This window comes from Carya illinoinensis, chromosome 8 (assembly GCF_018687715.1).
Source record: "Carya illinoinensis cultivar Pawnee chromosome 8, C.illinoinensisPawnee_v1, whole genome shotgun sequence".
Lineage (NCBI taxonomy): Eukaryota > Viridiplantae > Streptophyta > Magnoliopsida > Fagales > Juglandaceae > Carya > Carya illinoinensis.
In genome coordinates this window covers 22,863,642-22,935,730 of record NC_056759.1, presented here as the reverse complement: position 1 = coordinate 22,935,730, position 72,089 = coordinate 22,863,642, and the positions used below count along the sequence as shown (strand labels likewise).

At 37.2% G+C, this 72,089-nt stretch overlaps 1 protein-coding gene across 4 annotated transcripts; it reads left to right on the top strand.

Annotated features, from left to right (window-relative positions):
* Nucleotides 1–14,665: 14,665 nt before the first annotated feature.
* LOC122318191 (putative lysine-specific demethylase JMJ16) lies at nucleotides 14,666–42,723 on the top strand. 4 transcript variants are annotated; one of them, XM_043135385.1, is made up of 14 exons: nucleotides 14,686–14,793; nucleotides 14,893–14,961; nucleotides 15,213–15,351; nucleotides 16,494–17,052; nucleotides 17,201–17,272; nucleotides 17,570–17,647; nucleotides 17,783–18,301; nucleotides 19,152–19,376; nucleotides 20,010–20,171; nucleotides 24,607–24,975; nucleotides 25,534–26,878; nucleotides 26,979–27,082; nucleotides 41,260–41,457; nucleotides 42,222–42,723. In XM_043135385.1, exons 4-14 carry the CDS (start codon nucleotides 16,729–16,731, stop codon nucleotides 42,552–42,554), a joined length of 3,729 nt encoding a protein of 1,242 aa, XP_042991319.1. In that variant the 5' UTR covers nucleotides 14,686–14,793; nucleotides 14,893–14,961; nucleotides 15,213–15,351; nucleotides 16,494–16,728; the 3' UTR covers nucleotides 42,555–42,723. The 4 variants fall into 4 exon arrangements, with proteins under 4 accessions (XP_042991318.1, XP_042991321.1, XP_042991319.1 ...); XM_043135384.1 differs by having other exon boundaries at nucleotides 14,666–14,961; XM_043135388.1 differs by lacking the exon at nucleotides 15,213–15,351.
* The last annotated feature ends 29,366 nt before the right edge of the window (nucleotides 42,724–72,089 follow it).

Genomic DNA, 72,089 nt, shown 5'->3' with positions numbered 1-72,089 from the left:
CGATGCACGGGTTATCTAGTCGATGGTATAACCCTCTATCTCTAGTTATTTACCTTTATAGCAGTTGATTGGTTAGACTGTAGATTGTGTAGTTAGTATTTGTGGAGTTCATTATGTAGTTGTGAAGTGTTGGGCTTGATTGTGTACTGCAGCGACGCACTGTGTGACGTACGCTGTAATGACGTGTGGCGTAGAATGAAGGGAGTACGCATGGAGCATACTCTGTGTTGTGTGGTGACTCACCATGTGATGCGCATCATGATAATAAGTGACATAGTGAAGGGAGTACGCATGGTGCGTACTCCATGTCGTGTAGCGATGCACCATGAGGCATGTATCGTAACAATCTGTGTCGTAGTGTGGATGGAAGAGAGTTCACGTGAGTGTACTCAGTACTATGTCATGATACACCAGACGGCATGTCACGAAGGGTTGGATGGCGTAGCGGAGAAGCATGGAGTGTATGGTATAGCGTCGGGAATTGTAGAACAGTGTCCTGCAATGGTGATATAGCCTGCAATCCAAGGTGATGGGTGTCACCTTGTGATTGGAAGTAAGTGTGAAGTGGTGGAAAAAGTATCAGAGAGTGCAACGGAAGCATGATGGGTGTCGTGACATGGCTCGGGATTTGTCTCGAGCTGCGTGACGTGACAAAGGTGCATTTATGGATGCAGTCCTCTTGTTAAGTGGTGGGAACTGTGTACCAGTGTCCTAAAGCAGTGGTGATGTGGCATGTAGTTTGGGTGACGGGTGTCACCTTGTGATTGACTTATGGCTAAGAGTATATGGAAGTGGTGGAAAAGTATCAGAGAGTGCAGCGGAAGCATGATGGGCATCGTGACGGGACTTGAGATTTGTCTTGAGCTACATGACATAACAGAGGTGCATTTGTGGATGCAGTCCTCTCTTATCAAGTGTTGAGATGAACTTGTACAGGGTCGGGAAATAGAAAAAATCTTATCGACTGGGTCTGAGCAAGTTGGTATTGGAGTATGGAGCTTGTTTATACAAGCGGACGTTCATTGGAATTATAAGTTGTTCTTAGGTGATAAAAGGGGATAAGATACAGGTGTATCTGGCGAGACACTTGTACTAGATAGGTTTACCATATGTAATGGGTAATCTGTCCTGAGCATGGTTATATGGTGTTTTAGCCCAGAGTTAGCTTGAATTCATGTAGCCTAACTGGTTGGAATGAGGATTTAGTATGGGTTAGGATACGTGAAGGTAGTAATGGGTAAGTAGTCTAAGGTTAGGATGCATGACTCTATCGGTCGGAATCATGCGTCGGATTGTGAAAATAGAAGAACAAGAGGGAGGTCTTAGTGTCATAATCCTAAAGTAAATTACGAGGATTCACTTTAAGAAATAAGACTCTGAAGGTTTTAGCATAGTAAATGGCACGTAAGAGCCTAGAGATGGACGGAGAGTGTTCCAAGTGAGGCATAGTTCTATTTTTAGAATAGTTCCTTATGCATTAGATAGATGATGACGTAAGGTTATGTGTATGCATGTAGGTTGACATCTAACACACACATGAATGGACTGCATGGATTGAGTATGGCATGAAGTTTAGGTAAGTATTACGTTCATACTCTTATAGCATTTTTCTTAAATAAAAGAAGAAGAAAATGAAACATTTTCTTTAAAAGGAAAATGAAACTTTTCTCCATGAGACATGCTTTAGAGAAAAAGAAAATGAAACTTAAGTTTTTAAGTATAAGTACGTAGCGGCCCTCTTTGGTAGCCCCTTTTTATGCACCCAAAGTATGTAAGTATATGCACGGGGATGGATGCTATACGTGGTATGTATTATATGTGTTTTTACAAAATGAAAAGTGAGGCCTCGGCCCTATGCTTTAAACGACACGAAAAAAGTGTTTTAAAATATCCCTATGAAAGACGATGCTTTAAACGAGGCGCGAACTGATATTTTAAATGATGCCATGAAAAATGACTTTTTCTAAAATGACTTTTTCGAAAAGAGAAACTTCTTTTAAAACGACTTTTATGAAAAGAAAGAAAACTATTTTCTTTTAAAATGACTTTTTATGAAAGAAACAAACTGAAGAACCGTAAGAACTGTAAAGAAAAGGAACGGACTGTAAAGGAATGAATGGACTGAAATGCATGATGTATGAAAATACGTATCGGCCACATGAATGAAATGGAAATGGTACCAAATGAATGGACTGGACTTGACAGATTGCAATGTCGGGTAAGTAGTACTGGTAGTGCACCCAGTTCTGCACCATGACGGAATGAATTCCCAACCCGTGGCCACAGGTGGAATCAGGTCCAAAAGACTGCTAATCCCAGCACATGAGGCATAACAATGTGCTACAGCCAATGAAAGTGAAAAGAAAGAACATATGCATGTTAATAAAGGATACATGTATGTATGTATGGACTGTATGCTTGAATGTACGTAAGGAAAGATGAATGCATGAATGTATGTATGCATGATTGTACGTAAAAAGATAAATGCATGAACAGATTCTTTAAGAAATGAAGGCAGCAACGCGTGGGAAACTGTTTTAAAGAAAAAAACATGTTTTTAAAGAAAAAACCCTACCTCACAACGTTTTACAATGAAAAGAATGTCTATGCATGATAAGTACGATATATATGTATGGAATGATAACTACATGACTGAAAACCTATGTTATTTTATTTTAACTATGAAGTAATGCTTACGAATTTTATGTGTGCCCTCATAGGGACAAGATGAGCATGACAGGCCAGGACGGGTACAGCCTAAAGGGAAGAGCACGAAGGCCTAGGCAAGATATTTTGTACGACAAACTTTAGTTATAAAATTTAATGTTTTCCACTGTAATATTTTAATTAAGAAAATAAATTTTATTTATAATATGGAGTCTTTTGTATCTTAACATAAAATGAAAAGAAATTTTAAAAAGAACCGTAATTCCCGTCGATGTTTATCAAAATCATTTTGGAAAGGACCCACCACAAGGACGAACGTTACAAGTTTGGAACTAGATTACATTGTTTTCCTAGAATAAAGAAAATTTAGTGCATGCTAAAAATTAAATTCAATATAAAAGAATTTACCATATTTTTTCTGAGAATAATAGAAATAAAATGAACATTGAAAAAATAATCTCGCAGTCCTACAACGCCGTTCTTCAATTTTTCTAGAATTTTCTTTTTCTTGGCCGCATCCCAAGAAAACAAGCTCCCCAATAATACTAAAGTTGCCCTCTTTTTCTATTTCTTCTTACCTCTTTAACTCTTTTTTTTTCTTCCAATCAAAAGGCTCCAGCTTGCACATGATAAAGCAACCAAGTCAAACCAAAAGACTCCAATTAATGCAATGTCCTAAAATGCAAGTGCCCCTTCTTTTCTATTGTGTGCATGCATGTCAACCAGTAAAATAAAAATGAAATCTTCAGCTTTTCATCTTGGATGCAATAGATTACATAATTAGCTTCAAAGATTTTTACCAAGGCAAAGTATTGCATAAAATCAAAAGGGCCCCACGTAATATCATTTAATTCAAATCATCTCCTTTCTACGTCCAAGACCAAGTCAAATAATCTCTTTCTTTGTTTTGTTTTGTTTTTTTAATTCCTTCAAATTTTTTGACTTTTAATTTCAACTTGATATTTATCTTCAAAACAGTTCTGATGACCAGTTCTTATATTCAGATAAATCTTCATAAATGAGAGAGTGTCCTTAGATGATAGGCTTCTAAAAATTTGATCTTCATTTTCTTCAAATCTGAAATATAATTTAAATAATAATAATGAAGCCTAAAATTAACAAAAATAAATAAAATTAGACTAAAGTTTAAAGTTAAGAAGTGATAAAATATACTAAATTATATAAGTCATCACTTCTCCAAAGGATTCTAGTGTATATGCATTTGAGAAATAAATGTTCTAGGCTTTCAACATCTTTATTACACAAAGGACAAAGGATTTGGTCATTGTCTAAGCTAATAACTTTCTCCAATTTTTTTCTGGTAGGAAGGATATTATGAGTAACCCCAAAGAAACAGTTTGAGTCTATACTGAATCTTGAGTTTCCATAAATGTTTCCAATTCACTTCATTCTACTGTTGATTTATTTGCAAGTTTATAGGAGCATCATAGGTTGATTTTGTCAAAAGCTTTCCTGAAGAATGGTGCATCCATTTAATTTTATCCTCAAGAGTGTGAAAATTGTAATTTAAGAGAGGGATTTTTTGGATTTCAACCGCAGAGTTGACATCAAACAAGGTATTTAAAAGCAATTGGTTCCATCTTCTCAGTTGTTCTAAGGTGAGTTATGAGATAGTCATGTTTTGGTCCATCTGTGTGCATCTTTGGTTTGGTGTTGGTTTAAAACAAGGTAGAGTTGGCACCCAAGGGTCTATCCAAACTCTTGCTTTTGTGCCATTATTTATTTGAAAATAGAAACTTCTTTTGAGAAACTGTCTTTGTTTCAAAAGATCCTTCCAAATCCAAGAGTCAGAGCTCTTAGGATTAACCTCAAGAAAGAATGAATTTATTAGGTAGTTTTGGGTGAAGATCTATTTCCAGAGACTTTTGTTATCAATAATGAAGGACCAAGCCAACGATCTATGTGGGAAAGAGAGTTTTTAAATCATCCAAGATTCTAGGATTTGAAGAATTAAAGATTTTTTGAAAATGATCTTGGGATATTGTGTTAATGACATGTTGATCAGATGTTCAATTCTCATTGCCAATTTTTAGGCTTTTAATGTTGTTTCTTCTATGCCTCACAATTGTAGAAGTATGGAAAACTTTTGTGTTGAGATATGTTGTTGTGAGCTAGGTGATTCTTGATTTTTGTTTCCACAAAGACTCTTCCTTTTTAAGTATTTCAATTAGTTTTTCTTTGAGATCATTCTCAAGATTATTAGGAATATGAGAGGGGTCTTGGGTTTGAATTTTGTGAAGAGCCTAGTTTAACTTTTTTTTTATTATCTCATTTTGAATATTTTCAAAACTGGTTTGATTCAAAAGTTTAATGACCGTTTTGGTAGCTTTTAGTTTCTTTGTGAGGACACAGGCAGGTGTGCCATTGAATTTTTTTTTTTCCAGGCTTCTCTAATAACATAATGACTGGTAGGGTCATAAGTCGAAAATTCCTCAAACTTAAAACTTTTGGAGGAGTAGCTTGGGTTTGAGGTATTGAGGAGAATGGGATAGTATTCAGAAGAGGTCCTAGTGAGGTTTGAGACATTTGCTTAAGAAAAGAGATTGGTCCAACTAATGTTACTAATTCCTCGATCAAGCATTTCTCTGATTCTATTGGAATCTTGTCTATTATTTGACCAAGTATATTTTGGTCCTGAAAACCCTAGATCATAAAGCCAAATTTTTTCATATACAGATGAAGTCCTTTTGGAGAAGATGCACATGCTACAGGATGACCCCCCCCCCCAATTTTTCAGATTGAGAAAGTACAGAATTAAAATCCCCAATAGTGAGTATTGGTCCTAAAAACGAGTCTGTTATTTTTTCAAGTTTTTTCCAAAAATTTTATTTTTTCCTATAAGGTATTGGACAATATATAGCATTCAAAAGCAAAGGCATATGCATCGGATCAGAGAAGACTAACATGGATATTATATTTTCACATATATAAACACAGTCAGTATCTACACCTGGGCAATATAGGAACAAAAGGCTGCCCTATTTTCCTTTAGAGGGAAAGTTCACAAAACTAGCATACCCTAGTCTATTGACAATACTAGTAGTATCAGTACCATTAAGCAAAGTTTCAGAGAGAAATATTATATCAGGGTTATGGGTCCTAATTAAAGCCTTTAAAGATCTGATTGCATGGGGACAGCTAATCCCCTGGCAATTCCAAGAGAAGAGTTTCATGGACTCTTTAGAGGCAGTGCTGACCCTGCCTAATTAGTCTTTGGATTTAGGGAAAAAAGATTCATGGTGGGAGATTGATTTGGATCACTAATGATGCTTACCTTCGGCTTCAGGTATGGTGCAAATCTCGATGCCTTCATGGTGCTTTTATTCTTCCTCTTATTTTTCTTTGCCATCTAATTTTCATTTGGCAGCTCTCGGACTGCTTTGTTGCACAGCTACTGTTCATCTTCTGGGTCATCATCCTCAGTTGCTTCTACTTGTATTACAGAAGTGAGTAGACATTTTTTGATGGGTTGGGTTGTATTTTCACTCTCCAGATTTGGGGATTTTCTCTTCTTTTTAGTATTGGGTTTGTTTTCGGATGGAAAGGTATTTGGCATGACTTCACTTGGAGATGGAATTTTTTGGTTTGATCGAATATTCTGAGCATTTGTTTTGTTGGGATGGGTTGGGACAAGTTGAAAAGTATGGAGGGCCTGATTAACTTTTTGGTTAGGGCTAAGTTGGAATGTGTTAAAGGCAATACATACCTTTCCATATGGACTGGTGTGTTTCAAATGAGCCTTTGTTATTTTTGAACCAGGAGATCATTTGCTTGAAGATTGAATTTGAATGTTCAATTAGGTCCTTCTGCAGAAAATTTTTTTGGCAATAAATATAGGCATGCAATGCATTTAATTCCAGTGGGTTTGTCTGAGAAGACTGAAGAGGGGAGCTTTCATCTATATTGGTTACGTGGATGGCCAGAGGTTTTTTGACTGCAGTTAGTGGGCTTATGTCATGTATGGGGTTGAAAGGGGTTTGACAGAATGAGAAATTTTCTAACTCAAAGTGGCCAAAATCTTTTAAAGTTTGCAGTTGTACTTGCTGGTGGGTTTCCTGATTGCCACGTGGTTGTAAAAGATTTTTTTTCCAGATGAGAAGAATTGCCTCAACCCTACCTTTAACTCATTCAGAAAGATAATGAACAGTACCAAAAGCTGGCCTTCCAATTGCATATGCCATATTTTCTACATGGATGACCTTTTTCTTTTCCACTTTGATTTCTTCATCAACAATTTTTTCCTTACCTTTCCCACTATGACTTCCCATGAGACTTTTTCCTTTTTCTTTTGGGTGTGAGAGTTAATACTTTTTCCCCAACTTCTTTCCTTTTTTTTTTGAAAGGTGACCAACTTCTTTCCAAACGTACCAAACTTGTCATCCTACCATATTTTACTTGTTTATATAATATAGCCATGTGGTGGGCCGTGGCCTGCTTCAATTTCCGAGTGTTCGTTTTTTATTTTTTAGCTAAAAAGTATAAATAATTTTAAAGAAATATTTCACAAATTCTTTATTGAAATATATTTTTAAAGTGGGACTCAAACTTTCACGAAAACCTATAAAACTTGCTGTCTCGGTTTTATTGCTTCACTATTCATAAAACAATTTCTCAAATTTTTATCGACAAATATACTTTCAAACAACCATTTTCACAATTCGTTATATAATCTTATTTTAAATTAAGAATATTTTTATAAAATAATTGATAAAAATAACATCATTTTGTAGAAATACTTTTAATTTTAAATATATTTCTATAAAATTTTATAAAGAAAATTGCTAAATATGATCAATAAAAACTTATAAAAAATTTACTTCTCTACGTGTCAATTATTAATATACTGAAAATCATAAAATTTATAATTCAAAATTTGAATTTCAAAATAAAACTAGAAAATAGTTATACACATATATTATTACTAAAATTTAAATGTAAGACCCAGTGTAATATCCGCTCCTTCTTCTTTCTTCTTCTTTATGAGTCTCGATCCACGTGTCAAATTTCGGTATATATGCTGATTCTTGTTCTAAATGTCGAGAGTCAGTCTATTTGACGAGCCTCGATCTATGCGTTGAACCTTATTCTACTTGCTGTATCTCGATAGAGTGTTTTAAAAGTTATCCTGCGGATTTCAAAGTAAGATAGATATTTTAATACTTACGGATATTTTAAATATTATTAAAATATCTATAGAATATATTTTTAGTATTATTAGATAAGTTTTTTTTCGTGTAGCACAATTGTAATATTTTAATGAGCTCTGAAAATATTATAATTGTGGATAATTACTTATTTTAAATATTTTAGTTGTTTTAAAATATTAAGAGGTTTAACTTTACATTAAAAACTCTTATTCAATTTAAATAATTTTATCCTCTTTGAGTAATTAATGATACTTCATCATTTTAAATAATGATGAAGAAATATTATTTTATAAATTTTAGTTTATAAAATAATATTCTATTTTAATTCCTCTCAGTGTTTTATCTAAGTGTTTTATTTTAAATAAAACACTTACGCATTTTTAAATCAATGTTTAAATTCATCGTTAGATCATTTTAAGGAGATCCCAAAGCGTAGGACTGAGATTAAATACCCAGGCTCTTTCTTTTCTTTCTCACTTTTTTTCTCTTTTTTTTCTCTCTTTTCTCTCTCCCTCATGCACGTCCAGCCGTGCTTCATCACTATGCATGCATTTCATCTTCACGGTTTGAAGCTTCCAACTGGCGCCACCTCCAACCGTCGTGCCCCACCTCCCACATCGGCGTGATCCTTCCACACCGGCGAGCTCTATCGTACCGGTGGTGAGTTACACTGGCCACCCAATCTCTCTCTTTCCTCCTCCAAGCAAATGGGTCTTTAAGCCTTTTTCTCCTCTTTGAGCCACCATACACGGTCAAAACAGCCACCAAGCACTACTAATGGATTCAACACATCAAGGGCTTCCTCTCCATGTTTTTCTTTCCCTCTAACTCTCTCTTTTTCTCCGATGGGTCTCCATAGCTAGAGTTTCGGTTGCACCACCGTACGCCGCCGTACACGGCTACCAACAGTGTTCTACCACCACTATCTTGTTCCTCTCATTATCATGACCTTCCCCAAGAAATTTCATGGCCAACGGAGTTGTGTATAGTTCTCACTCTCCAAAGCCGAAATTTGCTTCAAGTGACCGATCCGTTGCCGTGAGCCACCGTATGGCCACCACCTTGCCACCACAGTTCCACCACATCTTCCTCTACCTTTTCCTAGCTTCCCATGAATGTCTATGGTCTTCCACCACCTCAAGCAAACTCCTAGCATTCGGATTTACTATTCACGGCATGATGCAGCCGTGCTCCGCCACCTTTGACCACCATGAGGCCATCGTGAGCCTTTCCAATGCCACGCCTACCTATCCTTAAGCCAAAACCGCCACCTTACGTGGTGGACAGCCATCGTCGCGGTGCCACGTATGCTCTTCCAACGCTTAATCGTGACGAGCAGCGAGTAACGCACGGGTTAGCCCGTCAATGATATAACCCTCTATCTCTAATTATTTACGTTTAAAGTAGTTGATTGGTTGGATTGTAGACTGTGTAATTAGTATTTGTAGAGTTTGCTGCATAGTTGTGAAGTGCAGTTGTGAAGTGTTAGGCTTGATTGTTTAGTATTGTAGACTGTGCTATGAAGCAGGTGTGTGATGGACGCTGTAGTGGTGATACGGCGTGATGTGTGAAGAGAGTACGTGTAGAACGTACTATATGTATGGCAACAACGCGTCGTGTGGTGTGCACTGTAGTAAAGTGTGGCGTAGAATGAAGGGAGTGCACTCTGTGTTGTATGGCGATGCACCGTGTGGTGTGCATCGTGTTAATAGGAGTTGTAGTGAAAGGAGTACGCGTACCGCGTACTCCATGTCGCGTAGCGATGCACGGTGAGATTTGTATCGTAGTAATGTTGTCATAGTATGGATGGAAGAGAGTTCACGTGAATGTACTATGTATTAGGTCATGATACACCGGATAACGTATCACAAAAGGTAGGATGGCGTAGCAGAGAAGCGTGGAGTGTATGGCGTAGCGTTGGGAAACTGTGTAACAGTGTCCCAAAACAATGGTGATGTGGTTGTAGTCCAAGGTAACGGGTGTTGCCTTGAGACTGACTTATCGCTGAAAGTAAGTGTGAAGCAGTGAAAAAGGTATTATAGCATGCAGCGGAAGCATGATGGGTATCGTGACGTGAACTTATAAAGGGCTAGAAAGTAGGAAGAGTCCTATCAACCGAGTCTTAACAAGTTGGTATTGGAGTTTGGAGCTTGTTTATACAAGCAGACATTTATTGGAATTATAAGTTGTTCTTATGTGATAAAAAAAATGGATGAGATACATTTGTCTCTGGCAAGACAAGTGTACCAGACATATTTACCATATGTAATGCTGTCCTGATCATAGTTACATGGTATTTTAGTCCCAGAGTTAGCTTGAATTCATATAGTCTAAGTGGATTGGAATGAAGATGTAGTGTGGGTTAGGATACGTGAAAGTAATGACGAGTATATAGTTTAAGGTTGGGACGCATGACTTTGTATGTCAGAATCATGCATTGGATTGTGTAAATAGAAGAACGAGACGGAGGTCTTAGTGTCTTAACCCTAAAGTGAATCACATATGTTCACTTTAAGAAATAAGACCCCGAAACTTTTAACATAGTAAATAGCACGTAAGAGCCCAGGGATGGATAAAGAGTGTTTCAAGTGAGGCATAGTTCTATTTTCTAGAATAGTTACTTATGCATTAGATAGATGATGACATAAAGTTATGTGTATGCATGTAGGTTGTCATCTGACACGCACATGAATGGACTGTATGGATTGAGTATGGCATGAAGTCCAGGTAAGTGTTACGTTCATACTCTTCTAGAGTTTTCTCTATAGAAATGAAGAAGAAGACGAAAGCTTTTTTATAAAAAGGAAAACAAAACGTAAGTTTTCAAGTATAAATACGTAACGGTCTTCCTTGGCAACCCCTTTTTATGCACCAAAAGTATGTATGTATATGCACATGAATGGATTCTATAAGTAGTACGTATTGTATGTATGTTTATGAAAGGAAACGAAATGAAACTTTAAAAGACGTTAGAACTGTTAAGGACTGTAAGGACTGATAAAGAAATAAAACTATCTTTTTTAAAATAAAATAACTCTTTCTAAAACAACTTTAATGGAGAAGAAAGAAAATCATTTCCTCTTAAAAAAACTTTTCTTAAAGCAACTTTTATGAAAAATAAAGAAAATTATGCTTTAAACGACACAAAGAAAAAGGAAAGGACTGTAAAGAAATGAATGGAATGAATGCATGATGTATGAAAATACGTAAGGGTCACATGGACTGGAATGGAAATGGTATCAAAAGAATATACGGGGCAGATTGCAATACCGGATAAGTAGTACTAGTAGTGCACTCGGTGCTGCATTCTGACGGAATGGATTCCCAACCCGTGGTCACGGGCGGAATCAGGTCTAAAAGACTGCTAATCCCAGCACACAGGGCATAACAGTGTGCAATGACCAATGAAAGTGATAAGAATGAACGAATGCATGTTAAGAATGGATGCATGTATGTATATATGAATGAACTGAATGCATGAATGTACGTAAAAATATAAATGCATGAAAAGATTCTTTAAGAAATGAAGGCAGCTATGCGTGGGGAACTTTTTTAAAGAATAAAGTATGTTTTAAAGAAAAACCTCACCTCGAAACGTTTTCAAATGAAAAGAAAGACGCATGTATACTATGTAAGATATGTATATATGGAATGATAACTGCATGACTGAAAAACTGTGTTATTATAATTTGACTGTATGAAGTAATGCTTACGAGTCATCGACGCATTTTAATTTTTATGTGTGCCCTTCCAGGCACAAGATGAGCATGACAAGTCAGGACAAGCACAGCCCAAGGGGAAGAGCACGAAGGTCTAGGCAAGATGTTTCATATTGGAAACTTTAATTATGAAATGTAAAGTTTTCAACTGAAAGCTTTAATTAAGAAACAAAAAATGAAATTTTATTTATAACATGAAGTCTTTTGTATCCTCACATGAATGAAAAAGAAATTTAAAAAGAATCGTAATTCCCGTCAATTTTTATCAAAATCGATATAAAAAATGACCCACCATAAGGACGGGCGTTACACCCAGTCCTATGTATCTCGTCACTTCTTCTAAGGCTTAGTTTGGATACCAAATACCAAATTATATCATTTCATCTAATTATTATAATTTTTTTCAAATTTTTACATAAAATATAATAAATAATTTAACTTTTTCAAATTTTAAAATAAAATTAATATTAAAAAATTATATTATAATAATATTTTATTTAAATTTTAACAAAACATCTCATCTCATCTAAACTTATAACCAAAAGAGGCCTAAGGGTCATTATCTACAACAAAAAAAAAAAATGTTTAAAGGAGAACTGTCATGTGATATTAAAGTAATGTTAAATATAGTCATGAGTTGTATAAATATTGTGTACTTTTTTTAAAAAATAAAATTTATCATTAAAATATTGATTCCTTTATATAAATTTTATATTTACATATATTTTTTTAAAAAAATATCCTACACTTGCACTATAAATATCATTTATTATAATATTATAGTCCCAGTTCATTAAAGAAAATGATAGTATTACTACTCTATTATTATTTATTTACTACTCTTTTTTTATTTAATTTTTTTATAATTTTTTATTTTACTTAATAATTAAGGAAGTGGGTAGTAGTAAAGTTATATATTTTTTTAATTTTTTTAATAATTAAAGATGTTAAAAAATACTTTAAAAAAATAAAAAAATTTAAAATAAATATGAATAGTGGATGGATAGTAATAATCATATCACTACCCGTCGGTTAAATAGGTCGCTCATAAATTCATAACTAACTTTATTGCTGTATCGCCCGTGGAATTGAATCCCACCCTCCTCCTATAGGGAGTTAGGGACCAAACCAACCGAGTGTTCCAGCTTGCCACGTGCAAACCTCCTATACATATTGATATAAAATTGTTAATTCAAATTCCCCAGAATGCCCTTATTATTTTTCTTTTTACATATTATTTGCGACGCACATCTTTGAAGAGATATTTAGTATTTGAGTATTGAGAGCATATCAACACTTATCAATATACTTTATTATTATTTATTATTTTTATTTATTTTTTATTATTATTTAATATTCTATTATTATTTTTTATATATATTTTTATTACTATTCACAACATACCTTAACACTTCTCAATACCTAAAAACTTTTCATAACATTATTTTCAAACATCAAATACAAAATACTTTTTAATTTTAAAATTTTCACTTTTTATCTAAACATTATTCAAACATAAAAATTAATACAAGTTTTATAAATTCCAAAAAATAAAAAATAAAAAAAATTAAAAGAGTAATGCTACTACTCATCATTTCAATTCACATTATCTCATCATCTCATAATGTAGTATTAGATGATTTAAAACTATTTATTATATTTCACTTATAAACCTATCATTTAATACCAGATTTTGAGATGATGAATAACTTTTTATTTTTTTTGAAATATATCTAAGGCAGTCGAGTCTTAGGGGATGTTTGATAATATTTTTCATCTTATCCCTCTTATTTCATCTCAAATTATTACATCTCATTTAATCTTATTTCCTTCTTAAATATTACTCAAAGACAAATACTTTTAAGTAAATTATTACAATATTTTCAAATTAATCATTATAATTTTCTCAAGCTTTCAAATAAAATATAAAAAAACAATTCAACTTTTTTAAATCTTAAAACAAATATAATATTAACAAATTATATTTTAATAATATTTTAATTTTATGATATTTTTATTCAATATTTTTTCTCTTATTTTTCAAAATCTCATAAAATATTATAACTTAAACTATTTTACTATTATTTACAAATAAATTTATTATTATTTACAAATTTATCATTTTATCTTATTTCTCAAGCATACACTAAATAATGAGTAGGTCTCCAAGATACCAGTTTCAAGTAAATTTTTAAAGAACTTGAAAATCACGCAAAAATATTTTACTTCTTCTTATAATAAATCATTTAAAAAAAGGAATTGCATTTTTTAATTTATATATCTTCATTTGTTTTCACAATTAATCTCACCTCATAATTATAATTTTTTAAATTTTTATATAAAATAAAATAAAAAATTTAATTTTTTTAAATTCTAAAATAAAAATAATATTAAAAAATAAAATTTTATTTAATTTTTAATTTTTATTTTAACCCATCTTAACTCATGTATAAAAGCAAATAAAGCAGAAGTGCTATAACTAGTCCTGTGCGAAAAAGTCCTAAGCTTGATCACTTCAAAAGACCCGACTGGGCTGCACCCATCATGGTCAAATTTATCGAGTCAAGTCTGAAGTCGGTTTTAAACATTTTTTCGACTATAATTATAAAGAGATTTTAAAGCATATATACAGTATACACAAATTGATATAATTTTATGTTACATATTATATCTATTTTCATACAAACCTATAAATTTAATTTTATAATTTGGTACCATGAGTATATTTTAATGAGATTCTTTTGTGATTAAAATATTTTTTATATATTAATATTTTTATATTTTTTTATTAAAAGTTAAAATCACACTTGCTTACAAAATCCATATTAACCTCAAAATTATAGAGAGAGTGCAGTGTGCACGCGTAGGTTGGGATAGTAAGATAAAATAAAATAATTTTAAATAAAAATTTAAAATTGAATAAAATATTATTATAATATTATTTTTTAATATTATTATTTTAAAATTTTAAAAAATTAAATTATTTATTATATTTTATGTAAAAATTTAAAAAAATTATAATAATAAAATAATATAAGATAAAATCAAATGAGATGAAAAGACACTAGGCATGTGTCGTTTTAAAGGGAAAACAACATCATTTGTGGCCAAAATCACCGAGGGAAAGAGAAAATAAAATCAACGAGGGGCATAAGAATCTGTTGCATGTTTAATGCAGGATTTTTGTTTTGTGTATTTGTTTTTTTTTTTAAAATCTAAAATCACTAAATATTTTCTCTGTAAGTAATTTACCTTCCGGATATGCCCTTATCTTCTCCATCTCTTGTTGAATTGGGACTTTTCTAGATTATATAACCTCTGATTTGTGATTCTTCTAGGTGAAATTCCTTTGATTTTGCAGTCAAGACTTCTCGGTGGTGTGGATCTTGTTTCTCATTTGTGGATCTGTGGGTACCCTTGTTGACCTTTTTTTTTTTAAATTTTTTTTTTTTTTTTAAAATTTTTTCTTTGGGTTCCTTCTGCTCTGCCTAAATCGTTTTGTCTCCCTCCCAGCCATCTTGGTTAGAGTTAGGGTTAGGGTTAGATCTGCTTCATCAGATCTTTTGTTTTTCCTTTTTATTATTATTGTTACTGTTGTTATTATTATTATTATTTTTTTTGTTTTTTCAAAAGCTGAAATTAGGGTTTTCGAATATAGAATCGTTTTCTGGTAATAATTGCTTCCTTGAACCAATTGGGGATCAAGTAGTTGGTTTGTTTAAAAGCTGGGGGAAGTTGATGGTGTTTTGAGCTCCTTTTATTTCACTGGGAATTCCAGACTCTTGGATCAAGAACATGTAAGCACAAATTTTATTTAGTTTTTAATGTAATCTAATTAATTTTATTTAGTCATTTTATTTATATTTTCTTTTCCTTTTTTGGATTTCTGTCTGATTGCAACGAATTCAGGGATAAAATTATAATTGCAGGGCCTTTATTTCATCTTTGTGGCGCTGAATTGATAGCTTTCAGTTCAGTTGTGTCATTAAGAGCTTTTGATTATGTTGTTTTTATGATTTGTCATAAAAAATTCTTGTAAACATCTGTAGGATTTAGGATCATTATATTCGTAATAATTTGTAATAACTACTTGATTCTGTTACCAAAAAAATGCACGATGAAATTAAATATATATATATTTTTTTGTTTAAAAATTAGGCCTGATGGAATCTCTCTCTCTCTCTCTAGGTAATCGTGCTGGTGGATTCAATCTTATTCCCCTTTCCTTGTTATTTCTTGTTTTGTTTTTATAGGTGAAATTTTAATTCATATTTAGGAGTTGATGATATTGCAAATAGTATGCTATGCAATCCAATTTTATGGTTCCTAAAATTCGTAATTATTTGTGATATCTACTTGATTTTACCACACAAAAAAAAAAAAAAAAAAAAAAGAAAAGAAACGAAAAGAAAAGAAATCAAAACAGTACAATGTGCCTGGTGAATCTTGGATTCAAATGCTAAAATTATTGTTTTTATTTTTTTAGAAATTAGGCCTGATGGGCTATGCCTAGTATTATTAATACAATCGTTTAATTATCAAAAAAAGAAATTAGGCTTGATGGATTCAATCTTTTTACCTTTATCATTTTTTGTCTTCTTGTGCCTTTTTTCAAATGATTGAAATTTTAAGTGATTCGTAGTAGTTCATGATACCGCAAACATAATGGTATGTCGTCCAATTTTGTGGTGTTCGCTATGGAGTTGAAATAAAAGTTTCTGGGAGGTAGTGAATTATTTATCGTTGTATTCCTGATATATTTGGAGTCATGTTGCTCCATTATGTTTAGCCCCAAACCATGGGGTTTCTGAATCTTTGGTGAAACAGTTGATTTTACTTATAAAAAAGAAGGAGTTGATTTCTCGTTCTCTTTCTCATTCTGTTTTGCATAGGAATCTATTTGTTTTTATGTATTAAATAATTTATTTTTTTATTGTAGAGCAACTTTCTTTTCTCCTGAATATACCTGGGATAGTGTGTTAGTTTCTTTGGAGCTGGGCTGTTGCAAGATACCAGGGGAGTTTTGGACGCAATGCTGCACTTGTCACTTCAGATCTGCATTTAGTCACATTGTGAGGTTGATGAGCCTGAGACAGACAACTTTGATGCTGGATTGATTCCTTTCGGCATGGAGTGAACGATTCAGAGAAAATATTTTATGCTGTCTTTGTTTCATGGTTCTAATGGGGACAGAGCTAATGAGAGCTTGCATTAAAGATGAGAATGATGAATTTCCATCAGTTCCACCTGGCTTTGAGTCAATTACATCGTTCACCTTGAAGAGGTTACAAGATAGTGAGAAACAAGATATGGAAAACGCGGATGCTTGTTTGGCCTCCGCAAATGCTTCTCAATCAATGCCCATTAAGATGGAAGCAGAGGTTGGTGTCAGTGATGCTACAAAGCCTAAAAGGTGTCTCCGGCTTAGACCTTCGATAAACTATGGGCGGTATGATAACAGTTCAGGAGATGAATCTGATGCTGAGCAGCTTGATCAAGTTAGTTTCATTCTGTTATTATAATATACATTTGTGTTTTTTGTAGCTCTCTGTTTTGTTGATATATTTTTTTTTTAATCTTTTTGCACTTCCTCATTGAGAATGTTGTACTTGTACATTGTGATTTATGTGCCACTTATTGTTGCAGAATTTCTCTTCAAAGCCTTGTCTTCCAAAAGGGGTCATCCGAGGATGTCCAGAGTGTAGTAATTGCCAAAAGGTTATTATTTTAGAATTTCATTCTTTAACACCTGTTGGTCTTTCCCCTTCCTTTTAGCCTTATAGCACGACTCCTCCATAGCTGCAATAGTTATCTGTTCCCTCTTAATTTTTTTACAACCTAATATCGATCAAAACAAAATTTTTTTACACTGCATCATGCCATGACGTGCCTCTTTGTCATTTCTGATATGCTGATGATTGCCACAATGACAGAGGAGTTTAAACTGATGTGGTCCTAAAATAGTATTTGGGCCTCTATTTTAATATTTTGTTATTGAAAGTTGAAGTCTAACAGGTTACTGCAAGATGGCGCCCAGAAGATGCTTCTCAACCAGACCTTGAGGGTGCTCCCATTTTCCACCCAACCGAAGAGGTTGTTATTTTTTTCAATAGGATTTAACTTAATAGAAGTATGACAATTGTCTTCTATCATTTTTCCTATTAACTCTAAATTTCACAGTTTTATTTTTAGGAATAGGATATTTGAACTTTTAAATGGCTTTTCCAGGAGTTTGAAGATACTTTGAATTATATAGCAAGTATACGCCCAATAGCTGAACCATATGGAGTCTGTCGCATTGTTCCTCCCTCGTCCTGGAAACCTCCCTGTCCTCTTCAGGAGAACAATATGTGGGAGACTGCTAAATTTGCTACACGAGTCCAGAGGATCGACAAACTTCAGAATCGAGATTCAATGAGGAAGAGGTTAAAAGTTCATAATGGTATGAAGAGAAAAAGGAGAAGATGTGTGCGCATGGGTGCAGATTGTGTGACTAGTAGTGGAGGACTTGCTGATGCTGGATTTTATGAGGCTGAAACGTTTGGGTTTGAACCTGGTCCAGAGTTTACTCTGGAAACTTTTAAGAAATATGCAGATGACTTCAAGGCCCAATACTTTAGTAAGACTGAACATGCCAGTAATATTGGTTGTAATCTGGATATGCTTAAAGAACAGTGGGAACCATCCATTGACAATATTGAAGGTGAATATTGGCGGATGGTACAGAAACCTTCTGAAGAAATTGAGGTATGATTTTAGAGTTTGAATCCTTTTACTTGCAAGCCGGTGTGGAGGACACACCCCATGCTGACAGGATGTGGTTTGCAAGAGAAATCTAAAATTAAAATCTTTTGCAAATCAAATTCTATTATATCATTGGTGTGGAGGGTATGCCATTTACACCAACTTGCAAATATAATTTTCTTGTAGTTCAATATGAGTATTATAACACCCCGCTCCCCAAGGGTTAATAATAAAGTCATTTTTAGAAATAAAGGGAACCAGAGTGCTATTGACCTTGACTTTTAAAAAAATATTTCTTTTATTCCTAAGGAAGCCCGGTAGAAAAGATTCCATATAATAGATAGAATTGTTCTTTCTTAAAATATTGAATATAAAGAGATGAAACACTTATTAAAATCTATCAAGTCTCGTGTGCTTAAGAAAATAACCTATTAAACTAAAAATCATAAAACTGAGCATGTCATAAACTGTCTAAGTCATTTTCTGTTTACCTCTCTTTTCTGCCCTTTTCAAACATGCCAGGAGATGAAAATGTTTCACAAAAATAATTTTCAGCTGAAACAAACACAGCCTTAGGGCTAAATTTTTTAAACTTTGCTACATTTATTTTTCTGATTTTTTTGGCAGAGATTACAGGTCTTTTTTTAAAGATTTATTGAGACATAGGGAGGTTATTTCAATTTTTTATCCTGGGGGGAGGGGTGGAGTAGATTTTTTAAAAGCTTTTTGGTTGGGCTGGTTGCCCCTCTCCTCCCGACTCTGCTTGTGACGGAGTGTGTGTATGACTGTGTCCTGTATGTGTCACCACATATGCATGCCTGACCTTAACTTTGTGATGTTATCATTTTTTTAGGTACTGTATGGGGCTGATCTCGAAACTGGGGTTTTTGGCAGCGGTTTTCCCAAGATGTCCAGTCAAGTTAAATCTGCTTCAGACGAAAAGTATATAAAATCAGGCTGGAACCTGAATAACTTTCCAAGGCTTCCTGGATCTGTCCTCTCTTATGAGGGCAGTGATATATCTGGTGTTCTGGTGCCATGGTTGTATATAGGGATGTGCTTTTCCTCCTTTTGTTGGGTAAGACTAAATATGTAATTTTCCTCTGCATCAGCTTATAGTCTCTGGGTTGCTCATGTATAACCTATGCTTCTGTAAGAACGTGTGCGCACAAGGGGTATTTGTGATGCCTGTGCATGAAGTACGTGTATTTGCATGTTATTTTATATCTGGCTCTAAAAAAAAATAAACGCAAAATGATTGAAACAATAAAAGGTTAAAAGAATAGAGTGCTTTAACTTTTCCAAAAAATAGGGAATATAGAATACATTTAGGCTGTTGGTTATACCTTTTTCTTTTTGACAAATAAGTTGGTTTTCTTTCTTTTACCCTCTCTTTCTCTATTTGTTTTGGCTATGGTACTCCTTTTGCTCCCTGTTTGTTCTTTACCGATCGTTTTGTTTTAATAATACAAATGGTGGAGGGGAAATCTCACCTTGAAACTTTTATGTTCACCATGCAGAGTTCCTAGTACATGTTAAGATCTTGACTCTTTAGTCTCAACTTCTAACATTTCACTCATGAAGTTAAATTTCTTGAATATTTTTGTGTGCAGAATCACAAAGTTATGACAACTGTTTGCGGGCTCAAGCTCATGTTTTCATTTTAGAGTCATGACTGATATTTTTTGTGTTGTTTTACTTCTAAAAACAGCATGTCGAAGATCACCACTTGTACTCATTGAATTACTTGCACTGGGGTGCTCCTAAAATATGGTATGGTGTTCCCGGTACGAATGCCTGTAAATTAGAGGAGGCTATGAGAAAGAATTTGCCTGACCTTTTTGAAGAACAGCCTGACTTACTTCATAAGCTGGTGAGTGTTATAACGTCGTTTGGTATCTGTAATTTCTGGCCTAGGTTTACTTGTTCAACTGTTGTGTGGACATACAAGCGGGTTTGCCCTTTTGATCATCTTGCTTGCTTCATGCGTTCTTCTTCTTCTTCTTCCCCCCCAAATACTCCCTTTGGCAATATGTTCTTAGATTCTATTAATTGAAAAGTTTTTTCTTTTCTTGAAAAATAACTTGGGGGAAAGTTCATTTTCCTAGCAAACTCCAATTTTCCTTCCATTCCAATGTTCTTATTAAGTTCTTGGATAACAAGCATAAGGGTTTCTTTATTTGACAAGATAACCCATAAAAATAACTATATTTTTTCCCTCCTAAATTAGAATTTTTAAATTATTAGCAACTAATTATCCTGAATGACATGCTCTATTTTATGGAAATTTTGGAATATTGTTTGTTTAGATTATTGTGAAGTCTTGCTGTCATTTGTTCCTAAATTTTTGCATCCTTCTTTAGGAAGTTAATGAGAAGTACAAAGAGTTCATCTCCTGTTGTCTCTGCAAATAGTGTATCAATATGGATATGATTATAAATGATCCTTTCCTCACCTGAAGGTTGTGTTTGGAAACTGAGCTTTCTATTTTCTGGCCTTCCTTTTGCTTTTACTATATTTTTTCTCCTCCCACACTTGTATTCTTCTTGCACTTGCAACGTATTGCTTATCTATATTGATATGGAAAGCTTCCCATCATATCAGTTCCCCTCTTTTTCTCAGTCCACCCCCTTGAGACAAGGAGATTGGTTGGGTCTAGCTGAAGTAAACTTCCTGTTTGCAGTTTCCATTGCCACTTCAGTAACTGTATCTCTAAAACCCCAATTTTCCACATTGGATGGATGATCTATGATAGAGGAGAATGAGTGTTAAATGTTAATCAAGTACCAAGTCCCATATTGGTTCCTTGCTTGAACTAGACTTTGTAATGATTCCAATAAACTTTAATTTTAACTTTGACTAGTTCTTTTCAAGTATAAGCATAGATATTACTTAAAACTCTCTTGGATCGTTACAAATGGTATAAAGATGACCTTTTGAGCCATGATGCAACAAAATGACCTTATGAGGATGTTAGACATATGAGTGGAGGAGATTGTAACACCATACTTCTAGATGAGGGTGGTGAATGAAGGCCCACATTGTATGGTAGGGAGAAGATTACTTCTAGTGTATAAGCGTCGATGTGGCTTCAACTTTCTTTAGATCATGACAAATGGTATTATTAGGGTTGACCTTGTAATACTATATAACATCAAGCATTTAGTGCAATGTGAGCCCTGATGAGTATTTCGTAGATTGTCTTGGCCCATGAAATCTTATTTTGGGTTGGTGATTAATGATTAGGAGAATGACTTTGGTATAGGTGTATTGAATGATTAGGAGAATGAGCTTGGTTCCTCACTATGTGTATTTGGGCTTTATAATACTTCCAAGGAGCTCTAATTACAACCTTAACTAGTCCTTTCCAAGTAGGGGTAGGCGGCGGGGCCCCTACGCCCGTATGCCCGCCCTGACCCAGTTGGCCCCTCTTAGGGGCCAAGCGTCCATGGCCATCAGATGCCGAGGTGCAGGCCCCCACCCGCACTTGGAAACTTAGGTCGGGACATGGCCCAAGCTGAGCCCAAGCTCGCCTGTTCTAGGCCCTGCTCGTTTGCACACACACACACACACACACACATATATATATATTATATAGGTATATATTAAAAAAACTATTTCTTTAATAAAACACTGTCTTTTTTTTGGGGTAAAACCCCAAAACGACATTGTTTTAATATAGGGTTTGAGTTTCGTATAAAATGTGAAATCCCCACTCCTAGCTGACGAGCCATTCTCTTCCCCCCCCCCCCCCCCCCCCCTTCTCCTCGGGGGCGCGGCTTCGTGCCTCTCACTCTCTCCCCCCTCCCTTTCTCTTTTCTCTCTCAGTGCTGCTATTTTACGGCATCACTGTCACCCCTAGCCGGTTGCCGTCGTTATCGTGGTCTCTCTCTCTCTCTGTCTCTCTCTCAGTGCCTCTGTTTTAGTGTTTTACAGCATTGTCCCCAGCCAGTTGCTGTTGCCATCGTCTTTCTCCCTTTCATCGTCACCCCCAGCTGGTCTCCCCCTTTCTTTGGTTGGTGGTTCTGGCCGTGGGTGGGCAGTGGGCTCTTTGTGTTTTAACTGCGGTGGTAGATGGACAGACGGTCCAATCTGCCCCTCGGCATTTGGATAAGGGACCCCACCCACAGGGAGCGGGGCTGGATTCCCTGCGGCAAACCCCCCGCCCATGCCAGGGGTGGGGTGTAGGAAGGGGGTACGGGTAGCACCCTTATTTCCAGGTATGACCCCTACACAATTTTGTGTGATGAGGGTGGATTTTGTTGGGTGGTTTTGTCCGCTTAGAGGTTGTTTGGATAGTGAGGTGAGATGAGATGGTTTTAGATGAAAATTGAATAAAATATTGTTAGAATATTATTATTGTTTTGGGATTTGAAAAAGTTGAATTGTTTATGATATTTTGTATGAGAATTTAGGAAAGTTGTAAAGATGAGATGAGAGTGTTTCTCAATCCCAACTGCCTCTTAGTCTTTCCTGGACTTGGTAGTGGTCTATGAAGTGGATCCCCTCATTGAGCAACGTTTGCTAGTTGCTAAAATGGTTTAGAAGGGGAAAAGGTCATTTTGGGCTTTGAAGCTCCCTAAGTTTTGGTTTTTCTTTGTGTGGGGAGTTAGTGGTGCTTTTTCAGACTTTGTGGGGGTGTTGTATAATCTCTAGAGGAGTAGACTGTTTTGTGGGTAGGACCTGTTAGGTTCAGTGTTGCTAAAAGAGGGCTAAAGTGCAAAGCACCGAGGCTGAAGTGCTTTCCTTACCAAAAGCAAAGCAAATGTCATATGCTTTGAACCCGATATAATGGTCCAAGTTGACATTTTAGATGGATTGATATTGGATTGCTAATGTTAGCGTAGCTGTTAATACCTACATTTCGTGAACTCTTTTGATGATATTCAAATAAGTAATTAGGTTCAACATATTACCATCTTGCTTTCTAAACTATTGTTTTGTATTATATGGATTTTGTTATTATATATAATCACTAAAAGTTTGCACTTTACCTTAATTAGGTGCATGCTTGCTCCTAGGCCCTAGATGGCGTTTGTGCATTTGTGCGCCTAGTGCTTTCGCCACCATTGGGTGGGTTAGGGCTTAGTTTGGTGGTTTTGTTTTCTGTACCCTTTTGATAGGTGGTTCACTTTGCACATGGGTACACAGTTTGGTTTTTAATGAATTTTGACTAACAAAAAACTTGTCAAGGGTCACCATGTGAAGGGTTCAACATTTTTCCTGGAATACTTGTAAAAATAAAATAAAAAAAATTGTTCCTGGAAGAAACTGTCTGACAATAATTTTATCCATCGGGGACTTCAGTGTATCCAGTAAAATTATAGCAAAATGGAGAGGAAAGAGAATAGGGCACTTTCTTCCTAATGCTACATGTAATATGCTTTGATTGCTTTGCAGAAGTAAAAGTACTTATCTTTATTTTCATGTTCCTTTGGTGTCTAATTAGGCCCCAAATGACTACATTAGCATCTCGTTTTAAGGTATATCTATTCTCTTATCCGGCTCATGCTGGACACTGGGACTTTGGCACTTTTTTGACATCAAAGATGTCCAATTTCTCAGCATTATAAAATGACATTTGCATAGGTTGGTGGACACTTTGAGAGCCTCTCTCCATATGGGTGCAATATAAAATGGACTTGATATTTTTGTAAAGAGCTATTTCTCAATAAGATTATATATATGTTGCCCACTTTTGTTTTGTTCATATGTTTTTCAAGTTTTCATCTTGCACGAGCCAATGTGTATGTAGTTGCCAATTTATTGTCATTTTACTTGCATGCCTTAGATCCTAAAATACATTGTTGTTTTGTCATGCCCCCTTGTCCTTATCTATTTCTTGGTAGGGACATGTTTGCCAGTTTGAAAATGGCATAAAATGTTTGATGAAGTTTGTGAATTTCTTTACAAAGGTAAAGGCAAAATTTGGAGACCCTAGTAGGTGGCACTGATGATGGCACAAAATCTGATTATTTCTTTACAGAGATTTGTAGATGGTCTAAGATAGCCTATTCTCTGTGATAGGAATATTTTGATTCTTTGAACCTTGTTCAATCACCAATTTCCTCTTAAGGATATTGTGACTTAACTTTTTACAGATGCATCTTAGTGGAAAAGTGTGAATGTTATCATTTAACTATTATCCTTTATCTCCTCTCTCATGTAGGGGTCTAGAGTTCCCCGTATTAGATGAGACATAATGCATGGAATATATTACTGAAATGGGGGGGTACAAAGAGTGGAATCATTATTCTATCAATGCATTGAATTCTGCTATGCCCTGAACATATGAGTTTCTCTTGCAGGTCACACAGCTTTCCCCCGCGATACTGAAATCTGAAGGGGTACCTGTATATAGGTGTATTCAGAATCCTGGGGAGTTTGTTTTGACCTTCCCTCGAGCATATCATTCGGGGTTCAACTGTGGCTTCAATTGTGCTGAGGCAGTTAATGTAGCTCCAGTTGATTGGCTGCCCCATGGGCAGATTGCTGTAGAGCTATACCGTGAGCAGGGACGAAAGACTTCCATTTCCCATGACAAACTTTTACTTGGGGCAGCAAGGGAAGCAGTTAGAGCACATTGGGAACTAAATTTACTGAAGAAAAATACTTCGGATAACTTGAGATGGAAAGGTGTCTGTGGAAAGGATGGGATCTTATCTAAAACACTCAAGGTAAAACTCTACCTCTTTGTTCGTTTGGTTTTTTTTTTTTTCTGTTTTGTTTTGTTTTGTTTTGTTTTTTTTAATAATTTTTGATAATTTTCTTTTTGATTGGGATGATTGACGTATATGAAATATTCATTCAGTCCTGAGTTAATTAGAAATCCGGATTGTTTTTTTTTTTAAACTTAAGAAAAGAAGGGTTGAAATAGAATTCAGCAAATAGTTAAGGAACTGTCGAAAGATAAGAATTATGACACTTGGGATAGATTTAGAATCATGGCATATCATTTTCATAATTGCTTTTTGGATTTATGATTTAGTTGTCTGGAATTAGGTTTGAATCTACAATCTAATCCCATTTTGCATTTCAGAACATGGATTTGAATTGATGAACAATGCCTTGATAGTTGACCCAACTAAATTCTAAACTGACTTAATTGTTCACCCTGATTAGAAAATAGAAAAAGATGGTCTATTTGGGTTCACCAGCAGATATGGGCAGCACTTAGACACAACTACTGTTCTTTGATCTTTCCTTTTTTGACTTTGTATGTTTCTCTTGCTTAGACACGAATTGAGATGGAATGTCTGCGAAGGGAATTTCTCAGCAGTTCTTCACAGACAATAAAGATGGAGAACAATTTTGATGCCACTTCTGAGAGGGAATGTAGTGTTTGCCTTTTTGATTTGCACATGTCTGCAGCAGGTTGTCGTTGTTCCCCAGATAAATATGCATGCTTGGATCATGCAAAGCAGTTCTGTACATGTCCTTGGGATTCCAAATATTTTCTCTTTCGCTATGACATCATTGAATTAAATATCCTTATTGAGGCATTGGAAGGAAAATTAAGTGCCATATACAGATGGGCAAGAATGGATCTTGGACTTGCTCTGAGTTCTTATGTGTCCCACGAGAATATACTGCCAATTGGTAAAGAGACCTTGAGGAAATCAACTGGTATCATGGATGAGATTTCTCAACTGAAACAGAGGATATCAGAAGCTGAATCGGTTTTGAAGTGTAGAAATGCATCATCGATAGTTTGTAGTTCTTCTCGTGAAAATGAGATGGCAAACCATAACTCTAAGCTCAAGAAAGAAGGATTGATTACTTTGCCTTCCAATTTAAGAAATCCTGTTTTGCAGTTGTCTCAAGAAGATGCAATATATGCTGTAACAACGGCTGCAGAGGAATCGAGACTGAAGAAGCCTTCAATCTTGAAACGTGAAAATGTTATACTTCTTAGCGATGATGAAGGCGATGAACCTGAGAGGCCAGTTTTAGGAAAAGAAAGGGAATCTTCTTCAGAGAAGCCTTTAGGGCTTTCTGAGATGCTGGCAGTTTCTGATGATAAAGCAAGCCTATGTAATAATCATAAAGATCCTATCTTGACTACCCCTTCTAATGACGCAGAAGTGATGGGGACGTTACCTAATGGAGAAAGGAATAGTTTATCTGATTCTATTCGCATGAAAGATAGAGATTATGGAAGTAGTGAACCCTTTCGAGGATCAAATCCACCAAGCATGTCTTGTCATGTGAATTCTAGTGGTGCAGATTTAGGAAGGAAAACTCAAGACTGCTCAACTATGAGAGAGACCAGTGAACATGATGTGGCAAATTGTGGGAGTTATCCTCAGAATCTACAACCATATGGCAGTGGATTGCCTAACAATGACAATAAACATGAAAAGATGGGATTGAATGCAGCCTCAAATATAGTGGATAATATAAGAACTATTGCCGGAAACCCATCTTGCACCGTGAACAGTTTGGACAGATATTTCCGCCAAAAGGGTCCTCGCATTGCCAAGGTCGTGCGGAGGATCAACTGCACTGTTGAACCTCTGGAATTTGGAGTTGTGTTTTCTGGGAAGTTTTGGTGTAACAGCCAGGCCATTTTCCCCAAGGGTATGTTGCAGCCATTTTCTCCAGTACGATGATAGAAACTTGAAGATGTTAGACTAAATAGGTAGGATGCACTTATTCATATTTATTCTATTTGATGCAGGATTTAGGAGCCGAGTTAAGTACATAAATGTATTAGATCCAGCAAATATGTGTTACTATGTCTCAGAAGTTCTTGATGCAGGAAGGGACGGACCTCTCTTTATGGTAATTGAAATTTCTTCACTTCCCTAAAGTTTATGTTGTATTATTCTAGCTGGTTTACACACATGATTGCATTCAGTGTTGCTAAAAGCTTAACTTGCAGCTGAGCCTAAAGGCTTCATGGAGCCTAGGTGCAAGGTGCAAAGTTCAAGCAACTCTGATTGAACTTTAGTGTACATTTTTTAAATGCAACATAATACGATGGAAAATATTTAAAAGGAAAATAGTGGTTATTATCTTATTAGGTCAAATAGAGTGGGGCGGGGTTACGCCCTTCCCTGGTGCCCCCCGTGCATGGGGGTGGGGGTTTGGCCCCCAAAATCCCTGGTCCGTCCGCCCCCCTTCCACAGCCCATGGCCTCATAGCCGAAATTGAAAAAAAAATAAACAAAAAATTGAATAACACAAAAAATAAATAAAATCACACAAAAAATCCACAACAATAAACAAAATATAAATCAAATCCACAACACAATTTCTATCCAATGATTTGAATCAGGAAAAAAAAAGGAAAAAGAAAACTAACTCAAGGATTTGGAGAGGAGTTGGAACAGAGGAGGAGGATGATGATCAGAGGATGGTGACTGCGAGAGGGAGAGAGAGCAGTGGTGGCTGACTCACTCAAAAATGAGTAGCACTAATGCTATCCCAAATGCAGGAGGATGTCGTGTAATAATTAGGAATAAATTCTTAGATCGTCTCCTCAGGGAAAAGTTGTTTAAAATTAAACTTGTTGAAAAAATGTGAAAAATTTCACAAAGAGAAAATAATATGATGGTATATGCAATGGATGAAATAGGGTACTAGTCATGGACTAGATTCATGTCTTTTGAATTTTGTTGGATTGGAATGTAAAGGACTTATAAATTAAACTCAGAAATTAATAAAACTACATTAAGCATTAAACTAAATTAGAAAGTAATCGACAAAACATGAACGGAAAATTTAAAATGCCCAAAACTAAGATTCTAGAATTCATCTTTGTAATTAAATTACGAATTCTCAAAATAACATATAACAGTTGTAATTACTATTAAATAAAAACTTAAAGAAGTAAGAAAAATAAATAACACGAAATAAGTAAACAAAAACTCAAAAGCATTCTATAAACTTTAAACTGAAGTTAAATAAAATAGGGAATGAAAAATCTAAACGAAAACGTCATTTCACGATTCGATTGAAATTCGAAACGAAAAGGAACAATTTCTTACGTATAAAAACTCTAGAACAATTCCTTTTATTGTATGAAACAAATTAGTAATGAAACAAACTAATAATGAAACAAACTAGAAATGAAACAAATTAGAAATGAAACAAACTAGTAATTTAATAGAAATTAAGGTATTACACTCAATGAAATACAATTCTAGAACAAATATTAATGCACTAAAAAAATGCTAAAACAACAAAGCTTTGAAACTTTAAAAGGAGAAACAAAATTTCTTAAAACAAAAAGGAGCTAATTCTTTCAAGTAAATAGCAGAAAATTATGTGTTGACAAGTGTTTTTCTAAGATTGAGTTGTCCTCAATTGTACTCAATTGTACTCTAAAAAATTGTTCTCTTAAGTTTCGGTTGTGCACCTCCTTTTATAGCCAAAAACCTTGGCTACTCTTGCCTAACTCTTGCCAAACTCTTGCCAAACTCTAGCCAAACTCTTGCCAAACTCTTGCCAAACTTTTGCCTAACTCTTGCCAAACTCTTGCCTAACTCTTGTTCGGTTTCTTCATTTTGCTTCTTCAATTTGTTTCTTCACTTTAAGCACATGTTTCTTCATTCACCTACTGCTTTGACCGGTCCAAATTCCCTCACAATTCATTTCAGCACATGTCTCCATTCCATCCATCAATATATATATGTCAAGTAGGTGCCAACTCCATTTGGTTGCAAACTCAAGCACGGTTTCTTCAAGAGTCAAGCATGGCTTATTCCAATCAATTTCAACCAAAAGTTATCACATGTTCTTCACCCTTTTTCTCAATTAATTCCAGCACAACACTCTTCAATCTAGAAGTGGTCATCAATTTAATATGTCTTTCCATGCCATGTGTATAGGACCTACAAGCCAAAATTCATTGTTTTGAGTCATGCATGTGTTAATGACTTTCAATCTATTAAAAAAATTTAACATATGGATCACACACAAAATTTATCTCATACTAAGCTTTCTAAATAAAATATGCATATGAATAAACATTATCCAATTATATCTCAAGTAATAAAATTAAGCATAAACTCATGCTATTAATCAATTTAAATCATAACTTGCATTTATTCTTATTAATCATTTTTCCATTTAAAACCAATAATAATGTCATGATGAATTTAAAATACATTGGTTTTAAATAGTAAAAATGTGCAATATTCTAGCTCAATCACACCCCCCAACTAGCATTTTGCTAATCTTTGAGCAAAATAGTGAAAATTAATTGAGATGAATATTGTATAAAGCTCGAAATTCAAACAAAAACAATCAAACATAATTCTGAATTCTCACAAAATAATTGAATTGTGACTACTCAACACCATGAGTTGTATCCACAAGGAAAGTCTCAGTAATTGTTCACATAGAGTTGGGGCAAATGTCTTAGAACTCAGATATGTGTGTGTGGCTAAACCTCTGTATGTTTCTCACTAATAAACATGATTTATCATAGGATTTTTCAACCTTAAGATTAATCATTATTGATTCTAACTACCTCAAAGCCTAAGGGACTAGCAGTTTTCACGCCAACTCTGTTTAAAGGTTGATCATTCAACCCCCAAAGTTTTGGGTAACTGTTTCTAGCCCTCTATTTTGGAAAACTTACACGATTTTTTTCATTTTCTTTTCTTTTTGTTTTCTTTTCTTTTCTTTTGTTTTTTTTTTTTTTGTTTTTTTTTTATATAAGGCTCGGTAGTCCTGCAGTTTACTTCTCCTGTTTTAAATCAATGAACATTAATGAGGAACACTACAAGTGTAAGCATGTGCAAAATGTTCTTTCAAAACTTGCCCTTCATTCTATATAAATTATACTAATTTTCAATTTTGTAAATATCGCATCCTGGTGTTTCAAGTCACTTCTCAACAAAATATGAGGCATCATAAGTCATGTTCTATGCTTAAGGTTGAAAATAAATCTTCACAAAATAATTCCGCTCAACTATTCCACCAAGATACACAAATCTAACAAACATGCTAGAAGTGTGTGTTAATCGTTTATGCACTTCACAAATTTTTTTTTTTTTTTTTAAACACATTTTTAACAGAAAACCCTCCCCCCAACTAAATGTGACATTGTTCTCAATGTTCAGCAATGAATATTCGATGATGTATGTTATACAGACATGAATTTGAGCAAGATAAACACTGTAGAACATATATTGAGACGAAAATGATTAAACAGAGAGGAAACAAATTCACCTGAGATATTCAAGCGTACACAAGGAGTAGATTTCTGTCAACGTGAAAAACACAAAAAGCAAAAGAAAGAAAAACAAAACAAACAGATACTCCAGAGTAGTAGACTCAAAACAAAATAAACAAAATGCAAAAGAATTTTTTTTTTTTTTACATAAACTTGAGGTTTTTAGCCTCAAGTTTGAGACGCTCATGCTCTTCATACAACATCAGGTCATCCTTAGCCATGGGAACTGGCAAGCGGAATGAAGAATCTATAAGAGACTTCAACTGTTTATTCTTCTGCCGTTCGATTCCTTCCCTTATGTGAGACTCTTGAGAAATTCGTTGAAGTACAACGATTTGTTCTTTAAGCCTTTCAACTTGGTTTTTGGCTTGTACCCGCTGGGAAAAAGCAACAATGGAGGATGAGTAGCGAGTCCCAAGACTCACCAGGTCGTAGATGGTATCAGAGTCTGACCTATTAGCCATACTATTATTTTCTAGTTACAACATGGCACTAATGGTAGCTGCAGAAAGGACAGGAGGTTGAGATGCAGAGGAATGAGCCATTGACAGAAGAACAGAAGGCTTAAAAACGAGAATGTTGAAAGAATGCAGATGAGTTTATAGAGATGAGAATGAAAACTTGATGCGGATTTGATGAAGTTCAGGACTGGTTTTATAGAGATAGCACAAAGAACCAGACGAGCTATCATCCAAGTCAAAGAGTAATGTGATTTCGGTGAAATGACATTTCTTAGAAACTCGGAGCCTCTAATCCCGTTTTTCAACAACATCAGGTGATTTTTTCAAATCTCCAGCCACTCTTGTCAGGTCACGGACGGATCCAACTATTTTTTTAACTTTCAACTATCTACAGTATCTACTAACGCACCGTTTTTTTCTGTCTACCGTTTTCAATGAATCGAACGAAAGAAAACAAAGTGCACAGAACTAAGCAAGCAAAACAAACAATTAACATGAAATATAAAATCAAAGCAAACGAACAAATAAAAACAAAGCAAGTAAAGAAAACTGTAAAGAAGGAAAAACAAATCAAAACACTTCCTTGGGGTCTTGCACAAGCAAGATCTCAACATGTGGATCAAAAACCTTCAGAAATGACTTTAGACGTTGTCCGTTGACAGTGAAGCTATTACCATTCTTCGGATTGACAATGTCTACCGCGCCATGAGGATGAACGGTCTTTACAATGTACGGCCCACTCCATCGGGATTTCAACTTTCCAGGAAAAATATGCAAGCGAGAGTTGTAAAGAAGAACTTCCTGGCCAAGTGTGAAATGCTTTGGATGAATTTTCTGATCATGCAGAATTTTCATGCGCTCCTTTGCCATTTGCGCGTTGTCATAAGCATTCCGACGAGCTTCATCCAATTCATTGATCTGCAATTTTCTCAGCCCTGAAGCTTTATCAAGTGACATGTTAACATGCTTTATGGCCCAAAGAGCTCGATGCTGAATATCAACAGGTAAATGACAAGCTTTACCATAAACTAATCGATAGGGAGACATCCCTAGATTTGTTTTAAAAGCTGTCCTATAAGCCCACAGAGCATCAAGAAGCTTAATCGACCAATCTTTCCTATTAGGATTTACTGTTTTCTCCAGAATGATTTTTATTTCTCTGTTTGCCAATTCAGCTTGCCCATTAGTTTGTGGGTGATAAGGGGTAGAAACTCTGTGTGTGATACCATATTTCTTCACAAGTGTAGAAAATGGTTTATTGCAAAAATGAGAACCCCCGTCACTAATGATAACCTTGGGCATGCCAAATCGAGCAAACAAAGATTGTAAAAAATTTAGTACAACATGATGGTCATTGGTTTTGCAAGCGATGGCCTCAACCCACTTTGAAACATAGTCCACAGCCAATAAAATATATGTGTTTCCAAAGGAAACCGGAAAAGGTCCCATGAAGTTTATTCACCAACAATCAAAGATTTCTAAAGTAAGAATGGGGGAAAGGGGCATCATGTTTCTTTTGCTTATGGCTCCCAATTTTTGACAAGACTTACATGCTTTACAAAAATTGTAAGCATCCTTAAACATGGAAGGCCAATAAAAACCGCTTTGCAAAATTTTTGCCACTGTTTTGTTTGCTGAAAAATGACCACCACATGCACCCGTATGACAAAATCTCAATACTGAAGAAAACTCATCATTAGGAATGCATCTCCGAATCAATTGATCCGAACAATACTTGAAAAGATAAGGGTCATCAAAGTAGAAATGTTTTACCTCAGATAGAAACCGACGCTTATCTTGGGTTGACCATTCAGAAGGCATTCGCTCAGTCACCAGATAATTGACTATATCAGTATACCAGGGAGCTCCATCAACCACAAACAGCTGCTCATCCGGGAAACTATCATCAAGAGGAAGGCTAACATTTGAAGAAGGAGATGATGACAATCTAGAGAGGTGGTCAGCTACCACATTTCCAACTCCTTTTTTATCCTTTATGTTGATGTTGAACTCTTGAAGTAATAGAATCCATCGAATCAAGCGTGGTTTTGCATCTTTCTTGGTCAACAAATACTTAAGAGCAGAGTGGTCAGTGAAAATAGTAACAGGAGAACCAAGAATATAAGCCCGGAATTTATCAAGTGCAAAAACAACTGCAAGCAATTCTTTTTCAGTAGTGGTATAATTTTTCTGGGCATCATTCAAGGTTCTACTGGCATAATAAATCACAAATGGTCTGTTATCCACTCGCTGCCCCAAAACAGTTCCTAAGGCATAGTCACTAGCATCTGTCATAATCTCAAAGGGAAGGTCCCAATGCAGAGGTTGCACAATAGGAGCAGTGGTAAGCGACTTTTTCAAGGTATCAAAAGCTTTTTGGCACTCATCACTCCAAACAAATTCAATATCATTTTATAAAAGAGTGCACAAAGGTTTTGCAATGGAACTAAACCCTTGAATAAACCGCCTATAAAAGCCAGCATGACCAAGAAAAGAACGAATATCCCTAACTGTCCTAGGGATAGGAAGTTTAGATATTAATTCAATCTTTGCCTTGTCGACCTTTATACCCTCAGAAGAAACAATATGCCCTAATACAATGCCCTGAGTAACCATAAATTGGCATTTCTCCCAATTAAGTAAAAGATTTTTTTCTTCACATCTCTGGAGAATACGTGCCAAATTATGCAAACAGCTCTCAAAGGATTTTCCAAAAACAGAGAAATCATCCATGAATATTTCACAAATATCATCAATCATGTCAGAAAAAATACTTATTATGCATCTCTGAAAAGTAGCTGGAGCATTACACAAACCAAAATGCATTCTAGTAAAAGCAAAAGTGCCAAAAGGACAGGTAAAAGTGGTTTTCTCCTGATCCTTAGGTGCTACAGCAATTTGATAATAACCAGAATAGCCATCCAATAAACAATAATATGCATTACCAGCTACTCTTTCCAAAATTTGATCCAAGAATGGTAAAGGAAAATGATCATTCCTACTGGCTGAATTAAGTTTTCTATAATCAATGCACATTCTCCAGCCAGTAACCATTCTAATTGGAATCAACTCATTTTTTTCATTTTTTATGACAGTCAAACCAGATTTCTTTGGTACCACTTGAGTTGGACTTACCCACTTACTGTCTGAGATGGGATAAATGATTCCCACTGTGAGTAGCTTAAGCACTTCCTTTTTCACGACTTCCTTCATGGTAGGATTGAGCCTACGTTGAGCATCACGAACTGGTTTAGCATCGTCTTCAAGATGGACTCTGTGGGTACATACAGCGGCATCAATGCCTTTGATGTCGGCTATTGTCCAACCAATTGCGCCTCGATGCTTTCTTAATACTTCAATCAACTGGGTTTCATCCTTCTGTTTTAGCTTTGAGGAAATCACCACCGGAAAAGTTCCTTCTTCAGGTCCAAGAAACGCATACTTTAAATCTTGAGGAAGTGGTTTCAGTTCCAACTGAGGAACTTCTTCCTCTGAAGATCTAAGTATGTCTGGTGGTGGTAAAGCTTCGAACTGGGGTTTCCATCTTGCTCCCGCAAATTGTACTTGAAGTGGTAAAGATGAATCTGCAAAACAATCAAAAAAATCATAGTCATCTTCATTAATATGATCAATTTTCTCATCAAGTAAAAATTCAGGTGTCTGAAAAATATAATCATCATCAGAAAAAGGAGAAGTTGAGCAAATAAAATCTGTTGGTGTCAAACTCTCCACAGCATTCAAATCACTTGTGTCATCCAAATGTGCTGGCATCTTGCAAGCGTTGAAAACGTTCAACTCAAGTGCCATGTTTCCAAAGGTAAGCTTCAAAACTCCACTTCTGCAATTGATCAAAGCATTTGATGTAGCTAGAAATGGTCTTCCTAGGATGACAGGAGCTTGGTAAATAGTGGAGACCGGCTGCTGCATGTCAAGAACCACAAAATCTACTGGGTAGTAGAATTTGTCTACCTGGACCAACACGTCTTCTACAATACCCCTCGGTACCTTAACTGATCTGTCGGCCAGCTGTAGCATGATGGAGGTCTTTTTTAGCTCACCCAATCCCAACTGCTCATATACTGAGAACGGTAGCAAGTTCACACTACTCCCCAAATCAAGTAAAGCTCTCCCAATTCTTGATTCACCAATCATAATGGAGATGTTGGGAGAGCCGGGATCTCCAAACTTCTGAGGAGTCTCGCTCAATATCAATGCACTAACTTGCTCCGTTAGGAAAGCTCATTCAGCTTCCTCTTCACCGTGCACAAGTCCTTCAAAAATTTTGTATATGAAGGCACTTGTTGTATGGCATCCAAGAGTGGAATATTGATTTTCACTTGCTTGAAAATCTCTTGAATTTCCGTGTGATACTTATTCTTTTTGCCAGCTGCCAATCTCTGAGGATAGGGTACCACAGGTTGGTATCCCTTACTAGTTTCAGCATCTGCACTCACAGGCTTCTTCTGTTCTGGTCTCGCCACCTCTGGTTCTTTTTCAGCTTCATCCGTCTCTGCTGCATCTTTAGGTATAGGAGCAATTACCTCTGTGTCTATGGTCATCTCAGGTCGGGAAATTTCTTTCCCACTTCTCAAAGTAAGAACAGCTTTTGCTGTCTTAATAACGTCTCCTGAGACATTATGCACTTGATGTTGTTGTTGTCTGTATACTTGAGGATTAGGCTGAGGCTGTGCAGGAAATTTTCCTTTCTCTAGGGTGCTCAAGGTTGTGTTCATCTTATTAACAGTGCCACGCAACTCATTTATGGCCTGAGTATTTTGATTATTTGTGAAACCCCAAGGGGTTGGCCCAAGTGGTGAAGGCCTTGGTCTTGGGGTCTCATTCCCTTCAAGGTCCAAGGTTCAACACCTCATGGATGCAAACAATCCTTTGGGGCCACACCCCCTGGTGAAAAGCCAGCGATTTAACTAGTTCCGTGTAGGGAAACTTCCGAGGGTGTGGTGCACGGGACCGGGGTTTATTCTGCAGGGGTGGGTCCAAAGGGCCCTGCCTTGGAGAGGTTCCCCGACATCAAAAAAAAAAAAAAGTATTTTGATTATTTGTGGTGGCCTGAATCTGCATGAATTGCTGAAGTGTATTGGCCATCTGTGTCATACTGTCATCTAGAGTCTTCTTTGCAGATGATGAAGGCTGAGGACCTTGTGCAGCTACTTGAGGCTGAAATCCAGGAGGAGCTACATAAGGATAGCTCTGAGGATTTTGATATGGCGGATACTGGTGCTGAGGAGCACCTTGATTAAATGGCTGCTGCTGAGGTGGTGGGGACCGACCAGGCTGATCATTTCTCCATGAGAAATTTGGGTGATTTCTCCACCCCGGATTATATGTGTTGGAGAAAGGTTGATTCTGTGCTCGATTGACCCAGTTGGTTGATTGTATTGGCTCAGATCCACCTTCTTGAAATACTGGCATAATCGGGCAGTCTTGGGTCTTATGGTTTGAATCAGCACATATAGAACATGCCTCTGCTACTTTCGCAGCCTTTACCTTTTCCATCTCCATGACTTCCATTCTTTTAGTCAATGCAGATATTCGGGCTTGAACATCCGTGTCTCCTTTGAGCTCATATCTGCCCCCTGCAGAAATAGCCCTCAGTGGCTGTGCTGTTAATGGAACTCGATCAGTACGAGTATTCCATTGTTGTGCGCTTTCAGCAAGGTAGTCGAAAAATGATAATGCTTCATCAGGTTCTTTGCTGAAGAACTCCCCATTGCACATTGTTTGAACAAATTGCTTGCATTCCGGAGTGAGACCAGTGTAAAAGTAGCTCACCAGCCTCCAGGATTCAAAACCATGATGTGGATAAATGTTCACCAAATCCTTAAATTTCTCCCAACTGGCCTGAAAGGTCTCATCAGGTCTTTGATTGAACTGGCTGATCTGCTCCTGCAAAAATTGAGTTCTCTGAAAAGGAAAAAATTTCTGTAAGAATTCACGTTGCATGTCAGACCAACTAGAAATGGAATTAGGTCTCAAAGAGTTGAACCATATCTTCGCTTTATCCTTTAAAGAAAAAGGAAATAAACGAAGTCTAATGAATTCATTAGTAACAGCCCTAGTGATAAAAGTAGCACAAGCCAGCTCAAAATCCGTCAAGTGCTGGTAAGGACTCTCAGAATCCATCCCGTGGAACTGAGGTGTCACCGACATCATGCCATGCTTGATAGAGAAATTAGGTGCATTTTCAAGTAAAATTATGCATGAAGGTGCATTAGGTTTTTGATCCGCATGATGAGATCTTGCTTGTGCAAGACCCCAGGGAAGTGTTTTGATTTGTTTTTCCTTCTTTACAGTTTTCTTTACTTGCTTTGTTTTTATTTGTTCGTTTGCTTTGATTTTATATTTCATGTTGATTGTTTGTTTTGCTTGCTTAGTTCTGTGCACTTTGTTTTCTTTCGTTCGATTCATTGAAAACGGTAGACAGAAAAAAACGGTGTGTTAGTAGACACTGTAGATAGTTGAAAGTTAAAAAAATAGTTGGATCCGTCCGTGACCTGACAAGAGTGGCTGGAGATTTGAAAAAAACACCTGATGTTGTTGAAAAACGGGATTGGAGGCTCCGAGTTTCTAAGAAATGTCATTTCACCGAAATCACATTACTCTTTGACTTGGATGATAGCTCGTCTGGTTCTTTGTGCTATCTCTATAAAACCAGTCCTGAACTTCATCAAATCCGCATCAAGTTTTCATTCTCATCTCTATAAACTCATCTGCATTCTTTCAACATTCTCGTTTTTAAGCCTTCTGTTCTTCTTTCAATGGCTCATTCCTCTGCATCTCAACCTCCTGTCCTTTCTGCAGCTACCATTAGTGCCATGTTGCAACTAGAAGATAATAGTATGGCTAATAGGTCAGACTCCGATGCCATCTACGACCTAGTGAGTCTTGGGACTCGCTACTCATCCTCCATTGTTGCTTTTTCCCAGCGGGTACAAGCCAAAAACCAAGAGGTTGAAAGGCTTAAAGAATAAATCGTTGTACTTCAATGAATTTCTCAAGAGTCTCACATAAGGGAAGGAATCGAACGGCAGAAGAATAAACAGTTGAAGTCTCTTTTAGATTCTTCATTCCGCTTGCCAGTTCCCATGGCTAAGGATGACCTGATGTTGTATGAAGAGCATGAGCGTTTCAAACTTGAGGCTAAAAACCTCAAGTTTATGTAAAAAAAAAAAAAAAAAAATTTCTTTTGCATTTTGTTTATTTTGTTTTGAGTCTACTACTCTGGAGTATCTGTTTGTTTTGTTTTTCTTTCTTTTGCTTTTTGTGTTTTTCACGTTGACAGAAATCTACTCCTTGTGTACGCTTGAATATCTCAGGTGAATTTGTTTCCTCTCTGTTTAATCATTTTCGTCTCAATATATGTTCTACAGTGTTTATCTTGCTCAAATTCATGTCTGTATAACATACATCATCGAATATTCATTGCTGAATATTGAGGACAATGTCACATTTAGTTGGGGGGAGGGTTTTCTGTTAAAAATGTGTTTAAAAAAAAAAAAAAAATTTGTGAAGTGCATAAACGATTAACACACACTTCTAGCATGTTTGTTAGATTTGTGTATCTTGGTGGAATAGTTGAGCGGAATTATTTTGTGAAGATTTATTTTCAACCTTAAGCATAGAACATGACTTATGATGCCTCATATTTTATTGAGAAGTGACTTGAAACACCAGGATGCGATATTTACAAAAATGAGAATTAGTATAATTTATATAGAATGAAGGGCAAGTTTTGAAAGAACATTTTGCACCTGCTTACACTTGTAGTGTTCCTCATTAATGTTCATTGATTTAAAACAGGAGAAGTAAACTGTAGGACTACCGAGCCTTATATAAAAAAATAAAAAAATAAATAAAAAAATAAAAAACAAAAGAAAAGAAAAGAAAACGAAAAGAAAAGAAAATGAAAAAAATCGTGTAAGTTTTCCAAAATAGAGGGTTAGAAACAGTTACCCAAAACTTTGGGGGTTGAATGATCAACTTTTAAACAGAGTTGGCGTGAAACCTGCTAGTCCCTTAGGCTTTGAGGTAGTTAGAATCAATAATGATTAATCTTAAGGTTGAAAAATCCTATGATAAATCATGTTTATTAGTGAGGAACATACAGAGGTTTAGCCACACACACATATCTGAGTTCTAAGACATGTGAACAATTACTGAGACTTTCCTTGTGGATACAACTCATGGTGTTGAGTAGTCACAATTCAATTATTTTGTGAGAATTCAGAATTATGTTTGATTGTTTTTGTTTGAATTTCGAGTTTTATACAATATTCATCTCAATTAATTTTCACTATTTTGCTCAAGGATTAGCAAAATGCTAGTTGGGGGGTGTGATTGAGCTAGAATATTGCACATTTTTACTATCCTCTATGGCTCAATCAGTGGCCATAGAGGATAGAGTGGAGGGAGTGGCCCAGCTCGAGTGGTGGGGTGAGGAGGGGGCAGGGCTGGGCCTGGTGGAGCCTTGTTGCCCAGACCTAGTGCTTTCAAATGGTATGAAGGATGTGGGTCCATAATTCTGTCTCCTACATAGGCTATTAAATTTATCAGAACAGCTATTATCTTTTTCTTTCCAAAACTTATTTTCCTGTGTATTCCCAAATATACCCAATCATGATAGAAATGATCAAATTCTTCAAGCAAACGGTTTTCTATCATCATTAATTAATGGTAATTCTCAATTGCTTGTTGATCGATGCTTTTTTTTTTTTCCCTCAATGTTACCTATATTTTAATGGAAGATAAGTAAACATGCTTTTTCTGACGTAGCACTTCCACTATAAGTGTGTGCTTTTGTACTGCACTTCATTTAGCTTTAAAAAGACTTTTCCCCTGGCAGTTTAGCTTGTTTGGTGCATAGCAAATAATAAAAAAAATGTGGTTTTCATCTTTTACTTCTGCTTCCTCTAAACTTTGGGAACCTCCTATTGAAGTTTGCTACAATGTCTCAACAAATGGGTTCTCTTCATTTTTTTAACATAAAAAAATGGTTTAGCTTCATTTTTTCGCACGTTAATAAGCTTTGAAGTATTGAAAATCTTTGAGATGCTAAAGTTCTCCCAGCAAGATTTAAGAAAACATGATTGCTTAGGCAAAAAAGGAATATGATATGTTTTTCAAGTATGGTTTGGTACTGATTTCTGTCAGAAGCATGATTAGGTTCTCCATACTCTAATCTATCATGCTAATGCTCTCCTTTTACTCTGGTGCACTAGATTTTTCTGGATCAAAGTTGTGGAATATTTCAATGATGCAAAATCCTTTGGAAATTGGAATATTTCATCCCAAGATGCAAATTTCTGTGACAGATTATTTTCACTTTAGACAGGCTGCTTTATATTATCTTTTACACATTTGATACCTGTTCTTTAACTAAAACTCCTGAAGTGCTTCCCTAAATAGATGTGAAGTTTCATTAAATTGACAACAGTTCTGTTTTAATATAGGATTCCTTTAGAGATTTTGTTTTATGAGGAGTTGAGTTTGTGGGAATATATGAAAGCACTGAAAACGAGTAAGCATATTATAGGCAATATCTTCAGTAAACTGTAGTAAAACGGTGATATATTGGACATTCATATATAAAGTAGCATGGAGATCACTGGCCTTGTTTGGCAACAAAGGATTTTTCAAAGTTTTCAACATTTCTCATAACTTCATTCTCAAACATTACTCAAAACACTAAAATTTTCTATTTCAAATTTTCATCTAATCATTACTCAGACACAAAAATCAATATAACTTTTAGAAATTCCAAAACGAAAAATAATCTTAAAAAAATTATATTCAAACAACTTTTCAACTTTATTCATCCACTTTCACAAACCTCAATACAATCCTTATTTTAAAAAATATTTTTATTCAAAATTTTCTCTCTTCTTTTCCAATACCTATTCTCAAACAAATTCCCAAAATGCTCAAATATTTCCAAACATCTATTATAATCAAACATAATACTGCAAGGTGGATCTGTGGCAAGAGAAATTAGGGAAAATTATGATGGTCTGACTTCTAATGTAATAGCAGCCTTTGCTTTTTCTAATCTGAACGGTGAATTGGCTTTACATGTAAATAAATTTGTAAACTGCACATACACCCGATAGGCAAGTTACACAAATATATCTAGGTCATGAATCCATGACGTTTTCCTTCATCTTGTTCTTAAAGAGGGAGGAACCGCTGCTTTGGCTGGAGTTTACTTGCTTTTTAGCATTATAGGTAGATTTGGAAATTACTTATTACAATAATTGTAATTTTAATTAGAAGTGAGTTCATCTCTACCCCACTTTTTAGGTTTCATTGGAGCAATGTCCAAAAGAGGTGTTTATTCACATCTCTGCTTCAAGATGCTGGGAAATGGTGAGAGATAGAGTGAATCAAGAGATCACAAAGCAACATAAACTGGGAATGGCAGACCTTCCCCCTTTACAGCCACCTGGGAGTCTTGACGGTTTTGAAATGTTTGGGTTTACTTCACCACAAATTGTGCAGGTAAATACCAATTAAACTAATATTTCTACTTCTGTGATGGTGCAAGTGTCTATGATGGGACATGGGTGAAAATTTAAAATGTTTATAATATTTTCCTTTATAGTTCTGCTAAAAACTTTTCCCATTTATTGCTTTTGGGTTTATGGGATCTAGTTTGTGGCTTTAATGATTTATCTTGTAAGCAATCAAGGTATTCCTCTCCCATAAGTGAGGTCTTATTATAAAGTTACGGGATGCCGTTCTCTTTAAAAGTAAAAAAAAGATTGATCTTGCAACCCATATAACGACAATCTTGAGGTGATACCCTGGCAATTTTGTACGTATAAAATTAATGTGCTTTTGTTATGTAAAACTTCTATGCTGCAGCATGACAAATCCAACCATAATCTAGAGGAAGAGAAACTGCTTTATTGATGAAAATTCAGTTTCTTTTTCTTCTTTATATGATTTGTTCACTTTTTTTTTTTTTTTTTTTTTGAAAATCTAGTCTGCAAAACATTGAATTGACTTTTCATTCTCTCTGAGTTGTCCAAACATAGTTGTTTATGTTCTCAAAACTTTTGGGAATGAAAATGAAAGACCTAACACCCCTTACATGAAGCTTTAACGCAAAGGTTAGTTGCAATTAGTAGTTTGCCATTTGGTATGATTACGACTACTATTTTTCTCTGTGCTTTTGACAATTTTCTCAATTTTGTAGAGAAAAATTGTCAATTGTGGTAAGTAAGTTTGTGTTAACCTTACCTGTTGCTGTCTTTAAACAGGCCATAGAAGCAATGGATCGAAGTCGAGTCTGTACCGAGTACTGGGACTCCCGGCCCTACTCCCGGCCTCAGGAACAGATTCCACAAACTTCTCAATACAAAGTGTCTGGCAAAACCTTCCATTCAATGTCCGAGGAAAAGTATAATCAGGTGGCCCCTGGAAATTCTAGCTTGCCCAGGAGAGTTGATTCAATGCTGAGGGGGCTATTTAAAAAGGCGAGCCAAGAAGAATTGAACACACTGCATGGCATTTTAAGTTATAATGACTCAACAGCCGATCGAGGTTTAGTGACTCAACTTCTCAGTGAAGAGATTCACAATCGTCCTAGATGATTCATTATTTGGTCTGATGAGGATTTGAGAGATCAAATATCCTATGACAGTTTTTTGACTGTAAATTCGGTTCCTGCTCCCAGGTTGCAGGTATTTTGTACTCAACCTGATCGTTCTTTAACCAAGAAGTTAACATGAAGAAAAGAAAAGAAAAGGAAAATAAGAAAAAGAAAAGCGTCTAGATTTTCATGATACTTGGGGCTTATTCGCTGTTCGTAGCAGTGAAGAAGGCCAAAAACATTCATCATTTATGGATCAGTATCTCTCTGAAATACTGTCCAAATTCTAAGGTCTGAAATGAGACGGACTAGAGATGCTCAAGTCCGAATAAATAAAAACAAGAAAGTAATATTTAAAAAAAAAAATTATATAAGATTTAGATTGCGGAGTGTGTGGATAAGAACTCTTTAAGGAAAAAAATTAAAAAATAAAAAATAAAATAGGTATAATGTGTGGGGATGATAAGTAGAATTATTCTTTTCAGTAAGCACGTCGGTAACTTTTAGTTGGATGGTAGACAAAATTCCTAATAATAATAAATAGGTTTTCCGTTTTAGCTTAAATTTATAATTTCATGTTATTTTCTTCCAAAACATTTGTAGATAATGTATATATGAATGTGGACATACTTCAGGCATGATAGGATCTTGCTTATAAATCTTGATCAGATATCATCTACCCATATACTAATCTGCATATTCATTCTATGGAGTCTTGACTATAGAAGTGCTTGAAGTTTCGAGTATGTTAAGTAGGGATGTAATGAGTTTGGTTCGGTCTAATTTTATATATATTTTAGAACTGAACTTGGTATATATTGGTTTTGAGATTTGAAGAATCGATACTATACCGGCTACACCCCTAAACCGGTACTTTTGATTTAGGTTCCCTTTTTTTGGTATATTATATATTATATATAATATAGTATATTATAGTATATAATAATATAGTGATAATATATTATAATATATAATGATATAGTATTAGTATAATTATTAATACATCGAGAAAAAAAATATAAGTATTAATACAATAAACTATAGTGATATAAGATTTTAAATATTATATTAATTAGTAATTTATTATATAATACAAAATTATTTTATATATAATTATATATAAAATTATATGTAATATAAAAAAATAAAAAACTAAAATATATATATATATATATATGCACAGGTTGGTGTTAGAAAAAGGAAAATTGAAATTGGAATGATTTTGACCGGTTTTGAGAAAATAAAACTGGTACCGGATCAAATCAGACTCGGTATTAGACCAAACCCAATGATTTTATCGGTTCATTAGTGTATTTTTTTTTTTTTCAATTCCTAATGTTAAGCACTGATCCACGAGGATATTTTAAGATTCAAATAAAATTTTTTAGATTTATTTTTTAAAATTTGAAGAAAAATTCAATACAAAAAAAAGTTGGAGCAACCCATCTTTTGATTCTTACCATCATGCTGTAATGAGTTTAGTCATGATTTATATATATTGTTTTAGTTAATGACATGGCTTTTTTTTCTAATCTAGTTAATGACATGGCTTGGTAGGAGAGATGTTGTCTTAATTTGAGTCTTGACACTACTTTGCTACTGAGAGGGACAAATACGCAGACTACAATAATAGAAACCCTTAGATTCCTGACAATAGGAATTCCAAGCAAATGTCGTCATTGTCAAGTGTTCGTGAAGCAAGAGCTCCATGTTTGTGCGCATACTGAAAGGGGTTAAATCCTTTCGCCTTTGGGGGGCCTTGCTTATGTCATGGGCCTAAGATCAAGTTTAACTCAATAGGCCCTAAGTCGAGGACTTGGCCCACTGAAAAGATATAGTGATAGCTACTAAAGAATCTCGGGAGCGTGGTTATTAGTTTACCCAAAGCAATGGAAGCTTGTATAGCTATCCCATAACTTGAATTTCAAAGGACTGGTGAGACGATTACCACATCAAACATAAGACAATATAGGTTCTATTTTATATACCACCAAGGTATGACAACAACACTCTCTTCTACTCTCGAAGAAATCTCTATAATTTTACCAAGGCATTGGAAGCACTCCCCCAAACCCCCCAAACTCTCTCTCTTTGGTTGCAGGTGATTGCATATGTGGAGCTGTGAAATACGTCCATAATAGTTAGCATTGTTTGTGAGATTTTTTGTCTTACAGCCAGAGTGCTTTTCACATGCCTGCCACCACTTGATCCCAAATGACCAAGGATCAAGATGCATCATCCAGAAACATGGAATGAAGACTTGCAGAGATGGAGGAGATTGTGAGAAAGCTCACCACTAAAGTCGAATCGATTCGAAGGGAAAACAAAGTCCTCTAGGCAAGGAACGGACCGCTAGGGGAGGATATAATGCCTAGCTAGGTCGACACTGTTGAGATGGAAGCACAGAGCACATGCAAACCCCCGCGCCCCCCAACAAAAACGAGGAGCCGAGAAATATGCATCATGACCTGCATAGCTTGATGGATAAATACAAAGAAATGCTCAAGAAAATAGGGACATCTTCCTCGATTAACCAGTTGCTAACTAGCACTAATCTGTCGCATAGTGCAGAGATCAAGGTAGTACCACTCCCTCCAAAACTCAATATTCTTGCGATAAACATTTACAAATGGTCCAAGGATCCCGTGGAGCATTTGGAGACTTTTAAAGCTCACATGACGCTTCATGGGTTTTTCGAAAAAATTGCATGCAAGACTTTCCCTTTGACCTTAAAGGGAATGGCTCAAGGATGGGTTGGTGCGCTGTAGTTGGGTTCCATTGACAGTTTTAAGGAATTGAGTTGACAATTCCTAACTCAATTTATGGCGAGCCGTGGTTGAGAAGCCCCTTCATGGTTGAGCAAGTGAGAAAGACCCTTTCCACTTTGCGAGAGTTCATGGATAGAGTAGGTGATTTTGTCAATGTCGAAGACACACTACGAGCCTTAACGACAAGATTGAAATGAAAGGAAGAACAAGCGGTAAAAAGGGGGTCAAAGAGAGATCGAGAGGGAGGTGCAAAGGCGGAAGAGGCCAACACGAAGGAAGGCAAGAAGCTTCGGCTCACACAGGTGATACAATGATTATGTGCACTATTCTAGTTTGCATGTCCAAGACAAAGCCATAGAAGCCCAATGTGGTGAAGAGTAAGGGCGCCCAAACCCTAAAGTTAAACGGCTAGAGGACTGAGGATTGCCATACGTTAAAACAAAAAATTGAAGAAATGAGGGGCAATGGCAAGCTTGAGCGCATTGTTGCTTGGAACGCTATTCCACCACGATGTCTAGGCGACATGAGGTAGGAACAAAACGAAAGACCGAGGAGGGAGTCTTATTGATAAGAGGGAGGGAGGTCCTAAAAATCATGAGACCGACCCTTTATACGAGATGCAGATTGAGGGAACTTGCCTTTAGGCAAGATAAGCAAGATTGCCAGGGGGTAGTCCCACTTTATCAAGGCAAAAAGCTTATGCCAGGTGAGCGAGGTAGGAAAAAGTCTACAATGTAGGGAGGCCGGTCAAACAGCCACAGATATAGGTTTTGCCCACTATCTCCTTTGACGACGACTACTGCAGGCTGGTAATCTACACACATGGTGATGCACTGTCTTAACGATGTTGGTAGCGAGAATTATACTACACAAAGGATATTGATTGACAATGGAAGTTTGGCTGATGTCCTATTTGGGGTTGCGTTTATGAAGATGGGAATAAGTTTGGATCAACTGCGTCCAGCACTGACTACCTTGAAAGGGTTCACTGAAGAGGAAATACATCCCATGGGATCTACCACATTGCTAGTATTGGTAGGAGTAGACCCCCACATTACCACCACCATGACGGATTTTCTAGTTGTGAGAACATGATCGGCGTACAATGCTAATATTGGTTGGCCTAAGCTAAATGTCTTGAGGGCGTTACCTCCACCTATCATTTGAAAATGAAGTTCCCCACGAAAATAAGGATATGGGAAGTTTATGGTGAACAGGTACTCACTCAAAAATAGCTTAAACAACTCCTCACCAAGCATGAAGATACTTTTTCATGGAGTTACGGAGACATGCTCAAGATTGGTGAGGAGGTTATAGAGCTTCGGTTGAACGTCAGCCCAGCTGCGTGACCATTCAAGTAGAAGAAAAAGAGTTTTAGCTCGAAGAAATATAAGGTGGTTGCAAAGGAAGTAGACTGACTGCTGGTAACTAAATTCATCAAAGAAACTTAGTATCCCGAGTGGCTGTTGAATGTTGTATTGGTAAAGAAATTCAACGGGAAGTGGCGCAAGTGTGTAGACTTTACAAATTTTAATAAGGCTTGCCCGAAGGATAACTTTCCCCTTCCATGAATAGACTTGATCGTTGATGCTATTGCAAGACAAAATGTGTTAAGTTTCATGGACACCTACTTCGATTATAATCAAATTTGGATGGACCAAGCCGACCAGGAGAAGACGACTTTTATAACCGATCGAGGATTGTACTACTACAAAGTCATGCCTTTCAGCTTGAAAAATGCGGAAGCAACGTACTAAAGATTGGTGAAAAATGAGGATCTGCTGGTGAAAAGCATGAAGTTTGAGCAACATGTGAATGACTTGCGGGAAGCTTTCCGAGTATTATGCCAGTATGGGATGAAGCTTAACTCGACAAAATTTGCATTCATGGTGCAGTCAGGAAAATTTTTGGGATTCATGGTGTCAAAAAGGGGTATCGAGGTGAACCTTTAAAAGCTCCAAACGATCATTGAAATGAAGTCACCCACAAATCTGGATGAGGTACAAAAGTTGGCTGGAAAGACAGCGGCGCTCAATAGGTTTGTGTCCTGGTCAGTGGATAGGTGTCTCCTTTTCTTCCAAGTCTTGAAGAAAGCCTAGGACTGGGAGTCTAAATGTGAGAAAGCCTTTGCACAGTTGAAGGAGTAGTTGGCGCATCCTCCGTTACTTAGCCAGGCCAAGCAAGGGGAGCCTTTGCTATTGTATCTAGTTGCGACCCTAGACATCATGTCTATCGCATTGGTAAGGGAGGAAGGAAAGAAGAAGAAGCTCATGCATTACATAAGCATAGCCTTTAGGGGAGCTGAAACATTATACCCAAAGATAGAATTAATCGCCTTCGTAGTTGTGACAGCCGCATGTCGATTGCGACCCTACTTTGGATAAAAGTCATTACATCAGTGCGCTTGCAAAGGGTGTTGCAAAGGCCCAACACCTCAGGCTGATTGGTCTAGTGGCCCATCGAACTAAGCGAGTATGACATTAGTTATATTCCTAGAACTGTTGTAAAAGGAAAAATCATGGCTAATTTTGTAGCAAAATTCATGCACTTTCAAGAAGAGACACGAAAAACCCCGTACAGAAAACCATGGCAAGTGTACGTGGAAGGATCATCTTGTTGAACAGGAGGGGGAATAGGAGTGCACATGGTAACAGGCAATGGGGTTGAAACACACCATGCAATACGACTAAACTTTAAGGTAACAAATAATGAGGCTGAATACAATGCAATGCTTGCCTGGCTAGCCATAGCAGAGGCCTTGGGAGGAAAAGAAAATGAAATGAAGGCATGCTTACAAGTAATGGTTGGCTAGGTAATAGGGAAGTATTTGACAATGGGTAAAAAATTAATAAAGTATCTCCATTAGGTGCATGAGGGCCATAACTGCCTATGGTATTTCCAAATTGAAGGTATCCCTCAATCTGACAACTGAAAAGCTGATCGGTTAGCACGATATAGTTTAACTTGTGGCAAATGAAAAACGAAGCCCATTGATGGCCTTTGAAGACTGAGTGATGAGCAACCACCCCCTCACGGTCAAGGTTAGTAGCCATCTCCTTAGAGTAAGGAGGAGGGTCACTGGGTTGTGAAGACCTGGCACCATAAGAGGAAGAAGGGAGATTAGATTTAGAAAATGCTATTGTTTCAAAAGGTAACAACAAGGGTGCACAAGGAAGCAGAGCGTTTGGAAGAAAGGGAGAATGCCAAAAGGATGAGAGTAGAGAAAATGAGTGTTCGAGAAGAAAAAATGACTGAATGAAAAATAGTAAAAAGGGGGGGGGGGGTATGCGGAGGGGCATGAAAGTGGAGTGACTCTCTGACAGGGCAGCAAGAAATGATGAAAAACCTAGGTAACGAAGCGACACCATTATTACAAGTCCCATCACGCTGTTCATGATGAGACTTCGCGGGGTAACTGTAAGGAGTTAAATCATTTCCCCTTTCGGGGGCCTGCTAGACTATATCATGGGCCTAAGCCCAAGCTTACTCAATAAGCCCTGAGTCGAGGACTTGGCCCACTGAACGGATATAGTGATAGATACCCAAGAATCACGAGAGAGTGATTATCAGTTTATCCAAAGAAAGGGAAGCTTATAGCTATCCCTTAACTTGAATTTCAAATGATGGGTTAGATGGCTACCACATCAAATAGAAGACGCTATGGGTTCTATTTATACCACCTAGGCATGACAACGAGGCTCTTTTATACTTCCATAGAAATCTCTAGTATTTTACTGACTTAGGCATTAGAGACATTCTCATGAACCCCCCAAGCCAATCTCTCTTTGGTTGCAGGTGATTGCGTGCATGGAGCTATGCATGGAGCTGTGAAACACTTCCATAACAAATACCCATTTGAAAATCATTGGAAAATTATTCTCAAAGCCATCATAAATCTAAAAGATAATTAATCTAAAATTGTCATTTTAGCTAGCGACATCCTCTTTCTCACCAAATCAAGCTTCACAGTATTCAAAGTAATACTATTACCAATAGACATATCTATCTCCTTAAACTCAATCTTCAATAAAAGCTTGATTTTTTAATGTATTCAAGGATGTTTAGAAGGATACTTCAAGGGTGACATGGCGCTACAATTGTTACATTTTGCTGTAGGATCTTTGAGGCTACACTTACAACACCTTCCATTTTTGTGAAGTGATTTTGTAAAATTGATGCATTCTTTTGAATAGCCATACAATAAATAAAAGAAGAAATCTATGAAATCATACAATATATAGTTCACTTATAAAAAGCTTGATTAACCCAACACAACTGCAACTTTTTTAAAATAACAAATTAGAACATTTTTACAATTAACAAATTAGAACACTTTTTGCACCAAGGGCGGTGGCTCAATAGTTCTTTGGTAACTCCCAAGTTGTTTGGAATATACCAGGTTCTTCATGCTGTTTGGGCTTCTACTAACTAGGGGTAGGCAACGGCAGCTCGCCACCCGCTACATCGTAAATCCCCCACCCCGCCCCCACATGTATAAGGCCAACCCTAGCTTTCTTCTCAGCCTGCTCCTCTCTTTTGAATTTTCATTTAGATGCCTGCTTCGTTCTTTTCATTTCAGAGCTTTCGTGTCTTTGGGGTTTCTCAGGGATTATTTTCATCCATAACTTTCTTGTCTTAGGGTTATCCCACTTGTTAAGCTCATGCCTTGGAAAGTAGGGCCTTGTCATTTTACGCCAAAACAAGCAAGTTGTCCCTAGATAATCTTAATGCTTGGTTTCTCGCTCTCGACAGAGAGTTATTGAAGTCTTCAGCTACTTTCCTCTCACTCTCTTTTCGTTGGTTGTGTCGACCTGTTTCGTCGCTTACAATTGCCGTTGCACAAAAGTCCTTTGGTGGCCCCCCCCAAACCTAGTTTCCCAAGCTCTCTTGAACTCTCTCGATCTCTCTTGTCCCGAACTCTCTATATCTTGTTTGCCATGAAAGTAACAGATGCCGGCAGAGAAGAATTGATTGGGTTTGTTGTAACAAACGTCAGCAGAGGAATCAATTTCGTTTGCTATGAAAGTAACAGATGTTGAGGTAGATGAATCTCTCTTGATCTGAGTTTGTTCATTGTTGTAACAGACATTGAGGTAGATCAATCTCTCTTGGTCTAGGTTTGTAACTTGTTTTGGTGTTTGGGTTTGTTGTAATTGATTGGGAGAGCTGGGGAGGGGAGGGGAGCTTCGGGAGGAGAGGGAAGGAGGGGGGTGGGGGGTAGACGAATGGAGGTCCATCCCTGCACCCTGTGCAACGGACGGGGTATCTTGCCTGCTCATGGAGGGGGTAGATTACAGGAAAAAAATCCCTACCCCTACCCATACGGCAAGTAGCACCCTTACTCTTGACCGATTCTCAACGAGTGAGATGCTACTATAATCATGTCCAAGTAGGGAAAGCCACCTCTAGAACATATTCATGAGATGAATAGTTTTTAGGCAACAAAAAAAAAAAATCATAAATAAATAAATAGAAAACTAGAAAAGTTTTCTATACAAAAAATCAAAACATATATAGGTGGTCTATAAAATCTTGATAACAGTATTAAAAACAGATAACATCATGTACCAAATCTGTACCAACTTGGCCAATATTATTAGGCATGGGATAAGAATAATTTATTAGGCCCAAATTAATTTTATTGGACCATATTGGATAAGCCCCAAGGCTCTAAATTTTAAAATTCGTTGTTGTGGATGATTTTGAGTGGTATTAATATTAATGCAGGCCCATGTTTTAGGGAAACAACAGTTTAAATGTTATTGGATAATTTTTTATAGATCGATTGACCCTAAATTTACTATGTTGGCTTGACGTTTTAGTGGGCCTAATGATTAGGCTAAAACTCGTGATATTTATTGGGCAAGGAGGTCCATATTTTATGGATAATAGGCCATAAACTATTAAAAAGCCCATATATGTTTTTGTATGAGTTTGGATCATTTTGGATTCAAGACCGGCATATTAGAATTTATTAAATGACCTAACTTATAAGAATATGAAAAACTCTACTCTTCATTTCTACATCACACACATACTTTAATTTTGTATCTTTTTATTTTTATTTTTTTCCATTAGCAAGTATATGGTGTATGAAAGATGAGTAGAAGAATCAATTAGTTTAATAGAAATAAGAAAAAAATTAAAATAGGTGTGGTGTGTAGTGTAGGCGGCTAGGTAGCAAAATAGGTCCCGTTTGGTTTTACAGATGAGATGAGATGAGATGAGAGTTGAAAACTGAATAACATATTATTAGAATATTATTTTTATTTTGAAATTTGAAAAAACTGAAGTGATTATTATATTTTGTGCAAGAGCTTAGAAAAATTGTAATAATTGTATGAGATCATCTTCCAAATCAAACTAGACCTTAAAGCATAGGGAACCCTAAGTGCTCGTTTGGAGAGTGAGTTGATACGATAATTTTGTGAATAGTGATAAAATAGTTTGTGAATAGTAGTGAGATAATTTGAGTTGATTATTTTTAAAATTTTGAAAAATGAGAGCGAAAAAGTTGAATAATAAATATTATAAAGTTAAAATATTGTTAGAATATAATTTTATAATATTATTTTTATTTGAGAATTTGAAAAAATTGAATTGTCTTTTATTTTTTGTTTGAAAATTCGGAAAGGTTTTAATGATTAGTTTGAAAAAGTTGTAATGATTAGTTTGAAGATTTTGTACTTGAATTATGTTTGGAAATAAGATACGATAAGATGAGATGAGAGCAAATTTTGGGATATGATATATTTCCAAACAAGCTGTGTCGCCCCCAAATCCCACGTATGGACACGTGGAGATCAAGACGTCGGGATGATGACAATACGGATCACCACCCTATCGACAAGTGCCAAGTGTGTGTACATGCAATAAGTGTACAACAAAAACACGCAACGGATAAATAAAGTCTCATAACTAAGTACCATAATTTTTATTTAATACAAACCCGATTAAAACATACATAATAAAATATTACAAGCCATAAATATTGTTTCAACACCAAACTACAAGGTATGAAAATCCAAATCAATACTCTGGCAGAGCCACCTCCTCCTCCTCGACCTCTGTATTAAAATCTACGGTACTAAAATGGCGCTGCAGATAAGTAAAGATCCAAATGCTACAAGATAAAAACATATTAAACTCAAACAATATGTATGAAAGAATGCCAAATGCACATATCCCATAAATCCACATTTTTTCCCACGCACGCTAAAAATCCCATTTTGGCCCAAAACATTTCCTTTAAACATAACCTCGCCATTATCCCCGATAATGGCCCAAAAACCAGACCATCAGAGCACTGTAGGCGGGAATCGCAGGCAGGACTCTACCACCATCCCTGCTCACTACCGTCCTTACGTGTGCACCGTAGGCGGGAATCACAAGCGGGATTCTACCACCATCCCTGCTTACCACCATCCCTACACCTCGTGCACTGTAGGCGGAAACCACAGGCGGGATTCTACCACCGTCCCTGCTCACCACCATCCCTACACATGCCTCTGACTCAAACCAGTCAATCCAATCGTTCACATATACCAAAAACATTTCTCGCTTGAAAGCCCAGTTTTCAAGTTCCAACACATGTACATACATGCAATGCACCTCAAGACACAATTCATCCAACAAATAACAATATCAACAATAACCAAACACTCTGTCGTCAAATCCATCCGACCCCCGACTCCTCAGACTCAGTCCGGAATTAACCAACCAGTCAATGAATTTATTGAAAAAGTAATAATATATTTAAATCTAAAATAGAGTTTGGAAAATACTTACAGCGCTATAATATATTTTTTGAAGGATCAAGAAGTTGCAAACGATGGAGAAAAAGTAACGTAACAGTGTATTTTACACTGTGGCTGTGGGTTGTAAAATACCCACTTTCGAACGAGGACAAACCAAGACTTGAAATTGATAGGAAATGGCCTAGAGATGTTTATGAAACTAATGGAAGTGAGTTTTGGCCGTGGGTGGCGGTGGAAATAGCGGTGGAAATGGCGATGGAAGTGGAAAAAGGGCAAATCTGAGTTGAGCTCGTGGGAGCTGCTCCGGCAACAGATCGAGGCCGGAAATGGGTGGGTTAGGACAGAAAGAGTTAGGTGATGAAGTGGTGAAGAGGTAGAGCGACGGTGGCGGAAATGGCCAAAAACCTTGCGGCTTAGATGGGCTCTAGGCAGCAAACGGCGGCTCGGATGGAGGTGAGATTTGGTGGGGAGGTGCGCTGGCCGGAGGGGGAACTTTCTGGGTGGGTGGTGTCGGCCATGTCGCCGGCGAGGGGCCGTGCTGGGCGGCACAAGCAACCGGCGACAGTGAGGGGACAGAGAGAGAGTGTGCTGCACGCGGGAGGAAAAGGAAAAAGAAGAAGAAGAAAAGAAAGAAAGAAGAAAAGAAGTAAAAGAGAAAGAAAAAAAAAAAGAAAAAGGGAAAAAGAAAAAGAGAAAAGAAAAGATGGAGAAAAGAAATGAGGTCCAGTCCTCACCTCCAGAGTTCAAAAACAGATTTGACGAAAACAGTTTTAAAAACTATAAAACGACTGAAATAAATTAAACATCACATCAAACTAAAATATAATAAATAACTAATAAAAACTAATAACTAAATTTTAAATCAAAAAAAAAAAACTAAATTAAATTACACAACAATTTAAATTCAAAATGATAATTAATATAAAGAAAGCTCAACAAAACAAATATCACAACTAAATAAATCTAATTAAAATACAATAATTTAAAATAAAAGAACTAATATATTAATTAAATTAAAATACTCATTCAGTGAAAATACACGTAAAAAGGGGATGTCACACAAGCCCTTAGAGTCTTACAAAGCCCATGATGGAGCCCAAAAGTCCCTAAAAAGCTTGCAAATAAGTCCTTGGACTTCAGCCCAACTTCCAAGCCCAATCCACACCTTGTAGCCCTATAAATATGCATGAGACTCACAAGGCTAGCATCTTCTTTACCTTCTTCCCCTAGGGTTACCACAAGCCTCAAGTCGTACCACCCTTGCCTGAGTGCTCTGCAAGTTTTCCTACCCCACGTCCAGACTTGCGCCCAAAACTCCCTCCTTGCTCTCTATTATTGATGCCCACATTCATGAACCAAACATACACCATGGAAAACCAAGCCCCATCAATCATAAACCAACACCATTGACATCATACGTAAGCCACCATCCTTATGTTTTCATACGTTGTCCTGCAACTCCTCTGCCCGTCATCCACACCATCACCATCCCTCTCAGATGCCACAGACCCTCGACACACTCTCCTACGTGCACGTTGCACGGTACGTGAATCAAAATGTTACAGACTAGCTGCACCAAAGCACGACCTACATGGAAGAGAATCGAGATCAGCTCAGCTGCCTAGCCACCGAGAGCACCATCAATTTGTAGAGAAAACACCGACCAACCCACACCAGCAAGCACCTCTCCCATGACCAAAACCTTTGTACCACCCTCATGGGCCTCCCTAATCTGTTTCCCTTTTCTTCCCCATCCACAAGCTCTCCCTCACTCGAGTTCGGTCTTGCACCAGCCATCAGTAAGCCAGAACACACCGTTAGTGTCGTAAAATTAGCCCCAACTCTCTTTGTCCTACTTGGTGCCACCAACACATGGCAAGCCCCTATTCCCTATTTTCCCCAACTAAGACACCAAACATCGGGAGCCTCCAGCACCTTCGCAAGATGCATAGAAACTACCAACAGAGGTAAAACTCTAAAAGGTATGATCACACCAAATGGTATACTCCTTAGATTGCACCCTCTCTATAGTGATGGTTCCTATGGGAGTGTTAGTTGAAGAAGTGTTAAGAAACAACCATTTGATTGAGTCAAATAGTTGTGTCTCTTACCAATGGTTCTGCCCCATGACAACTAGTGCCCTATGGTATATAAATAAAGATCATTTGTACACAATTCGTACTCTTGCAACTCCACTGTCCATCACCAACTTGTGAGACAAATACCCTCATGGGAGTGTCACTAATTTGCACATTTTCATTAGGGGTTGTTTTATCGCATAGAGAAAACTATCAATAGGCAAGTGCTTGGTTTGTCAACCACACTTGCACATTATAGTCACTTATGGAGGGTATCAGATCAAGGTAAGAAACGCTTTCCAATTACAGTATAGGGCCTTGAATATACTGTAATCTAAAAAGCTTGGTTACTAGTTATTATTTTGAAGAAAAATATTGGAGAATATTCACTTAAAGGAGCAAAAACAATGAACTCGAAATAGAGAAAAGACAAGAATTTTTCAAATTCTATTCCAGCCAGTTTCCGGAGTCCCTCAATGTTGCTGGGGTTTGAGAGTATTGGGGGTGTGTACATGACATATAAGATGTAATAAACATAATAATCTAGTAGTATGCAATAATTCACAGCGGGAAAAACATTTTCTTAACTACATAAGACTAGTGGTAATGTAATAACATGGTACCGAAGTGTAAGCATCCCAAAATTTTAAACTTCATTAAAATACTCCAAAATAGATATTGTTTTCAAAAGTCTCCTAAAACAAGGGACCATCAAAAGTTGCTATCACAAAAACCTTGAGAAATTTCTTTTTTGTTTCTACCACTATTTCCATGGTCCATTTCCAAAATAAAATTTCACAAGGCCATCCCTATTTGGCCTTGTCCTTGTTCAAAATTCTCCTCAGCTTCTCGAAGAGCTACAATACTTCAGTAATGAATTAGTTGGCGAATTCCAACCTATCTATTAAGGATGGCTCCGATGAGCTCTCATGGTTCTTCGAAGTCTCCTTGACTTTTCGAGGAGCTGGCCTCTTGTGTTTCTCCATGGCCATCTACTGGCAGTCCTATAACAACTTTTACAATTCCAGGTGGGGAATGGTAGTGGAAACTATCACAGTGAGATTTTGAGAAATCTCAGTAAGTAATCAAGTAATATACAATAGATAACATAAGCATATAAGAGCAAACCATAATGAATCATGAACATGTTCTTTGACATAAAAACTGACTTATGAAACATTGACTGACTTATTCAAAATAACATGTAACGGACACCTTTTGACCTTTTCAAGAAAACATCTTTTCCATATTTTCATCTTTGGCTCTTAAACATATAACATATCATTTGAGCTCGAGTTCTTGGTCATCCACATATCATGTCTTGGAGCACATTTCCTTATTCATTTCATATAACATACAGTTGGATACCTCACGGCTTCCCTATGCATCGTGTGTTCCTCACTAGTTAGTGCTTCATCCAATGGCCCAGTTGATTGAGGTGAGTACGTCATCACATTTAACTTAAATGGAAGTTTGCATATTTTCCCTTCACTGCATATACAACAAGATATGACAATTCGCATATTTCGCCTTCACCGTATTGCACCCACTAGTTTTAAGTGCAACCCGCTATGGTATCCTTTCCACAGGGATCCATTCGAAGTCTATCGACTGTACTTCATTAACTTAGAGGTTACTACTCTATTTTAAATACTCTAGAGTGGAAAAAGGAGTTCTGTTAGGGCATTCCCCTGCCTTAGCATTTGGAGTCATGACAAAATATTTACTGACTCTTTTCTTAGAAATAGTGCACAAACCCAATGCATGTGACATGGACTTATGATACTTTATTCTTTTCATGAATCATGTAATCATGTATGCCAAGAATCATAGTCATATATCATGTAATCACATTCAAAGAATATGCATCCCGCATTACGGCTTGAAAATATTAGAACATGTGAATACTTAACTTACTCATATGAACAATGGCATTCAACGATTAACAAAGGGTAAAATACATTAGTAACATCATTCACCATGCTTGGCCGAAACACATAAGTACTTGAAAGCATGATTTTTCAACAATAACATGAGCGTTGGACTTCTAAAATATTCGGTATAACATTATCAAACAACATGGTAACATGATCATATAGATCCGAATACAAAACATGGTATTACAAGAGATTTCATGATAAAACCGAATAACAATCAACATGATAATATACAACAATCAACATAGCAACATATATTTAGGTAAAACCAAAAATAAAACATGATAATAGATTTTATCCAAATCAAATAACAAGCAAATGCAAGTTCACACACTATATACACATATTTTCCAAGAATAGGTTGAAGGTCAACTTACAAAAATCCAACGATTACAATTAGCAAGTTGAAAATGCTTATCAAGATTCATTAGACATGGTAATCCGAAAATCCAAATCTCATGTATGAGTGTGTATCGTGTTCATAGTTCATGAAACTCATTCCCATGGCAAGAAGGGCTCTCTAACATTCGAACTCTACTCTCAAATCTGAAACCTTATAAAGAAATAAACCCTAACTTATCTAAGTATAGTGGCCATGGCTCTCATTCATTTCCAAAGTTTCATATTCATTTGCTTAAGGCAAATGGTGGTTTGGGTCTCTCTCTCTCTCTCTCTCTCTCTTGAAGAAAACTCTAGCCTTCCTGAGGGGGTGTGTGTTCTTGTGCATGTGAAAAACCCATGAAGTCTAAAACCTGTTCTTGTTTCTCTGTTTGGCAGTATGTGTGTAAGGAACAAGTGAATTGTCCTTACCTTGTGTGATCTTCCCCCTTGGATGGTGTTTCTACTCCTTGGTATACTTAATGGTGGTTGTAAGAAGAAGGTGAGTGCATGTTAGTGTTTAGTTGGAGAGAAAATAGTAGAAAATGAGAGAGAGCAATGTAGTTGTGTGACATAAGAGAAAATCAAAAAGTGACCAAAGGACTTTCCATTTTTGGCTCCCTCTTCTTATAGGATTCTTTTCCATTCTTGGAAAGCCAAAGGTCTTGGTGCATGGATGCCACTTGGCATCTGGCCGTATGCTTCTCACCCTTCCTCATGATGGGATTGTGTTGAGAAACCCAAAGGTTTCTTCAAACAAGTGGCATGTGGCTTCCCCAAACTGAAACCCTAATTCCATCTATGCCCTTCTACATGTATCTAGGTTCATTGAACTTGGTGGTATAAGGGTCAAACAACAACTTGGTTTGATCATGAGTTTTGAAGTTAGAAGAAATTGCAACAAAAATTAAAAGATGTGGCCTTTCGAAGTTTCAACCCTTTGGTATTTTTCATAGTTGTGTTTAATTTTAAGTTTTTCTAAGTTGATATTTTAATTTAGGAAAAATTTTACATAAGAAATGTAAGTTTTGGTAATTTTTGAAGTTAGGATGTGAAATCCTTAAGTTAGAAGTAAAATGATTATTTTCCCACATGTAGAGGGTAAAATGGTAATTTTATTCTAAGTTAGCATTTTTCAAGTTTCTAATTGTTAGTGATAAATTTTCTAAAATCTCTACTTACAATTTCTTGTGTTTCGTGCTTGATTCCCATAACGCGACGATAGTTATAAGTTATCTCTTAACTTATTATCAGATTACTATGTATGTGTGATGGGTAATGGAACTGCAGTTTATGTATATGTGTTGTCCAGATGACTAACACAAGAGGAGGTGAATTAGGTTGTATTTAAAAATTAAAAATTAAAAATCAAATACACAATATAAAATATAAACAAAATATGAAGCAATAATAAATATAAAGAGTAAGGGTAAGAGATAAGCAAATTCAGTATGTTAACAAGGTTCGGTCCCACTACTTACGTTCTCGTCTCAAACTATTCCTTAAGGATTCTCAAATTCACTATTCAATCTCCTTCAGGTGGAAATAGAAACTTATTACACTTTTGAGCAACACTGCTACAAATAATCTGTGTAGAACACCCTCTACACTTGCAATCACATAACACATGGTGATTCAACTATTTTTTATGTAGAATAACTTCTACACTCACAAGGGTTATACACACCCTTTTACTAATATAAGATCTGATAGTGGGTAGGTTATCAGAGAACACTTCTCAATGAGTGAAATAAGAAGAATACAATGCAAATTATATCTCTCTCAAAATGAACAAAAGAGTTAAGGCTCAATGCTTAAAGAAAAGAGAATGATAGCTTTGAATGAATATTGTATGCTCTTGTTGTTGTTAATTTGAAGCTGTCAATTGATCTATTTATAGACTTCATATTTGAATTTAAAAAAATTCACATGTCAAAAACATCATTCACTTTTCAAAAAATTCAAATAAAAGTTTATCTCCTTTTACAATTGTCAAAGACAATGTCATTTATTTTTCAAAATTTTCAAACTTACTTTTTTACTTTTCACATATGACAAAAGAATCATGATTTACTTTTCAAAATTTTCAAATAAAATCTACTTTTTGCATATGTCAAAAAGAGCATGAATAACTTTTCAAACATTCTCTTTTACTTTTCGCATACGACAAAAGGAATATGATTTACTTTTCATATTTTTCAAACAAAATCATCTACCTTTTCCATATATCAAAAAGAGCATTAATCACTTTTAAAAATATTCAAATAAAATATGCATATGTGAAAGATGACAATCAATCATCTTTAATATTTTCAAAACTCAAACTTTTAATTATGTCATGTACATGTGAAGGATGACAATCAATCATCTTTCAAATTTTCAAATTTAATTTTCAAAATATTCTTGCACATGTGAAAAATGTCATTTAATGCTTTATGATAAAATATTAATTTTGAGTCTTAATTCTAATTTTAAATTTTTAAGTGATGTACAAAATTTCTATGAGTTTAGTATGAACTTATTCCTTTTCTTGCTTATGCTTAATTCATCGATGTGTTTGGCTCCATTTGTATAGAAAACTTGAGGTTGAGACTCCTTTATGCTTGAATTAATTTGTTATTATCAAAATTCAATGTAGATATATAATTACACAAAACTTGAATCCTTGGATTCATAGTCTCCCCTTTTTTGACGATGATAAATATTTAGTAGAACTCTGAAACCTATAGTAGTACTTAAGCTTCCCTTGTGATGCCCCCCCAAATCCCCACGTACGGATACGGGAAAATCGAGACGTCCGGATGGTGACATCACGGGTCACCACCCTATCGCCAAGTGCCAAGTGTGTGTATAAGCAATAAATGTGCACGAAGAAACACGCAGCGGATAGCAAAGTCATAAACTAAGTACCAGAATTTTTCTTAGTTTAATATAAAACTGTTCAAAACATACATAATAAAATATTACAAACTACAAATATTGTTTTAAAACCAACTACAAAGTATAACTCCAACTCAGAACTCCGGCGGAGCCGCATCCTCGGGCTCAGCCTCCTCCTCCTCCTCGAATTCTACACCAAAATCTACGGTACCAGAAATGGTGCTGCAGGTAAGTAAGATCTAAACACCACTAGATAAAAGCATATTAAAACTCAAACAATATGCATAAAGGAATGCCAATGCACATGACCCGTAAAACCATATTTTTCCACGCATGCCAAAAACCCATTTGGCCCAAAAACAAAACCTTTAAAACCAGTCCTCGCCATTATCCTAGATAATGGCCCAAATCAATAAACCACTATTTTTCCAGAAAATAAATCACATAGCCTCAAAACCAAATTTCGCCATTTTCCCAGAAAATGGCCCGTAACCAAAACCATAAAACCGATCCAATTATTGCATGCACCATGATCTCCCCTAGGGATCATCCACATACTCTCGCTCCTGTGCCACACCGCAGGTAACGTCTATGCATGTGACACCTACACGAGCAATATCCAGTACTCGCGCCCAGCGCATCCCTGGACCAGGCCATCCTCTAGTCCCCGCCACTCTAGGGACCACAGAGTCGACACATTAGCGTTACCGTATAGTGTGATCCGGTCGTTGCTCAGCGACAACCCAGGGGATGTCACTCAGTATTATCCACTCCCGAGTGACCAGAGGAGCTCCACCAAGATAATACCCCATCCCGGCTTGGGGTCGTGATACACAAGCACCCGAAAATCCATTTACGCCAATAAAACAAGATTTTTCTCAATTAAATAAAATGCACGTGCATGCACTATGTAAATGCAACCACAAGGCACAAACCAACCAACCAATCACAAATCAATAAACCAAGCAACTCCATCCTCAATCCATCTGACCCCCGAACTCCTCGGACTCAGTCTGGAATCAACTAACCAGTAGTGAAATAATTATTGTAAGAGAAAAATATATTTAAATCTAGAAGTAGAGTTTGGAAAATACTTACAGCACTATACGATATTTTTTGAAAGCTCGCGGCGTTGCAAACGGCGGAGAAAAAGCAACGTAACAGTGTATTTTACACTGTGGTCATGGGTAATAAATTACCAACTTTCGAACGGGGACAAACCAAGACACGAAAATGATAGGGAATGGTCTTGAGATGTTTATGAAGCTAAAGGAAGCGAGTTTTGACCGTGGATGGTGGTGGAAATGGTGGTGGAAGTGCCAAAAGGGGCTGAATGGAGTTGAGCTCGTGGGAGCTGCTCCGGCAACGGATCGGGGCTGAAATTGGCTGGGTTAGGACGGCAAGAAGTAGAGGAAGAAGCTGTGAAGAGATAGTGGCCGAAGGTGGAGCGACGGCGCCGGAATTGGAAACAATCTGTGTGGAAAGAAATGGCTCAAGGTGGTGATCAGCGGCTCAGATGGTGGTGATATTTGGTGGGAGTGATCACCGGCCAGAGGGAAATCTTTTGGTGGGGGTGGTGTTGGCCATGTCGGCTGGACGGCGGCAGTCTGGGTGAAGAGGCTGGTCGGCGACGGGGAGAGGGGAAAAGGGGTGCAGCGCGCGCGGGGAGAGAAAAGAAGAAAGAAGAAGAAGAAAAAAGAAAAAGAAAGAAAAAGAGAAAGAAAAAGAAAAGAAGAAAAAAAGAAAGAAAGGAAAAAAGAAAAGATGAGGGAAAAGAAATGAGGTTCAATCCTCATCTTCGGAAACCAAAAACTGATTCGCCGAAAACGATTTTAAAAACATAAAACGACTAAAATAAATTAAACACCACATCAAATAAAATAAAACCAATTTAAAATACAATAATTTAAAATAAAAGAACTACTATATTAATTAAATTAAAAACACTCCTTCAGTGAAAATATACGTAAAAAAGGGTCATCACATCCTTCCCCCCTTAAAAATAAATTTCGTCCTTGAAATTTGCAAGATCAAACACCAACTTGAAACAAGCCACATAATTCTATTGAGACCAAGTTTAAGAAACGTACCGCCATTTACTCAAATAAATAGGGGTACTGCTCCCTCATGTCAGCTACTCTCTCCTAAGAGAAATCTTGAGCTAACGGATCTTCCCATGCCACCTTTACCAAAGGTATCGTCTTGGATCTCAATTGTTGCTCTTTCCAATCCATGATCTGCGATGGAACAATATCATAAGTAAGGTCCGGTTGCAATTGAATACGCTCTGGGTCGACAAAGCGCGGCTCTTGTTGTCCAAAACTCTTCTTCAAGGATGATACATGGAAGACATCATGAATATCTCCAAAATATTCTGGCAAAGCAACTCTATACACGACGGACCCTATCTTCTCCAAAATCTGAAAAGGGCCGACATACCTCAGATCCAGTTTCCTCTTTTTACCAAAACGCTTAACTCCTTTCATGGGAGAGATTTTGAGATAGACCCAATCACCTTCTTCAAAAGATAACTCTCTCCTCTTGGTATCAACGTAGCTTTTCTGACGACTCTGAGCTGCCGCCATTTTATCCCTGATGATCCGAACTTGGCTTTGCATCTCTTGAATTATTTCAGGCCCAATTATTTTGTTCTCCCCGACTTCATCCCAACATAAAGGCGATCTGCACTTCCTCCCATAAAGAGCTTCATAGGGAGCCATCTGAATGGTCGCATGGAAACTATTATTATACGCAAATTCTATGAGCGACAAGTGATTTCCTCAACTCCCTTGAAATTCCATGACACATGCTCGCAACATATCTTCAAGGGTCTGAATGGTGCGCTCTGATTGGCCATCCGTCTGCGAGTGATATGCAGTACTGAGCTTCAACTTAGTACCCAATGCTGCCTGCAAACTTTTCCAAAACTGAGACATGAACCTTGGGTCTCGATCCGACACAATACTCTTCCGTATGCCGTGCAACCGCACTATCTCTTTCACATATATGCGAGTCAACTTACCCAAAAAATCAGTGTTATTAACAGGCAAGAAATGAACACTCTTCATTAACCGGTCAACAATCACCCAAACCGAGTTCTTCCCACTAGGGTTCCTCGGTAAACCCACTATAAAATCCATCGTGATGTCATCCAACTTCCACTCAGGAATAGAGAGGGGTTGGAGCATACCGGCGGGTCTTTGATGCTTGGCCTTGACTTGACGGCATGTGTGGCATCTTTCGATATACAAGGCAATATCCTTCTTCATTCCATCCCACCAATAATTTTTCTTCAAGTCCCGGTACATATTCGTACTACCAGGATGGACTGAATAAGGGGCTGCATGAGCTTCTGCCATGATCCGCTCCTTGAATTCTGAATCTTTGGGGACCACTCTACGATCTCGGAACTGAAGAATTCCATCTTTATCCATACTGTAATGCAACGACCCTCGAGATTTTCTCACTCTTTTTCTGATATCCAATAGCTTTGGATCCTTCCTTTGAAGAGTCTTCAATTTCTCAAAATCAGCTACTCGAATATCCAGAATTGAAGATAATATCTCCTCTTGCTGTGAACTTTCAATAAGGAGTCTTCTCATCCCGCAAAGCAAAGAATCCACTCCTGACGACTCGGCCTCATCTTCTAAGTGCGATTTTCGACTCAAAGCATCAACAACTATATTTGCCTTCCCCGGATGATACTTGATCTCGCACTGGTAGTCACTGATTAGCTCTAGCCATCGCCTTTGCCTCATGTTCAGATTCTTTTGAGAAAACAAGTGCTTCAAGCTCTTGTGATCAGTGCATACCTCGCAAACTTCCCCATACAAAAAGTGCCGCCAGGTCTTAAGAGCAAAAACAATTGCAGCCAGTTCTAAATCGTGCGTCGGATAATTCTTCTCATGATTCTTTAGCTGATGGGATGCATAAGCAACAACCCGTCCTTCCTGGATAAGGACACAACCCAATCCAAATTTAGACGCATCACTGAAGACTACAAATGGCTTATGCGATTCTGGAAGTGCCAACACTGGTGCAGTCGTCAACCTACTCTTCAATTCTTGGAAGCTTCTCTCACACTTGTCTGACCAAATAAATTCTGCGTTCTTTCTAGTCAAAGCTGTGAGAGGTCTGGATAGGCGAGAAAATCCCTCCACAAATCTTCGGTAATATCCGGCAAGTCCTAAGAAACTCCAGATCTCACGCACTGTCGTCGGACGCTGCCACAACAAAATGGCTTCCATCTTACTAGGATCAACAGCCACTCCGTCTCGAGAAATCACATGCCCAAGAAATCTGACTTCCTCCAACTAGAATTCACACTTGCTGAGCTTGGCATGCAACTGGTGTTCTCTCAATTTCCCAAGAACTAGATGAAGATGATATAAACATGCTCTTCAACATCTCGAGAATAAATCAGAATATCATCAATGAATACTACCACCAAGGAATCTAAATAAGGTCGAAATACCCGATTCATTAAATCCATGAAAGCAGCAGGGGCATTGGCTAATCCAAACGGCATCACCTTAAATTCATAATGCCCATATCTCGACCTGAAAGCAGTTTTGGACACATCCTTGTCTCTTATCCTCAACTGGTAGTATCCTGACCTCAGATCAATTTTCGAGAACACGGCTGCTCCTTGAAGCTGATTAAATAAATCATCGATCCATGGGAGAGGATATTTATTTTTGATGGTCACCTTATTTAATTCCCGATAATCAATGCACATGCGGAGGGTTCCATCTTTCTTTTTAACGAACAGCACTAGTGCACCCCACGACGAAATACTTGGTTGAATGAATCCCTTATCTACTAGCTCTTGCAACTGAGTCTTCAACTCTTTTAATTCAGCTGGTGCCATGCGGTAAGGAGCTTTATGTACAAGAGCCACTCCAGGTTTCAAGTCTATAACAAACTCCATTTCACGAACAAGGGGTAGCCCGGGCAAGTCATCCACAAACACGTCGGGGAATTCTTCCACAACTGGAGTATCTACCAACTTCTTCTTCTCAGACGGCGTAGACACCATCTGGACTAAGAAGGCATCCACTCCCCATGCAATCTCTCTTCTTGCTTGAATTGTCGATGTAATTACCGGCTTTTCTTTTAGCTTACTCCCTGCAAATTCCAGACAATTACCATCTGGAAGATGAAAGCTAATTACTCGACTTCTGCAATTAATACTCGCAGAATATCGGTATAGCCAATCCATCCCAAGGATGATATCAAAACCCAACAACTTAAACACAACCAAATCAGCATCCAAAAATCTCCCATCAAAATTTAAAGGGCAACCCAAAGCAACCTTGGAACACCATACCACTTCACCATTTGGTAGAGCAGCTACCAATGACTTTGGCAAAGGTTCCGTAACCAAATTGCAAATCCGAGCGAAAGTGGAAGATACAAATGACTGTGATGCACCTGAATCAAACAAAGTGCAAGCATAAAACTCATATAAACGGACTCTCCCTATAATTACTCCAGCATCATGGGTCGCTGGCTCCTCATCATCAACATCTCCGGGTGTAACAGCATAAACCCGGGCTTGTACTGCTTGCCTTTGATTTGTTCTTCCATCTCTTCTACCTCCACGGCTTCCTTGAACTGGCCTAGGACACTCACGAGCAAAGTGACCCTGCTGGCCACAATTATAGCATCGAGCCCCACCAGAAGGGTAGTCACCCACATGGGCTCTATTACAAACTCCACAAACTGGCACTCGTCCTCCCATATGAACATCTGAGGCCGCTTGCGGTCGAGTCCTGGTCCGCTGAACAAATTTCTGAGGTGAACCTGAACTACTTCCTTCACCAGAAAAACTCCGCCTCTTATGTCCTGGAGGGGAGCCCATACTCAGATTATTCTCTCGCTCCGCAAGAGTGGCCAAGTCCACTAAATCCTGAAAAGTGGCTATCCGGTGGCAGACCACCATTCTGCATATATCAGGACACAGACCCTCTTGGAAATGTTCCGCCTGCATCTCCTTCAAGGCGATGAGGTGGGGAGCAAATTGCCCAAGCTCTATAAATCTTCGGGCGTACTGTTCCACAGTCATACTCCCCTAGACCAAGCTTGAGAATTCTCTTGCTTTTTGCCGCCTTACAGAAGCGGGAAAGAATCGGTCATTAAATTTTTTCTTGAAGCGCTGTCAGGTCACAGTGGCAAAAGATCTCAATTTTGACTCCAGCATCACTCTCTTTGTATCCCACCACTTAGAAGCGGTGCCTTGTAACAGATAGCTGGCGTAGAGTATTTGTTGCGCCTCAGTGCAACAACATACTTCAAAGGTTCTCTCTAAATCTCTGATCCACTTTCCAGCCCGTAGTGGATCCTATTCTCCCGTGAAGGGTGGAGTTATATGCGCTAGAAAGCGCTCATAGGTGCATCCAGCTTACACCACGCCACTAGGCCCTCCTGGGTATAGCCAAGACCTTCCCTGTTGTGGCCAAAGCCCTCCTTGTTGTGGCCAAAGCCCTCCTTGTTGTGGTCAAAGCCCTTCTTGTTGTGGCCAAGGACCTCCTTGTTGTACCCTAAAATTCTGTTGCATGAACTCAATCATCTGCCTTATCGCTTGGGCTATGGAATCATCTCTCGGTGTATTGTCTCGAGGCTCTTGAGTAGATTTTCTTGGCCTCACCATTTTCCTGCTACAACACAACCTTTGACCCCCTTTAAGAAAACAAATAAAAAACCAACAACATAAAACCAGAAACCAAAAACCAAAACCACATAACAAGAAACAAAAAGAAACCAGCATGCAATAACATAACCAAATAAATAAAAAGAAGCAAATAAGCTCAAATAAATAAAACAAATAAAACATGTCAAATAGCAACTTTACTTAAAATAAATTTTAAAACACAACTTTAAAAGCTTTCTGGTACTACACCTACGGGACATGTGATTTTACCCAGAGCCAAACCGCTCTGATACCACCTGTGACGCCCCCAAATCCCCACGTACGGACACTAAAAAATCGAGACGTCCGGATGGTGAGATCACGGGTCACCACCCTATCGCGAAGTGCCAAGTGTGTGTATAAACAGCAAATGTGCACGAAGAAACACGCAACAGATAGCAAAGTCATAAACTAAGTACCAGAATTTTTCTTAGTTTAATACAAAGCTATTCAAAACATACATAATAAAATATTACAAACTACAAATATTGTTTTAAAACCAACTACAAAGCATAACTCCAACTCAGAACTCCGGCGGAGCCGCATCCTCGAGCTCAGCCTTCTCCTCCTCCTCGAACTCTGTAGCAAAATCTACGGTACTAGAAATGGTGCCACAGGTAAGTAAGATCTAAACACCACTAGATAAAAGCATATTAAAACTCAAACAATATGCATAAAGGAATGCCAATGCATATGACCCGTAAAACCATATTTTTCCACGCACGCTGAAAACCTATTTGGCTCAAAAATAAAACCTTCAAAACTAGTCCTCGTCATTATCCCAGATAATGACCCAAATCAATAAACCACCATTTTTCTAGAAAATGGATCACATAGCATCAAAACCAAACCTCGCCATTTTTCCAGAAAATGGCCCGTAACCAAAACCATAAAATTGATCCAATTATTGCATGCACCATGATCTCCCCTAGGGATCATCCGCACACTCTGGCTCTTGTGCCACACCACAAGTAACGTCTACGCGTGTGACACCTAAACGAGCAATGCCCAGTACTCGCACCCAGCGTGTCCCTAGACCAGGCCATCCCCTAGTCCCCGCCACTCTAGGGACCACAGAGTCGACACGACAGCGTTACCATATCGTGCGATCCAGTCGTCATCCAGCGACAACTCAGGAGATGTCACTCAGTATTATCCACTCCCAACTGACCAGAGGAGCTCCACCAAGATAATACCCTATTCCAGCTTGGGGTCGTGATACACACGCACCCGAAAATCCATTTACGCCAATAAGACAGGATTTTTCTCAATTAAATAAAATGCACATGCATGCACCATGCAAATGCAACCACAAGGCACAAACTAACCAACCAATCACAAATCAATAAATCAAGCAACTCCGTCCTCAATCCATCCGACCCCCGAACTCCTCGGACTCAGTCTGAAATCAACCAACCAGTAGTGAAATAATTATTGTAAGAGAAAAATATATTTAAATCTAAAATTAGAGTTTGGAAAATACTTACAGCGCTATACGGTATTTTTTGAAAGCTTGCGGTGTTGCAAACGGCGGAGAAAAAGCAACGTAACAGTGTATTTTACACTGTGGCCGTGGATAATAAATTACCCACTTTCGAACGGGGATAAACCAAGACATGAAAATGATAGGGAATGGTCTTGAGATGTTTATGAAGCTAAAGGAAGCGAGTTTTGGCCGTGGGTGGCGGTAGAAATGGCGGTGGAAGATCCAAAAGGGGCTGAACGGAGTTGAGCTAGTGGGAGCTGCTCCGGCAACGGATCGGGGCTGAAATTGGGTGGGTTAGGATGGCAAGAGGTATAGGAAGAATTTGCGATGAGACGGATCGGCAAAAATCCGTGCGAAAAGAAATAGCTCAAGGTGGTGATCGGCGGCTTGGATGGTGGTGATATTTGGTGGGAGTGATCACTGGCCGGAGGGGAATCTTTTGGTGGGGGTGGTGTTGGCCACGCCAGCAGGACGACGATGGTCTGGGTGAAGAGGCTGGTCGGCAACGGGGAGAGGAGAAAAGGGGTGCAGCATGCACGGGGAGAGAAAAGAAGAAAGAAGAAGAAGAAAAAAGAAAAAGAAAGAAAAAGAGAAAGAAAAAGAAAAGAAGAAAAAAAGAAAAAAAGGGAAAAAGAAAAGATGAGGGAAAAGAAATGAGGTCCAATCTTCATCTCCAGAAACCAAAAACTGATCCGCCGAAAATGATTTTAAAAGCATAAAACGACTAAAATAAATTAAACACCACATCAAATAAAATAAAACCAATTTAAAATATAATAATTTAAAATAAAAGAACTATTATATTAATTAAATTAAAAACACTCATTCAGTGAAAATACACGTAAAACGGGTCATCACACCCCCTGAGAATGTGCATTAGTTTTTCAAGCAACAGATAATCATAATTCCAAGTATAACGATAATATGGCTGAGCAAATTTTTTCCATTAATGTTCCATACTTGAATCATAAACCCTTTATGCCTCAACCACCAATTTTCTCTCCTAAGGCAGTCAATACCATGATAGGAGCAGATATCCATTTTTTTTTTTATAGGGCTGATTATGAGATTATTGTAGAATCAAGAATGCTTAGTGCTCAATATGCTGCCTCTGTTACGATCATGTCTTGGAGGATAATGGCGAGGGTGAGTGAAGTTGATAATCTTAATAACTAAATATCTGAGTTGCGACAGAAGCTTGCTAATAAGAATAGAGAGAATAAAAGGTTAAAAGAAGAAAACAAGGAGTTGAAAAAATTTGCAGACCAATTTGCTCATGATCTGTAACCACAAATAGAGGAGTTGGAATGAGAGAGAGTTCAGATACAAGGTCAACATCGGCAAAGGTTCATTGTTTACAAGAAAAATAGGGACAATCTGCTGTTAATCTCGCTGGCTTAGCCAGAAAACTTTTGACAATATGTGTCCAGCATATCTTGTAATTTTTGACTAAAAAAGATTTGAAGAGAAGATAGCTTGTCTTGTTCTATATGCTATTTCTATAAAATCAGTCTTAAAGTTCATCAAATTTGCATCAAATATTTTTTTTCATCTCTATAACTCATTTGCGTTCTTTCAACATTCTTGCTTTAAGTTTTCAATTCTTTTCTCAATAGCTCATTCTTCTGACACTCATCTAGATTTATCCATGAGGTATTCTACACCTCAATCTCATATCTTTTCTGTAGCTGCCATTGGTACCATGCTGTAGCAAGAAAATAATAATTTGGCTAATAAGTCAAACTCTGACGCTATCTACGACTTGGTGACTCTCAAGACTCGCTATTCCTCCTTTATAGTTGCTTTTTCTCAGCGGCTATAAGCCAGAACCCATGAGCATATACTAAATATAATATTTAGTCTACTAGTTGTTAAATATAAAAAGCTACCAATCATACCTCGATATACCATCGAGTCAACTAGTTTACCAGTTCATCCTTATCAAATTTAGTTGATGGGCTTATTGGTGTTCCAATTTCCTTAGCACCTTCTATCACAAACTTTTTGAGTAATTCCTTGATATATTTTAACTGATTAATAATTGTTTCACTTTTTACTTGCTTGATTTGCAATCCGAGGAAGAAGGTATGTTCTTCCATCATGCTCATTTCAAATTCTTCCTGCATACTCTTAGCAAAAACTTGGCACATATTTTTATTAGTAGCATCAAATATTATATCATCAACATAAATATAAATCAAAAGAATATCGTCATTTTCATGTTTAATTTTTCATCTTGAAAAAAATTTCCCAATCAGAAAACCATTGAGTCTCTTATACCAAGCTCTATAAGCTTGTTTAAGTCTATATAATATTTTTGTGAGTTTAAAAATATGATTTGGAGAAATATGATTTTCAAAACCTGGAGGTTGCTCAACACATACCTCTTCATTTATAAAACCATTTAAAAAGGCATTTTTAACATCCATTTTCCCAGAAAATGGCCCGTATCCGAAATCCATAAAACCGATCCAATTATTGCATGCACCATGATCTCCCCTAGGGATCATCCGCACAGCTCCTGTGCCACACCGCAGGTAAAGACTACGCGTGTGACACCTAAACGAGCGATGCCTAGTACTCGCGCCCAGCGTGTCCCTGGACCAAGCCACATCCTCTAGTCCCCGCCACTCTAGGGACCACGAAGTTGACACGACAGCGTTACCGTATCGTGTGATCCAGTCGTCATCCAGTGACAACCCAGGGGATGTCAGTCAGTATTATCCACTCCTGAGTGACCAGAGGAGCTCCACCAAGATAATACCCCATCTCGGCTTGGGGTTGTGATACACACGCACCCGAAAATCCATTTACACGATTAAAACTGGATTTTCTCAAATTAAATAAAATGCACATGTATGCTTCATGTAATGCACGCCTCAAGGCACAAATAACCAATCAATCACAAATCAACAAACCAAGCAACTCCATCCTCAATCCATCCGATCCCCGAACTCCTCAGACTCAGCTCAGAATCAACCAACCAATCCAATAATTTATTGTAAGGGCAAAGTATATTTAAATCTAAAATTACAGTTTGAAAAATACTCACAGCGCTATAAGGTATTTTTTGAAAGCTCGCGAGGTTGCAAACGGCGGAGAAAAAGCAATGTAACAGTGTATTTTACACTGTGGCTGTGGGTAGTAAATTACTCACCAAGACACGAAATTGATAGGGAATGGTCTAGAGATGTTTATGAAGCTAAAGGAAGTGAGCTTTGGTCGTGGGTGGTGGTGGAAATGGCGGTAGAAGTGCAAAAAGGGGCTGATCGGAGTTGAGCTCGTGGGAGCTGCTCCGGCAATGGATCGGGGTAAAAAATGAGTGGGTTAGGACGGCAAGAGGTAGGGGAAGAAGTGGTGAAGAGGTGGTGGCCGGAGGTGGAGCGATGGCACCGGAAACAGCAAAAAGTCGTGCGGCTTAGATGGGCTGTAGGGGGTGATCTGTGGCTCGGATGGAGGTGATTTTTGGTGGGGGTGTTCACCGGCTGGAGGGGAGTTTTTCTGGGTGGGAGGTGCCAGCTACGTCGGTTGGATGGAGTGGTTCAGGTGAGTGGGCTGGAC

Excerpts from the sequence above, each read along its gene's own strand:
- LOC122318191 (XM_043135387.1), top strand. The coding sequence starts at position 16,729 with ATGGTTCTAATGGGGACAGAGCTAATGAGAGCTTGCATTAAAGATGAG. Across the intron at positions 26,879-26,978 it reads CCAGGCCATTTTCCCCAAGG|GATTTAGGAGCCGAGTTAAG; the intron begins GTATGTTGCAGC and ends TATTTGATGCAG. Across the intron at positions 41,458-42,221 it reads CTTCACCACAAATTGTGCAG|GCCATAGAAGCAATGGATCG; the intron begins GTAAATACCAAT and ends GTCTTTAAACAG.